This window comes from Engraulis encrasicolus, chromosome 9 (genome assembly GCF_034702125.1).
Source record: "Engraulis encrasicolus isolate BLACKSEA-1 chromosome 9, IST_EnEncr_1.0, whole genome shotgun sequence".
Lineage (NCBI taxonomy): Eukaryota > Metazoa > Chordata > Actinopteri > Clupeiformes > Engraulidae > Engraulis > Engraulis encrasicolus.
The window spans coordinates 44292216-44356193 of NC_085865.1; the positions used below are offsets into that span (position 1 = coordinate 44292216).

The window sequence follows — 63978 nt, forward strand, 5'->3', positions numbered from 1 at the left end:
AAGTCTCGTGGGCTTTGGGGGAGGAAAGCCACTCATAATTAATAACACGTTTCCCAGTTACAGTTCATTATTCAACAAGGGAGGCACGAGAGGCAGACTTCATTTACAACGAGACTGTGACACTCTAAGCACCAAAAAAATAATAATGGATCAACTCTCTCTCTCTCTCTCTCTCTCTCTCTCTCTCTCTCTCTCTCTCTCTCTCTCTCTCTCTCTCGCTCTCTCTCTCTCTCTCTCTCTCTCATTCACTGTCTTTCTCTCTGCCTCTCTCTCTCGCAAGGCAGGCGGTAGAGGGGAGCCGATCCAAAAAACTCAAACCCACAACATTACAACTAGCAGCAGCACACACCACCAAGCCGGGACCGTTCGCCCAGTTGCTGCACTTCGCCGCTCAAGAAGAGTGTGGTGTGGTGGTGCAACTGAAATATGAGGCAGACACAGTACTGTACAATATGTGTGTGGGGGGATTTTCAGTGACATAGTGGCCTGACGCCGCTGCTGCAAAACAGCATGTCGGCCCACAAGCTGAACTTTTCAACTGTGCAGCAGCGATGGAAACAATGGAGGGAAAAACAGCGTGTCTGCTTTTGCGGAGAATTCTGAGTGGTGAGAAGAAGTCAGACTTTGTGGGACAATGACAGGCGCATTGGTAATGAATGAAGCAGTTGTTTTTCTTGTTTGCTTTCTTCCTGCGGAGCTGAGGACACATTCGCAGAGAAACACAAAGAAACACACACATACACACACATATGCACGAAAACACACGCACATACACACACACACACACACACACACACACACACACACACACACACACACACACACACACACGCACACATCAACACACACACACACACACACACACGACACCGTGAAGCGTGTTGGTGCTGACACCATAGCCGTGGTGAGGTGAGGCGAGTCGAATCAGCAAGAGTTGAGCTTTAGTGAATTAATTCACCTGAGTAGACGCATGGCACCAGCCACTGAATATTAACAGGGCTCTTATTGTAATTGCATGATTACAGAGTATCCCTTGGACTCCCAAATAAAACCATTATTTCTGTTATTTTTTACACTCCCATTTAATCAGAGAAAAAACCCGAACGGGTGAATGACGCGAGTTTTGCATTTATGTGTCCTGTATTTGTGGGGCCTTTTGTGTTTGCGAGACACCTCATGTCTTCTTTCTGTCTCTCCTCTCCAGGTTCTTCTCTGCCCTTGCCTCCCTACACCACCTCACTCAACACCAACACACACCTCCACCTCATACACACCCCACCCTACACCACACTTTTTTTATTTTGCCGCTGGCAGGAAGCAGGTAGCGTGATATCACCCTGATAAAAGACAGACAATAGGACCCAATCTGAGGCCATCGCCACCCCTGACACACACACACACACACACACACACACACACACACACACACACACACACACACACACACACACACACACACACACGCACGTCTCACTTTCTCTCTCAACAACGGCAGCAGCCTAGCTCAACGAGCACAGGTGATTTACAATATGGAGAAGGATTGCTCTAGATCTTCATGATGGGGGCACCCCTCTTGCCTGGGCAACAATATTAAAGGAGGTTAAGGAAATGAAATTAGGAATAGGGTTTAGCTTCACAGGCGAGCGAGGGAGCGAGATTGGGGCAGAGCAGGAGGAAGAAGAAACAGATAGAAAGGAGAACGCATTAGACTGATGAAAGTGGGCGCGAGCGAGCGCACGCTGATCAGGAGTTCGGAGATGAATACTTTTTTTGCGAGCCTGGAAAAAAAATGAAAGAGGAACGCAGGGGGGGATAGAGATGACAGCGCCGAGGGGGTAATGAGAAGGCACCACACATGACCCCCCACTCACCATTCGCACCACACGCACACACATGCACATAACACACACACACACACACACGCACACCGCAGTGATTGTATGGAGGCGCCTAATCTGATCACAGCGAGGGAGGAAGGACCCTCATGTCATTTCTGAGGAGAGGTGGGTGGTGGGGACTGGCTGGGTGGATGGGTTGTGTTGGGGGTGGGAGAAGGGGAGGAAGAGGAGAAGGGGGTGGTGGTAGTGGGCCGGGGGGAGGGGGGGTTCGTCCTGCTGTTGTGGTGATGAAGCAGCCTTCAGTCTTGGGCTGCAGCCCTATGATGAGTGTCTCGCACGTGAGGGGTTACGGGAAGTTCACGTGAACGAATGAAGTCCATTCCCATGGAGCACAGAAGATAAGGATGAGAGAAAAAGAGAGAGAGAGAGGGATGAGGCAAAGACAGAGACATAGAACGAGAGAGAGTGAGAGAGAGAGAGAGAGAGAGAAAGAGAGAGAGAGAAAGAGAGAGAGAGCAGGGGGAGAGCAGGCGGTGTTTCCAATTTACAGCTAGGGTGCGAGGAGAAGCACGTCAGGCGGAGAAATACAAAAAGCTCCCTGCAGAGGTGGCCTGGAAACACCCGGTGAAGAATGTGTGCTCGTCCGCGCAAAAAACTGCCCCCCCCACCCCTCAAACACTCACAAACACACTAAACCTGCCAGGATGAATGGTGGGAATGCATTCACTCTCACCTGAATTAGTCAAAATTTGAGGCCTACAAATATGATACATTCTGCTAGCTCAGCTTATTGCTTACAAAATCATCATTATGGAGCCATGACAGCGCATCTCCAACTTAGCTGTATACGCATATGAAACTTTTTTTGCAGTGAGCCACTGTGTGCTGTTTAAAGGCAGGGAAAATTACCTATTTTACCTGTGTACTTGGAGACTCAAATAAAGGCACCTTGTCTTCAAGCTAGCCTCCATCCTGACACAGAAAAAACTCTCTCTCTCTCTCTCTCTCTCTCTCTCTCTCACACACACACACACACACACACACACACACACACACACACACACACACACACACACACACACACACACACACACACACACACACACACACACACACACACACACACACCAAGCTTGAATTACAAGAAGCAGCCATGCGGCCCGGTTTCAAATAACCAATATCACCTCATTACCACAGAGGTGAGCAGAAATATTATTGGTGGCAAATTAAGCTGTTACATCTGTGGCCATGTTGAAATATACAGTGTAAATAAACACACAGGCCCACGCGTACCGCGGCCCCACACCCCAAAGTTTGACTTTATCAGGGCGCCTGCTGGGTTTGCAATCTTCCCCCAGGCGGTGGGTTATTTACCTCATGGGTGTATTGGGGGAGTGTATTGGGGTTGTCTGGGGCCTATCTGTGCCAAACACGTGTCTGAAAGGATGGTTCAGCATATATATACAAACACATTAAAGTGCCCAGCCAGGGCTGAACCTCCCGAATACACACACACACAACAACAACAAAACACACCCGCAACACCATGTGCACAGGGAATTCTCCAGGTGCAATTTAAAGGCATCAACACATTTCAAATCTGGGCAGAGGTTGTTGGAGATTCATTTCAATACACAAACCAAGGTAAAGGGTTTTAATAATAACAACCATTATAATAACAGTTATGTTTACTTGTATGGCACATACACAACGGATGGTGTTCAGAGTGCTCCAAGAGTTTGGGCAAAGTGCTTCAACAGTTTGGTGAAGATTCGTTCACAAACACAAACCTCATTTCATGTGCCATCTGTGCAGTATCAGTACGGACTTCAAACAACGCTTCTAAATAGACATCCTAAACAAGGATTTATCTTTCCTACTCATCAAAAAGATAGCAGAATCTAAAATCCAAATATTTCTTTATTTTAAATCATGTTCATGTAACAGCCAGGGTTGAGGCTGGATTGGGGGGGTGGGGGGTGGGGGGTGGGGGTAGGGATTTTGGGGAGTGAGTATAAGCTAAATAAAACTTGCCATTTTTAATCCCCACAATGACCTTCCCCTTTTGAAGAAAAGGCCCCAAATGCACTAAATGCACGCTGTCTCCCCGTAGTCTTGTTTATCCGCAGAGTAATGAGGAATGTATTATTCCACATAGAGCAGCGCTAATGGAGATGTCCTCTCCAAATGTTGTTTATCAAGAGCCATAATGAGGGCGGCATTACACCACAAGAGCAAGGCCTAATGGACTTAAATCCATTTACAACAACTTTACCGCAAAAAAGAACGAGGGAGAGAGAGAGAGAGAGAGAGACTGGCGGAGAGAGAGTGACAGGAAGACCGACAGACAAAGACACGGAGAAAGAGAGACAGGTAGGGATGGAGAATGGGTGAGAGGAAAAGATTGAGTGAAGGTAGTGGGTGTGTGTGTGTGGGAGAGAGAGAGAGAGAGAGAGAGAGAGAGAGAGAGAGAGAGAGAGAGAGAGAGAGAGAGAGATAGACAGAGACAGAGACAGAGACAGAGACAGAAAGAGAGACAGAAAGAGAGACAGAAAGAGAGAGCGAGAGAGCATGCACACGAGAGAGAGAAAAAGAGAGAGAGAGTGATAAGGGGGCTATACTGCATATAAGGTTGCAATTTCAAGGTGCACAAAAAACTGTCAGCAATCAGTTTCTGCCTTTCCTTCCCACCCACTTCCATGGCGTGGACTCTGTGGAGTGTTCTCCGCCAGCCTTGCTCCGCTCCGCACAGTGACTCACACATCCGTCTCAGGAAGTGGTGGGCCTGATCACTCTCTTTTTGATTAGCGCTTCCATAACTACATCACCCAGGATGATAGAATGTGTCTACGAGCACATTAGTCAATGTTAAATAACTAAAACTTTCACTCTTTGTGACGCGGGCGGCTGACACCGTGGAAGAAAAAGTCTGTGTTCCGCAATTACTTTCGGTAATCATTAGAAAGACTGAAATGTAAATAAATTACCTTTCACTTACGATAACACTGTCAAAGAGGAGAAACACTGCAAGACTAATTATTTTTTTTCTTGAGCATTTGAGATGGGCTCTTTTTGAGAGTGTGAGAACGCTACTGTATCCATATAATTAATTTCCTATTACTATTTACGTGTGCCTTTCATAATTATTCAAATGACTTTCGGAGTGAAATGTTTTTCTGGGTGAAGAGACAGTGATTTCCACGCTTGACTTGCCATTGTAATCAAGGTCTTTCTAACGTGATATTGCAGGGGCCACGCCTGACTGCATAATTCACCTTGTTTGTGAAATAATCACCTTCTTTTCACAGCCACACAGTCGAGGTTTGAACGTTTTACCAAAAGTAAAACTCTACGTAGTAGAACTGAGGTTTTGGCATCATATAAGGAAAACTTGAATAGGCTGAGACTTGTGTCCTTAATCAGAAATGGATGCAAGGTTTCTCATCCCACCCTCCTTTTCTCTCTCTCTCTCTCTCTCTCTCTCTCTCTCTCTCTCTCTCTCTCTCTCTCTAGTCGGTGGCAGAGAATATTCTGTTGATCCGTGGGAGACAGTAGCGCTGGGGAATTATGAGTAAACGTATGTGTGAAAAATGACAGGGCGCAATCTTTACCCTTAATCTCTTGGTGAATGGCAGCCTGGTCCCCCGCCTGACAGACACCATCAATTTTAAACTGTACTTACATTACCTTCGCGTATATATACGTGCTGAGGTTTTCTACTCTACTCGCTCGAGTCGCTCGCGCCTGCCAACTCCCAAAGCCGAGTGGGGTGGACCCCATTTTGCAATGTCAACTTTTCCTGACAAGTCCTACAGTGTTCTTGGCCGCAATATTTTTTTAATTATTTTTTCCCCTGCTGCTCCTCCTCTAACCTGACAAATAAGACGGGTGACCAAAAAGAATGACTGTAGGGGGAAAAACCCCTTGAAATGTTCCAGAACGTTTGACTTTTACCGACTTTGTGAACAAAGAGCCATTACTGAACTGTGCCACAACAAGAAACACTTTGAGTTCATGTTTTTGCATTTTCCAAATAATAAAATGCAAAGGGGACCATTTCTTGCCAGATGACTAGCATGTCCAACATTGCAACAATGACAGGTACACTGTGTTTCTCTGTGCCTCGTCTCTACACTACCAAAGCCTTATAGTGCCATCTAATGGGGTATCTCGGTATTGCGCTCTACAGGCCCCAGCTTTGACTCCCAGTCGTCCCATCTTACCTTTTTTTAATGCCATGAGCACATCATATTTTAAAAGTACTTAATGTATTGCATCATAAGAACTAGTACTATTGATTTATGATCCTGAAGGACACCATTTTCTGCGTCTGTGTGCCTGGTTTTGTTGGAGGTCTGTGCGTGAGAGCGTGTATGGGAGTGCTCTAGCGTCTAGCTCATACTGTCTTGAGGGTGGACTGGGACATAAACGACTAGACCTGCTCAAGAGAGAGAGAGAGAGAGAGAGAGAGAGAGAGAGAGAGAGAGAGAGAGAGAGAGAGTAGAGTAGAGTAGAGGAGGCTTGTGAGGAGGAATAAAGAACAGCAGGCCTACAGGGTGCAATAAGAAAAGTGTCTACGTGTCAGCTCTTAGACAGATAGTAAGCGGCAACATCGAGACAGGTAGATTCTTTCTCTCCTTCCCACTCTGTCTACAATACACACACACACATACAAATACGCATGCATTCACACTCACACTCACACTCACACTCGCACTCGCACACACACACACACACACACACACACACACACACTAACACACACCTTCCACACACTGTCATTATAATGTCAAGTGCTTGTGTGCAGGCGTCTGTAGCGCAAAGCAAACACAAAGGAAAAAGGAAATGCTTATTTTATGCCCTCCTTTTCCACACACATGCACATACAGTCTCACACCGCTCAGTACGTATCTGCTGCCAGGGCTTAATACACACCCGTCACAGCAAGGAAAGGCTCTCAAAATGAGGCGCGTGTGACCAGAATACGAAAAACTGTTGGTTCAAGTTAGGGGGAGAGAAAAGCTCACGCAAGGCATCCCAGGGCTTTTCATTAAGGAGCTGGGAACACTCCACCGTCCGCCTTCTCTCTCTCTCTCTCTCTCTCCATCGCTCTCTCTCCCTCGCTCTCTCTCTCTCCCTCCCTCCCTCTCTCTCTCTCCCTCCCCCCCCCTCTCTCTCCTGCATAAAACCTTGCGGTTTAACCTGATCTGCTGTGTGGCTCCATTACTGTGCTGATTGGGGATCTGGGCCCCTGTTTACCTCTCAATCCTCTCCTCTCCTCTCCTCTCTCCTCTCCTCTCCTCTCCTCTCCTCTCCTCTCCTCTCCTCTCTCCTCTCCTCTCCCAGCCGAGACGGATTCCTGGAAGCTCTCTCTCTCTCTCTCTCTGATTTCACTCTGGCTGTTTTCTCTCTCTCTCTCTCTCTCTCTCTCTCTCTCTCTGTGTGTGTTCTCTCTCTCTCTCTCTCTCTCTCTCTTTTCTCTCTCTGTTGTTTTCTTTCTCTCTCTCTCTCTCCCTCTGTCTCTCTCTCTCTCTCTCTCTCTCTCTCTCTCTCCTGGTGGTGGTGATGGAGCAGCGGGGAGGCTTCTCCGCATCCCATGGTTCATTGGCCCCCCTTCGCCTTCTTGACACTCACGAGCACAGACACACACACGGCCTACTCCTACTACTCCTCCTCCTTCACACCACGATGCGGGCCTGCATGCAGAACATTCTCCGCTCCCCACCAATCCGAGCAATTGCCATTTACCGCTATTCATTTTCTTCCTTTTGACACATTTTTGCTCTGATGGAGGATACATATCTGATTCCAAGATGTTTTTGTTTTTTAACTTATATCCATCACTTATGTTTAAAGTGCTACTGTGAGCCCAACTCAGTGCTATATGATCACACTTGGAAAAAAGGATGTGGTGCAATATTGGAGAGACCTGGAGGAGAGGTGGAGGAGGAGCAGGACAGGGCTAGAACATTGCTTAAAGCCTCTCTTTTATTTATGCATTTATTTTCATCTTGCTATGTCTTCTTTATGTAAACTCTTTAAATAAAGACCTGATAGGCCTAATAAGAAGAAAGTAATGCAGTGGGGGGAAATGCATTTCTTGTCTACATTATATTAAAAGTGCCGCCCTTAACACCAGCCTCACCTCCACAGACTTAATTTAAAACAACCCCTGGCACTTTACCATAAAAAAGGCCATTTTGCCTGGAAGCAATGCATACAGGAATGTTCTCTATTCAATTATATTAGCTGTCTGCATATTCACTTAAATCAGAGTGCTAAAGAAGATGTCAACACAATTACCAAAATGCATACATCCCTTATGCAGCAGTGCAACACCATATACTTCACCCCTCAGAAAACACCTCAAGAAAATGTTTTCCCTCTGATTCACTTAATTAAATTCATGAAATCAAATCAAAATGCAATTGCAATATGCCCTATACTTATTTCACTTACATAGCCGACAAGCATATGTGAACTTTTCGTAATGTAATCCCAGGGGTGTTCTGAAATAACTGTTTCATTGCTTTCATACAATCTGTGGTATTATTTCATGAATTAATCTTTCTCAGGCCCATGTTTGTCAATGTCACACACTGACAATGGATCAATACGAGATTCACTAGTTTGACGCCCTCTCGTGACTTCACATGGTAATCAAACATTTCAAACAAGCGATTTAAGGTTAGGGTTAGGTTTAGGGTTAAGGTTAGGGTTAGGGTTAAGGTTAGGGTTAGGTTTAGGGTTAAGGTTAGGGTTAGGATTAGGTTTAGGGTCGTATGACGTAAGCGGTAAGTCACGAAAGGGCGTCGAACTAGTGAGTCCCGGATCAATACAAAGAATTCATCATATTGCTCTTTCACGGAGTAGAATCTCTTATTGGCCAAAAACAGTTAATAAATCCGTCACTCCTACCAGAAAGGCGGCGTAGGTTGACGTCTAGAACTAGCAAATGGCAAGGATGACAAGCTAAAGATGATAACATGTTTGCACTGTTGTCTACCTGTCTCGTGGCTTACCTGTGCCTGTCATCCCACGGGCCTCCTCGGTTGGGCTGACCAGCCTCCGCCAACAACGCTTAAAAGTTAAAATGTGACTAATTAGTCAGGTTCATCAAGTTGACTTATCAACATTAAACTACATGTGCATGTGAAGTGGTTTCGTAATTCTTCGTCGGCTATTCGTCGGCGTACTGACATTACAAAAGTTGAACAAACGCCTTTCTTTAGTAGTCTGGTCATACTGTTAGTTCTCACGTTTTCCATCTGACCATTCGTCAGCGTAGGGTAGTGTCGTACCAACTACCTCTTCGACGGTCAAAGGAGAGATATGGCATGTCAGCTATTACAGGATAACAACAAACGTAGTAGATCAAATTAATTAGTTGTAGCCGCCAAAAAGTCATGTATCTGGCGCGTGCGTAATGGCACGCGCGTGTTCGATATGGCACATGCCTATTGCTTTAAAATGCAGAGGGGGGAAAACACAACTCCCCACTTATAACATACACAGATAGTATCTGTGTAACAGGTAAAACGCATTCTTTCAGTAAAATATTAGTGAGCAACTACCATAAGTAATTAGGATATATATAGGACTATAACCAAGGACAACTGTATGCCAAAGAATTTGGTAGTTGCACTGGTAATGACCAGAGCTATATAGCTGCTAAGTGCATTTTTGTTAAGAATGATTGTATTATACATAGTACCACAAACACACATTATAGTCTGGGATACAGCTTTTTTAAATGCTCATCAACAAAGGCATTTTTAAAAAAGTACCCAACACTCATCCATGCCATTGACAAACCATTTTGCCAGAGACACCCCTTTATTCAGAAATACACAAATGTATATACAACAAATTAAGATTGAAAAAAATCAGTCTAAACATTTATAATAACTTAATTACTCAATACAAAGATAAAGATTACAAATGACAGACACAATATTTCATGAAGCAGAATGCATTTTGTACAAAAAGACATAAGGAGGCACTGCCAATGACAGTTGGATAAAATTACAAATCTATCGTCAGTCATTACACTTATGGCTACAGTCTACAGACTTTGAAACATGGCTGTCGCAATGACTGCGAACCTTCCTCGAGAAGCTTTCAAAGCTCAGCGGAAACGCACTGATCTAGTTAGAGCCAAGTGACTGACCTTCAGCAGGGTCACACAAATTTAATGTTACATACAGTAGTCTATAAGAACCCAGAGGCATTTAGATAAATTAACAAACCAGCATCAGCATGAGACTACAGGGCCCAATGAAAACTAAAATCACTTTCTAAACAAAATATACACATTTGAAAACATAATATCTGCTTGTCTAAAAATAGCTTGAAAGAAAGATAGAAAAAAAGAAAGAAAGAGGGAAAGAAGGAAAGAAAGGTGATTCTTCAGAGAGAGGCATCTGGTGATTGTCTGTTCATGTGTTCGGAAGCAGGCAGCAGGATGACTGAGGGGCTTGATGCTGCCTTGTAAACCTCCTGACTGGGCATCTGCTGGGGAGGAGAGGGGATAGGCGTCTCTGGCGAAGCTGGGGAAGGACACAAGAAAGATGTACTTGAGTTGAAGTATTCAAGGCACTCTTCCAAAAACTAGTTTTATTAAACGGCTAAATTATTACAGAAATGTTAAAACCGCCAATATGTTTCTGCCAAGGTATGACCTTCATCAGGGCAGAGTCAATTGCGGAGATATAAGGTGCCATAAAAGAAACCTATTGCTTACAGTAATTAACTACTATCTTATTACTTATTTATTTGCTTAATTTTTTGCCTATTAATTTATTTACTTGTCAACTTCATTGATTGTCCCACCTTTGTATCCTTACTTGTTTACTTACAGCAGCAAACAGTAGACTAAGCACAACAGTTTCACTCTAAAATTGTAGGCTATCTGAATATCATACCGCATCTCAAGAAGAAAGCAGAACTCAGTAAATAAAAATGTAAGTAAGGAAACAAGCTACATTAAGGGCATTGTATTTGATAACAACAACAATAATAATACCCCCTATCTAAGAATATGCAGTAGCTGTGAATAAAATGCATGTCACTCATTAAAAGTTCACTTTAATAGCGTAGAATGTCCCACTATGTTAAGAGGCACAGTATTTAGTTATCAAGTAATACTTTAAATGCATCTCCTGTTTCCTCTGCCTTGTGCTGAAATAGTCATAGAGGTGAGAATGCTCAATGTAACACCAGAAACGATAAAACTCTGAAAGGTGTGACACAGTTGAAATACTCATATGAATGTACCATATTTACAACTTCCTGAAATTAAAATTCTCTCAGCCAGGCTGCCCGCCGCCATTATTTGACATAAATGCATGGAATCCAGCAGCTATAACTTTCGAAAACTACCATTCATCACCTTTTCAATCACAGGCTGTAATAAATTCACAAGAAATTACGCACACAAAAATGCAGGTCCATTCTTCTAGATTGAGGTGGCTGGGAAATAATATACGGCACCACCAAGCTATGGTGTGCGGTGCCAATCAAAAGTTTCGAAATGCACTTAGCAGACTGCTATTCATCACTCGGAACCACTGTTCTCATTAAACCTGCATGCTTGGCGAAGGTAAGGAAAGATCAATTATAGAATATGTTTTAATGTATAAGCATTTTAATGTGCCACCTACATAAATTAAAATGCACAGAAACTAACAATATCAACACAAAAGAACAAAGGGATTCAATCATGTAGTTTTATATCTTAAGCACATTTCTTATCATAAAAAATAATTATAGATTATACAGTTCAAGACGAACCACGGTACTTCAATAGAGGACGTCAAACAAGAAGACGAAAAAGAAGAAGAAGAAGAAGAAGAAGAAGAAGAAGAAGAAGAAGAAGAAGAAGAAGAAGAAGAAGAAGAAGAAGAAGAAGAAGAAGAAGAAGAATAGTGGTGCCTTACTGATGGGCTGTATGTGGACGGGGGTGGGTATGGAGCCTATGGAGCTGATGACCAGCGTGTGTCCCGTGTGGGGGTCCTGAGTCAGCTGTGGATGGCCTGTGGGATGCAGGTGGGGCTGCTCTGCTGTTAAGCCTGAGGACAGTGAAGGGGACAGTAAAATATAATTTATACAATAGTTAGATTCGGTTGAATTATTTAGCAGACTAGTTGTAAACAAGAGAAGTGTTGCACTATGATAAAGCATCCAGTGCTCTAAATTAACTTTTGTTTGTCATCAGCAAAAACCAGCCCGACTACATCTTCACCAGCATTTGGCCAGTTGGCTGGTGTTCATTCAGAGCCCTGAAAGCATCTGCACCATATAAAGACAAAGTGTCCATGGGGATGCAGTTTCAAATCTGGCCAGGGTAATTTTCCCACCTCTACTCTAATCTCTCTGCCCCACTCATTTTCTGTACAAATATTTGCTATCTTGTCAATAAAGGTCCAAAATATATACGAATTAAAAAAAACAAGAAAACAAAGACTGACATTCATGGTGACCTCAAGATCATCAACATACTGTCTTTATGTCATCAACATCATCAACATACTGCACCTAATTTCCATCTCTCGACAGCAGCCTACTGTCTTTGAACACTCACAGCAGGCTGAGGTGGTTAGTGTTCTGCAACCTTTCATAATATTGACGTGTACGTTAACAGTGCATTTCCAGTAGGGGGTGCAACCATGCTCCTATATGCTGCATACCTGATTCAACTCATCAGCACCATCAGGGAGAAATGTTGATTACCTGAAGACATCAGACCCAACTAATCAAGAGAATTCTAATGTTTCTATAATCAGGTGTATAATCAGATGCTGCAGCTTTAAAGAACAAGGCTGTTCCCTTCAAACTAACAATTTGACTTCTTTTTTTCCGTTATGTGTTTATTCCCCACCCTATCCACGTGTCACTGCTGTACATCTGCTCAATATTGTATTTCTCTGCTTTGCTGCAACCAAAGCTTTCATCAACAAACACAGGAATGGCTTGATTGGTCAATTGGAGTCCTTCAAGGAATACAGTTGAGGGTTAGTTTTGTGCAGCTGGGCCCTCTGGCGGGCCCATTCACTCTTTGCTGAAAAAACTCAGATACATCCTAACAACATTGCTATGACAGAGCCATAAGTAACTGATTAAGACTTGGTCATTATTACAATTTTGGTGACGATGAGGCTTTAACATAGGCACTGCACAAAGGGGTTACATGTACCGGTAAGCACTAAGTTCCATGCTAGTATTCAGGCCACACATGAGCAGGACAAGTACTGCTAAAATTTAACCAAAGTTCCCAAGAAGAAGTCAATGTTTGCCCACAGGGAGGATCCAGACAGTCGGACACCCAGGCATCCACACAACATGAATGGATCTCTGCTCTACAAAGGCAACGTGCAGTGAGAATGGTAACATTGAAACAGAAAAATGCCTTTTAAGCTTTGAAAACCTGGCATCTGAAGCAGACAGGGCGGGGGTAATCGTGTTGCTGTAGAGTTGAAATTACGCTGGCCATATGCAAAACTTTGCTCTGACGTTTGCCTCCACTGTTAGAGTACTTTGAATATTACACCTCATTTTTTACTGTGTATGTAACCCTGACACACCTCCCAGAAGCATCTCCTGCAGCAGGTTGTCTATCTTGGCCAGGCCGAAGACCTTGATGAATTTCGGCATTATATAAGGGATAACTGACTCCCAGTTAACCCACTCTTCCCAGTTATTATCATTATGCAGTAGAAGCAAGAGTAGTTCTATTACTGTGCATTCATGTGCTCTGGGAATTATGGTAAATACCAAAGGCCAACATGGGAAGGACACATGAACGCCACCCTTCTGGTATTTTCCACTGGAAAACTGAAAAATGTTATATACGAGTTTCCAAGACTGGATAATATATACCCTAATAATACCTTGATGAACTTCAGCATTATGTAAGGGATACCTGACTCCCAGTATACATGGGTCTCCCGTTTGTAAACAATCCCAGGCTGCATGCATGGCCAGGGATCCCTCTTCAACCTCTGATTGTTGGAAACTGCTGTCACTCAAAAAATGCGCTTACACGGTTAGCTGCTTAGCATCTTGCCCCTCCTCACATTGCGAACGTTTGTAAACGGGAAACCGATCTATTAGTACTATGATGTAAGCTCAACCCACCTCCCAGCAGCATCTCCTGCAGTAGGTTGTCTATCTTGGCCAGGCCGAAGAGCTTGATGAACTGCAGCTGCTCGATCATCTGCCAGGTGATGCTCTGCAGGGTGGGCAGCAGGAGCAGCAGCTCCCCGAAGCGACCGCGCGAGTCGTACTGCCGATCGTTGATGTAGTCCTCCAGGCTCATCTGCACCTGGAAGCGCATGGTCTTGATCTTGGACGGGTCGCGCAGGCTCTTGGCGTCTACAGGACGGAGGGTCACAGGGGTCAAACAAGATAGACGTCAATCAATCAAATCAATCGAAATTTATTGATGTAGTAGCATGTTGTCATATTCAGGCTCGATCGTCAGTCAATGTGCAATAGCAAAAAACGAAGACGACAGAAACTCAGTACTGTGACATTTCATAGTTTACAGACAAAAATCACAAAGGAAAACAGGCAAGAAACATACAGAAATGAGTGAAAATGACATGCATGTGTTATACAGTACGTATACATTATGTACTGAGTAACATTTCATTTCAACACTAACACTGTAAACTGCTTGCCACTAACCCATATTTTCAACTCCATCCTTGCTTTAATATAGAGTTAAAGTATAAATGTTTCCAAACACCTTGTAGATCATTTTTACCCTGCTATGAAAATGCAGTGTTACTGGTGTTCTGACTGTAACTTGATGGTATCAAGAAAGGAGGCAGCATGGTGTTTCATAACTGGACAAGCTGACGAGGGAAATATGTAGTTACCTGGGTCAAAGAAAACAATGGCCTTTAGTGCGGCATATTCATTGTCATCGATCTGGATATCCTGGAAGGCCAGGACTAATTCGTCCAGGACACGGTTGGCAACCCGATTGATCTCCGGCTCCGGACAGTTCCGCTGGATTACACAGCCATTACCTGTGGGCACACGTTATCCATGAGAAAAAACATGCAATAGGGGGAAATATAGCCCTCATACATGCATTTAACAATTCACATTTACATGGACTGTATTGAGCTTGTGAGAGGAATACATTTCTGTCTGAAACAGTAACCATTTATACAGTATCATATTTGTTCAAGTGTGTGGGATTGGTAGTATTTACCAAGGAGCAGGACGTCTTTGTAAGGTATCGACCTTTTGGCAACGCCAAGCAAAAGGTGTTCTCCAGCATGCGCCCTTAGAAGACTCACCTAGTGGAAAAAAAACACAAATTTAAAATCCATTACGCACCAGTACATACACACCGACACAGACACAGATGATTGATCAGTAAAGGTTTTAATATAAAGAGCAAAAACTAAGTCATCTTAATTATCCATACATCACATAATTTTATCTATCTATGATGTCTACTGGAAGCAATGCACAGGTTATCAACAAAGTAACCACAAGCTTTACGAAAATGTATTATACCTCAACTGCATTTGTGAAATCTGACTGGGACCAAGCTTATGATCAATATAGGATTTGTTGTTTGGGTTCCATTTATTTTTGGGTGATGGAGGCTTGTAAGACAGGTAAATATACAGCTGTTTGCTGAGCATGTTTGCAATATTGCTGTTAAGTCCCATCTGATCCCATGCTAACGCTAGCCCCCATTCTCCATTAGTGTGGCCTGTTTGGCTTTTATAACAGCCATTACCTGGTCATCAAGTGGCAATTCGCTGAAGGCCGGGATGTATTTAGCCCATTCTACCAGAACGAGCAGCTGCTGCTTCATAGACTCACAGACGTCTGCGATGGTGGCCGACTTCTTCTCTGAGACATCGGGGGGCACTGTGGGGTTGATGCCGCTGATCTGGAACACAGAAACACAATAAAGTCACCTTAGAGAGAGAAAGAAAGCTAGAGTCAATACAAAAGGGTCATCCATTCATATACTACTGGCCCGTTTGTCGTGCCTGAACTCTCCTGCATTTATGTGAGCAGTTCACTAAATAAAAATCTATGGCCATTGAACAAGATTTTGTGAGTTACAGAAATTGTGAGGGTGCCCAGGCCAGCACATACGTACAAGTGCATCAGTAGTGATCTCTACTCCTTCTCATATACAACAGAATATGTGCAGGTATGTCATATGTGATGGGAACAAGTGTTTATGAAATGTAAGTGTTAATTTTCATAAAAGTAAATATTGAGTTCGGGCCACAAATTCATCCCAGATTTTGATTTTGATTTGCGTTTGGCACCCCTGGGCAAGGGGATGTCAAAAAGCTACACAATCCAAAAAAAGTCTGAGAGACAGCATGCCGGCTTCCTTATTGGCACAAAAGGATTCCCAAATTATTTAATAATGTACAAACTATCAGCCAGCAGTGTGATTGTTTGGAAATGTTAAGCTTTCCCTGTTGCACTATGAGTGTCCTAAGCAACACCAGCCACAATATCATTGCCAAAAAAGTGACCTGTTTACATTTACTGTTTACATGTACAGTATTTCAACTTATGAAAAGGGCAATGTGAGCAAGAATCTGTCAAAGGTAAAGTGCAGACATGAACTCATTTTGAGGCAGAACTAAATCCTTAGTGACAGGTGAGCCGGGATCACATTTGGGCATGCCATCTAACAGTTACTTGCCCAAAAGTGATCCCACAACACGTGTCTTAACTCCTGGTTACTAAGCCAGTGCTTTCCACCTCTTTTCAGCAGTCTCGTTGATTCTCCCCAAAGACCTTGAACTTGTGCAAATTACAAGAAATACTACTGAAATTCAGTAATCATAAACATTAACATATTCATCATGGGGCTTCGTGCGAAATGCCATGTACACTGAATCTGGTAGTACCAAGACCTCAAAACAACAATCACCATTGGTCCTTAATGTTGTAAATGAATAACATACAGCATTTTATGGCGGTCTCAATTTTAATGTACAGTCCCAGGAAAAAGTTTGTACACCCTTTGAAATTTCTTACATTTCTGTCAAAATTGATCATAAAACATGGTCTGATCTTCCCGGAAATCTCAAGAAGGAACAATCAGAGTCTGCTTGAATTAATTCCACCCAAACATTTACATGTTATCATATTTTATTGGTCATAAGGCCATAACATTCACATGAGAGCAGGGCATAAGTAAGTACACCCTTGCGTTAAGTAGGTTTTAACCCTCAGTTAGTTGCAATATCATCAACCAGACTGTAGTTGCAGATCAGATTAACAAAACAATCTGTTTGTATCTTGTCTCTTCTTTAGAGAACTGCCTCTCGTTAGCAAGGTTTGTGGGATGTCTGGAGTGCATAGCTTTCTTGACTTCATGCCATATAATCTCAATTGTTTTTGTCAGGGCTTTGACTGGGCTATTTCAGAATGTGTATTTCATTATTATGAAGCCATTCTAAAGTCGATTTGCTTCTAAAGTATGGGTTGTTGTCACATTTCAGGACCCATACTCTTGTGTGCTTCAACTGTGTGACAGACTTCCTCACGTTTTTTCTGTAAAATATCACAATAAATTTGAGTTCATTGTTCCACTGATAATAGCAAACTGTCAAGGACCTGAGACAGCAAGGAAGCCGCATATAATGATGCTCCCGCCACCATACTCAGAAGAGGAGATGTAACCAAGAATAGCTAAAAATGGGATTCATTCTGCCAATCTTAAATTAATGGGGTTCCTGACCAAAAAAATATTGCTGCACCTTTGAGGTTTGCGAAAAAGCATTTATATGCTTCATAGAATTACTGCAAAATATTCTGTTTACCAACGTTGAAACCAAAGTTGAATTGTTCAGGGGAACACACAATTTCATGTTTGGAGGAGAACTGGAGAACCACACCTTCACCAAAACATCATCTCCACCTTTGAGTATGGTGGGGCGAGCATCATTATATACGGCTACATTGCTGCCTCAGGCCCTTTTCAGTTTGCTATTATCAGTGGAACAACGACCTCAGAAGTTTATTGAGATATTTTACAAACAAAGTGAGATCTGTCTGTCACACAGTTGAAGCACACAAGAGGATGGGTGCTGAAATGTGACAACAACCCATACTTTAGAAGCAAATCGACTTTAGAATGGCTTCATAATAATGAAATGCACATTCTGGAATAGCCCAGTCAAAGCCCTGACAAAAAAACAATTGAGATTATATGGCATGAAGTCAAGAAAGCTATGCACTCCAGACATCCCACAAACCTTGCTGACGAGAGGCATTTTCTAAAGAAGAGGGAGACCAGATACATCCAGATTGTTTTGTTAATCTGATCTGCAACTACAGGAAACATCTGGTTGAGGTTATTGCGCCTAACTTGGGATTAAAACCAATTGAATGCTAGGGTGTACTTACTTATGCCTTGCTGTCCTGTGAATGTTTACATCTTATGGCCAATGAAAATACGTTAACTTGTAAATGTTGGGGTTGAATTAGTTAAAGCAGACTCTGGTTGTTACTTCTTGTGATTTCCAGGAAGATCAGACCATGTTTTATGACCAATTTTAACAGAAAGGTAAGAAATTTCAAAGGGTGTAAAAACTTTTTCTTGGGACTGTATTTCCTGATTGGCATTATCATAATGATTAGATATTACATGTACACACAGTTTGCACCCTAATCCCATAACTTCTTAATGTCCCCAGTGTCCCACATGCCCCAAAACAACACTTTGAGCAATCAGTGTTACTCATTAATGATGTAAGTTGGAAATTAACTTGATGGCGATCTCGTATTTGATGCATCCACTGATTGACATATTATCATAATCATTGCAATGCATACATACATTTTGTATCAAAATCATAGCCTTTTAGTTTCCCCCTGATGTGTCTGTCTGTGTGTTGCTGGCAAAAAAAGGGTGGTTTGGACCACAGATTTCTGACAAAAGCTATTTTTTCAGCAATCAGTATTGGTCATTAATGTTAACATAAATTGAAAAACTATTTAATGGTTGTCTCACTTTTGATGCATTCGCAGATTGACATAATCATAATCATCGCATACATACATTTTGTACCATAATCATAGCCTTTTAATTTCGCCCTGGTTTGTGTGTGGCTGTGTGCCGCTGACAAAATATTAATGTTGCTTGTAGATTTTTGACACAAAACAACACTTTGAGCAATCAGAATTGGTCATTAACGATAAAGTAAATTGAAAAACTTTTTATGGTGATCTCACTTTTGATGCATTCACTGATTGGCATTATCATAACCTCTGAATCTATAAATTGAATGTGTGTCTGTGTCTGTGTGTGTGTGTGTGTGTGTGTGTGTGTGTGTGTGTGTGTGTGTGTGTGTGTGTGTGTGTGTGTGTGTGTGTGTGTGTGTGTGTGTGTGTGTGTGTGTGTGTGTGTGTGTGTGTGTGTGTGTGTTTAATGTGCATGCATATACTTTCTGTGCATGTCTTCTGTCATCTGTTGTTGTTGTGCCGCGTGTGTAATTCTGCTTCAGAGAGTAAATTATTGGAAGGATGGTCAGTGTGTGCGCGTGTGTGTGTTTACTGGGAGGCAAGTCTAAATGTGTGTGTCCGTGTGTGTGTGTGTGATTCTGCTTGTTTCAGTAAATTATTAGAAGGCTGGTCAGTGTGTGTGTGTGTGTGTGTGTGTGTGTGTGTGTGTGTGTGTGTGTGTGTGTGTGTGTGTGTGTGTGTGTGTGTGTGTGTTACCTGCTGTGAAAGGGATTCTGCTTGAGCTAGTAAAGTGATGGGCGGCAGATCACTGCTCTCTGGTAGACTTCTTCTCGAGCTGATGCGGTCCCTTTCATTCTGTACCGCTATAACACACACACACACACACACACACACACACACACACACACACACACACACACACACACACACACACACACACACACACACACACACACACACACACACTGATTAGGAAGATAATCATGGCCAGAGATGATTGCTGATTAGCTGTACAGTTTAACTGTCAGTATGGAACGGGCTTGTTTTCCTCCCCAAGGGCATAGATGAGAAGTCTAGTCTACATAATAGACCAAGCAGAGAGATGTGACATGTGGCAGTGTCAGTGCTGTCATTCCATTGCCTGGTGATGAGGAGATAGCAGCAATCAGCTGATTAAACATGTAATGATGACATCCAGCAAGAAGCACATCTTCCATTAAAAAAACAGGATTTGTGTTTGGCTTGTTTTTGTTTTTATTTACATCACATCTCTCTTTCTTTCTCTCTCTTTCTCTTTCTTTCTCTCTCTCTCTCTCTCTCTCTCTCTCTCTCTCTCTCTCTCTCTCTCTCTCTCTCTTTCCACCTTCTCTTTTTTGTCGTTCGACCTCTCTGTGTCTTTCTGTCTATAAATCTCTGCCTAAGTCACACACAATCACATACGTCTCACACCCACACACCCACACACACACACACACACACACACACACACACACACACACACACACACACACACACACACACACACACACACACCTAATCTATCTATCTATCTATCTATCTATCTATCTATCTATCTATCTATCTATCTATCTATCTATCTATCTATCTATCTATCTATCTACCTATCTATCTATCTATCTATCTATCTATCTATCTATCTATCTATCTATCTATCTATCTATCTATCTAATCTCCCATGCATTTTCTTTTCTTTCAGTCATAAATGAGTCATTTCTTACTTCTGAAACTGGACAAACCTGCTTGTGGCTGTTAAGAGGTCTAAGTGAGAGACTGAGAGGTAAAAGTTTAACCAATCCCTGCCCAGAACAACATGTTCGTTCGCTGAGCACCAGGCAGGGTTGAAGGAGAAAGCACATGATCGCCCATCATAAACCAGCACTGCCAAGGTTAGCCTTCCAATAAACAGCACATTCCTTGTGTAATCAACGTCTCGTTTATGGCTGGCCACCATTGCAGTTGCTCTCTCTCTCTCTCTCTCTCTCTCTCTCTCTCTCTCTCTCTCTCTCTCTCTCTCTCTCTCTCTCTCTCTCTCTCTCTCTCTCTCTCTCTCTCCCTCCTCTCTCTCTCTCCTCTCTCTCCCTCTCTCTCTCTCTCTCTCTCTCTCTCTCTCTCTCTCTCTCTCTCTCTCTCTCTCTCTCTCTCTCTCTCTCTCTCTCTCTCTCTCTCTCTCTCTCTCCTTATCTCACTCTTTCCATTTTTCTCTCACCCTCTCTCTCTACTCTCTATCTACGCCCCTCCTCTCTTTCTGTCTTTCTGAACAAATCAAGGTGTACCTGTAAAGTCTTGTCTGTGTACATGTCACACACTCTCCAACCTTGTAACCTTTTTGTGTTGTTCATGTTGTTCATTCGCACAGAGTATATATGGCACAGCGTGTGTGTGTGTGTGTGTGTGTGTGTGTGTGTGTGTGTGTGTGTGTGTGTGTGTGTGTGTGTGTGTGTGTGTGTGTGTGTGTGTGTGTGTGTGTGAGAGAGAGAGAGAGAGAGAGAGAGAGAGGGAGAGAGAGAGAGAGAGAGAGAGAAACAGAAATGGGTTGATGTGTGGTGTGTTACAATGTGGATGTGTGTGTGTGTGTGTGTGTGTGTGTGTGTGTGTGTGTGTGTGTGTGTGTGTGTGTGTGTGTGTGTGTGTGTGTGTGTGTGTGTGTGTGTGTGTGTGTGTGTGTGTGTGTGTGTGTGTGTGTGTGTGTGTTTGGTCTATTCTTGAGAGATTTTTCTTTTAAAACTGACAACGTGACTTTAAATTACCTTCTTTCTTCATTCCTGCTCGGAAGCATTTGTGTAGGCGGCAAAAGCGACACTGATTCCTCTTATCTTTATCGACAACACATTGGCGATTGAACCTGCGAAACGGCAGAGAGAGAAAGAGAAGCGAAGAGAAGCACGGTGAGGGAGCAGGAAATCCCCACCAGTGTATGTCAGTGTGTGTTTGTGGAAGCCATTAAAAGTTGACAGCCGTGTGGCGTGTAAAAACCTGAGGACCTATGTAGTCCAGAGGTGACACGCCCTCCTCCGTGCTTATCAGCCCTGGTTGGGTTATGTGTGCGACTGACTGTGTAAATCCTTTTGACCTGTCATTGTTTTGTTATACTACACTGTTTATATTAGTAAATGTTTAAACATTGGTTTGTGTTGACAGAGACTTCTGGATGCTAGCTAATATTGGGAATATGGGTTGTGTGGAGACAGCCTTGGATTTGACCGTTCCAAGTGTCGCTGTTTTAGGCAGATAGCAGCATCATACATTACTATAGTTTGTGTGTGTGTGTGTGTGTGTGTGTGTGTGTGTGTGTGTGTGTGTGTGTGTGTGTGTGTGTGTGTGTGTGTGTGTGTGTGTGTGTGTGTGTGTGTGTGTGTGTGTGTGTGTGTGGCATTGAACTCTCATCAGCCTAATATAAAAATATGAAACCTGCAGGTAGACACAAAAACACAAAATAACAAGTGTGGAATGTTCAATTCTATCATGAATATGACAACATGTTGTATGTTAGCACCATATTTTGAGGTATACATGTTCCATTCTTTATGTATTGATGTATGGTGTGTGTGTGTGTCCGTGTGTGTGTGTGTGCGCGTGTGTGTGTGTGTGTACGTGCTTGTGTGTGTGTGTGCTTGTGTGCGTGCGTGCGTGCGTGCGTGCGCGTGCACGTGCAAAACTGTGTGCATGTCTCAGATGTGTGTGTGGTTCTGACCTGCAGGAGTAGACGTGGCTCTTGCGTATGCTGCGCCTGAAGAACCCTTTGCAGCCGTCGCAGCTGGACGCCCCGTAGTGTTTGCCAGTGGCCTTGTCCCCGCAGATGGCACAGTTGGAGTTCAGCCCATTATCCCCCGGGTTCATATTGGGATCGGCCGGCATGATGTCTGTAAAGCAGAGATGAAAACACACACACACACACATACAGACACATACAGACACAGACACACACACACACACGCACACACACACAGGATGGTGTACAAAGATGGACACACACACACACACACACACACACACACACACACACACACACACACACACACATACACACACACACACACACACACACACACACACACACACACAAAGACACACACACACACACACACACACACACACACACACACACACACACACACACACACACACACACACACACACACACACACACACACACACACACACACACACAAAGACAACACATAAGGCCTGATCAGATATCTCCAAGTGTCCACTGCAAGCAGCCCCTACTATCACCATACAACCCTAGCAGCAGCATGCTAGCATTATTTCTTTGCATTATCATTATTAGCGTGACACACACACACACACCGTATCTCTGTGAAACACTCATGGAAGAGCACCACACCGCCGCGGTGCAACTTAGGTGGATGTCGGTCTGTCTGTCAAACTGAGCTGCCTGTCTTCTTCACAGTCACTGCGGCTAATTGGGTATAGCCGACGATTTCAATGAAGGGAGTTCTGCATACGTGAACAAAGGGTCTCGAACCAAAAAAAAAAAGAAGAGAAAAGAGCAGGGGCCCTCTTGTGTAATCAGAGACCGGCACCCCTCTGTTACGATACAGGGGGGCGGGAGGAATCAATCATTCCTTTGTGCATCCCAAATCATAACATTTCAACAAAAGAATAGCGACGGGGGACCTCTCGCCTTCTTCTTTATGTCGCGAGCTGATTGAAATCTCCTACTTGTTATGTAGGACAGACTTAATTAGGATTATCCGGTGTGTGTTTTTTTCATCTTCAAGACAGATATTCAATGGAGACGTGGCGTGTGCTGTTGCTATTTTTAATGCGCGTGGAGTGCGACCTCTTTTATGATTCAGCATAACCCATAACTTCATTTGCACGGCCCCTATTGTTGATGAATGAGCTTTCACCAATAAGACTACATTTTGTGCCGTTTCTTTTTTTCAAAATTAGCATTGCTACCAGCTGTTACATTATGCTTAATTATATTCTTTGTGTTACATATTTTAGAGTCCATTGCCGATTGTCAAAGGCAGGAAGGAGCTGAACCTCCAGAGATAGACACACAATCATTTGAAACTTCTTTTGAGATGGAATCTGAATGCAATCAATATGGGATCAAGAAAACACAAGTACTTTGTGTGTGTGTGTGTGTGTGTGTGTGTGTGTGTGTGTGTGTGTGTGTGTGTGTGTGTGTGTGTGTGTGTGTGTGTGTGTGTGTGTGTGTGTGTGTGTGTGTGTGTGTGTGTGTGTGTGTGTGTGTGTGTGTGTGAGAGAGAGAGAGAGAGATTATCATCAATGTCTTATTTAAATGTTTTTAGTTAAACTGCACATTGGAGACTGGTCAAACGCAAATTCTGTGCTAACCTTGTTACATAGATTTTTGACAATAAAGTACACTTGACTTGACTTGACTACAGTGTATATGCACGACTCTACGAGCCACAAACAACAGGGAACACAAAGTAAAATACATAGCGGTATCTTCCCAAGTCAAATCTTAACTTAAGGAGGCCACAACGTTTGGCTTGTCTTTATCGCAAAGGCTGTTTATCTCTGAACAAGACCGGCAATGTCAGTCTTATCTCCAAGTTCAATATAAACCGACAGCATAACAACTGCCATAGCCATACACAAGGCTGGGTTTGAATTCAAGGGCTAATAATACAAATAGTTGCTGTTCAACCTAGTTTTTTTCCTTTACTTTTTTTTTCTCTGAGAAGCCCTGATTGGAAGTGACAGCACTCAGTATGCCTTCTGATCACTTCTTCATTCATGCTATTTTATGACTTCTCTCTATCACAAGGGATGCCAGTGTGCTATAAAGACTGTAAAGATAACAAGGCCAATTTATTCCCAAAGAGAAACCACGGGCTCTGCATTTTTCACATCAAATTTTGAGTAGTCATGATGATAAAGAAAGTATAGGGCCTACTGGGGGAAAGGATAATATACAGAGGAAAGACTTTCCTTTTGAGGAGAATTCTTCAGAATCTTTGAGAAAAGTATCTCTAGTCAGCATTCCAAATGATGGCAGGGTCAGTGACAGCAGTGACACCACACAGGAAACCACATGTTACATTTTGAACTGAGTTAAATGGCAACTTTTTGAATTTGAGGTAAATCATTACCTGCCTTGGCTTAATGGAGAGGAAATTATTCAACCATTCCTGAAAAGATCCACTTACAAAGTACAAAAGCCCTCATGCCACCAGCCAGGAGCGAGACAGAGTGGAATACAACTTCTTAGAGTCAACACTGATCTTTTCCCAAACTTTACCTTGCCTCGTTCAGTTCTCATTATACAAGCAAACAAACACAACAACTTTCCTGATTATGGGTAAAGCCTGAAAAAAGTAGAAGTAGAAACACCACCGAGAATAAGCTGACAACATGCTTCACGGAGATCGCACCATACCTGTCATGCAAATGCAAACACATGCCCTATAAATATCCACCAGCAGCACACCCACGACATTACAGCACAGTCCTCACCTCAGTCCTGATTCACAGTCAATTGCCACTCTGCGTGAGGAGTCCCGGTTCCCCTGGCCTACTGTCCAGCAACATTTTTGACTAATTAACCATCAGCACCTCTGGTTGAGGACACGGCCCATCACACAGGCAAATGGCTGATGGCTGCTGCCTCCCTCCCTCCTTCCCTTGCACCACAACATTTTCAACTCTGACAGACTAGCACCAACATTGCAGGTGTTCATTCCGACTCTATGAGTGTTGAGTTAGCTCTACAGAATTGCTGCGTGCCTATGTGAAATGAATGATCACCACCTCCTACGTACACCACCCTCCCCACCCCGGCGGCCCACCACCACTCACCCCCTCCATAGAGCACCTCTGCGTTCTCAAAGCCCAGCGTGCTGTATGTGGGATCCAGACCCTCTGAGTAATTGGCCACCTCCATGTCCAGCAGGGATTTGGAGAGAGACGTTGGCGGATACTTCATACCTGCCCGCAGACTATATGGTCTCTGCAAAAAGCCCTCTTGCTCGCTTGGCTGACTAGACAGACTGACAGGGCCCTGACAAGGGCTTCTTTAGCATGCTTGAGGTGACCTGAGGTTGCACATCTAGCTATCTCTACCCCACCGCCACCGGCGTGGACCGGCGCTGATTTGTCAAGCCCGGGGCAGGGAGGAGCTTTACCTGGTCGAGGGATGTCAGGGAGGACTGCTTACCTTTAGGGCTCTTGACCAGGGATGGACTGGCCATATGGCATAGCAGGCATTTCCCGGTGGGCCCTGCACCCTTGTGGGCCTCTATTTTCAGAAATGTTTAAAACTATATATGTATATATAATTTTTTTACATTTCTGAATATAGGGGCTCACAAGGGTGCCGGGGCCACTGGTAAGTCAGTTCTGTGCCGCTTATTATGAGAGGCCCCTTTAAGCCAAAAGTGCCCGGGCCCTATTTCTCAACCAGTCCAGCCCTGATCTTGACTCTCACACATATTCTTTATCTCTTGCTTATCCACATTTATCAGCACAACAATATCCCAAGATAGATAATGCATTTTTTTCCTAATTGTTGAGCCATTAGTAAAAGATTTACTTGTACGTAGGTCTTGATTGACAACTATTAACAGGTAGTGTCGACAGTAAACATGACGCCATACCAAAACTAGCAAAAAGGAGTGTTAAATGTGGTCAATTATTACCTTACATATTGCATTATCTGTGTTTGTGTTGTTGATGATGACTTTGCTTTTTTAGGTAGAAGGTGCTTGTTTTACAAGTGGCCATGGGTAAATATAGCAACCACTTCTGTCTCATCATACTGTTGGTGCCAAGGGCAATTTCAGGACAGGGGATTTCAGACTCCTATTTTGGACTTCTGGCTTTACTCATGGGGACGGTGTGTTTGTGAGATAAGCTTGGGGTATTTGACTATAGATGGAAACTGGGAAAAGTCCTCATAAAAACATAATTTTCCTGTGTGTTCTGTGCTTGTATACCTGGGCTTATGAATGAGAAACGTGTCAGCAGATCTAAACATTTCAAGCCAATCAACAAGGTGCTGTGAACACAGGAATATAGGTGGCTTAGAGACCAGAAACGTGTGCGTTGTTACTGATAAGGTAAAACATCTACAGTCTTTTATCTTCCCTCTTTAAGATGAAATGCCATGTATTTTAATGATTTCAAAAGGACTGTTTTAATGATATCAATGGTTTCACTCCAACTAGACAAACAACTAACTTAAGTTTTATAGACCCATGTGTTAATGGCCCATAAAAATCTAATCGGTTGGCCAAAATACTACCTTGTCCTGATAATCATCTGCACGAACTACATATCTATCTCACTCCAAGAACTACAAGCAAGCTTCTTGAACAACCACTTGTGAAACCATTTCAGAACAGAACATTTTGATTCTGAAAGAACGCTGACATCATTGCAAAGGCCTATGCAATATGTAGTCCCATAATGCACGCTGTTCCACCAGTGGAACGCTGTAATAGTCATTGAAAAGTTAACTACCATAGTTCTACACTACTATGACATAACACAGTACCAGTAGTAATGCACTACGACTTGGTCATAGCCATTTTGGTAACAGCAAATGTATAATGCTGTGTCTTAACAGGTTACTAATTAAATAATTAATGATTGAATTAATTAATTAATGGTTATTACGTAATACAACTGGGCAGCTGTGGTCTAATGGTTATTCAGATGGTCTGGTGAATTGTGATCAAAAGGTTGAAGGTTCGAATTGTATACTAGTAAAAATATGGGTGTTCTGCTCAGTGCCTGAATCCATTGCTGGAGTACCTAACACCACATTGGCTCCTGGGACTGTGACCAAAATCCTAGACTTAAGTACCGTTGGATAAAAGTATCAGACGAGTGTGATATGTGAAGAGAAAGTCGTGAAAGCCCAACTGGGAAACTCCAACTCCCATCGTCATAGTGACACAGCACTTGACAGCACACAGTGCTCATTGCACACAATGAAATTGCATTTATGCCTCAATTGTGCAAGGGTCAGCCCCCAATGGCACCCCAAGGGAGCAGTGCGGTGGGACGGTACCATGCTCAGGGTAACCTCAGTCATGGAGGAGGATAGGGAAGAGCACTGGTTAATTACTCCCCTCAACAACCTGGCGGGTTGGGAGTCGAACCGGCAATATATATATATATATATTGGGTGACATACAGTAGCTCAAGGTGACACTTCATCATAGACGTTTTGTGTGCAATCATGAAACTTAAACATGTGCTTGAAATCGATGGTGGAAGTAAATACTGTCTTCACAAAAAGTTGACAACAGGCAACACAAATGTTGATAATGCACACCTAAACAGTGTTTGAATTGGGAGCCTGTTGTTCCCCTCCACTGGATATAGGGTCTAGTAAACCTGAGCAGGGGCCCTGGACTGGAGGCGGAAGTGTCTGGCTGGCTTAGCCTACGGTGCATCCATACAACACATAAATACATGGCCATAAAAAGTCATGTGCCCTAGTATTGCTTTGTAGGTTACAGGAAACATCGCTGGAAAAATAGCTGGCAGAGGACAAATTAGAGAGCCAAATGGAATATGGTGCAGAGGTTGGGGTTGCTGTAATCTTGCTTACCTTTGTTCTATTTTCGTTTGCTGCTTAAAAATTATAATAATTAGGCTATTATTGTTACGTCAGTAGGCTAGTAATAATAACAAGGTTAAAAAAGGGGATACTCTGCATCTGTTATGAAGACTATGACCAAAAGATGCATGGGGGGTCCAAATATCTTTATTATTTGATACAGTGGATGGGGCATTGATGGTGTCAGGGGCCTCTCAAATAGGATTCCATGGTATAATAAATGGAGCACAACCATCATGTAACATAGTAGTATTGTAGCATAGTAGTAGTACTAGTAGCCTAATAGCCTATAGTAGAAGGGGTGAGGGGGTATTTTCTTAAAAACATCACCTGGACTAGGGGAGGAGGAGGCTATATTTCTCAAAAACAAAAAGTGCAATACGTTTCAGAGGGGGAAAAGTTCTTTTTTTTCACCCAGTGACATGGCATATACAAATCTGCGACTCTTTGAACTATTATATTGGCTATTGCAGGACACTGCAAATTCTGTCTTTACATACATCCATTTAAACATTACAATACCATTTGCACACCATTACGCAGGGAAATTCATGACACTGTTGCGCAGAGTCTTTCATTAGGCCTACAGCACGCTATGCGCTAAATGCTTTGCTCTGGTGTTTCTTAGAAGATTGGCTATGGATATCCATCGGCTGTTGCGAAAACGGAAGTAAATTTTATGGTAGCCTACCACACACCCTTCACTTGCCTACCTTGTGAAGAAGACAGAAAGTAACATGAACCCTATTTCGATACAGTAGCCAATTATCACGTGGTGCGCCAGGAAGGAATCTGGCTTTGATGTTAAAGTCACCAACTTTAATAAAGTAGACATAGCCTATATTTCGCACGGTTACACTCTCCCAACAAGCCAGAAACCGTGTGATTATTTTTAGCCATGACTTGCACTTAGTTTGAATAGGAAGCGGATATTTCTTACCTTTGTTACGGCCTACGTGCATGAATCCACCCGGGTTATGTCAGGATAGGATATAAGTTCTATTTTCAAGCCTTCGAGACAGTGTACGGCAGATTGACTGGTGCAAATATGTAGCCAACAATTCATTCAGCCACACATTTGCGGGCGCGAGGGGGCCTGTCATTAGATCGATTTACTAAACAAACTGAAAGTTGGGTGGGGATGTTAAACAGTAACCAGCCTCAATAAAAAAGCAAAAGAAACGCATCGCTCGCCATTTGTTTGTTGCTTCATATGCCATGCGCCGGAGTCACTGCCAGAAATGAAGTTGTCTAGGCCTATCCGACTTCATTTCTTTAAAAATCCAGGTGTTTAGTTCTTTACATTTGGAAATATATGTGACATGATAAATTAATTATTCATTATCATTCAGGCGTATGTAATCACACAATAGAGTGTTTTATGCGAGTGCATATCATATTTTATGCCAGAGTCCGCAGTAAAAAACTATTTCAGTTTTTACAAGTATGTACTTCTTTTTCCAACAGAATTGATTTTGACTCCATTTTCATTTTGCACGCTAGATGGCGCGCGTGTTACGTTTAATGAGAAGGCCCTCCTGCAGTAGGCATAATAACCAACATTGGCAAGTTTTCTAGTGTAACAATGCTACCTTCTTTTAAAAAGTTTGGTAAGTAGAACATATGGCAATGCTATTTTAGAGGATTCTAACCAATAAAAAAGCTTAGGCCTACCCTATTGGCATGTTAAAGGAAATAGCCTACTGCTACTTAAATAAACTAGAGTGGTATACATAAGTGAGTGTGTGTGTGTGTGTGTGTGTGTGTGTGTGTGTGTGTGTGTGTGTGTGTGTGTGTGTGTGTGTGTGTGTGTGTGTGTGTGTGTGTGTAAGGGGAGAAGAAACAGACATAGTCTAAACCTATGCAGAAGCAATGGGAGTCACAGCACGATACCACTGGAAAAGGACTAGTCCAATAACCCAACGCTACGGATGCTGTCCAAAAAACGGATACTGTTTGAGGCTTTGGGAGGGAGGTTTACGTTCCACGGCACACTCTGCTAGTTGGCCTCTACACTCACCCCCCTAAACCTCACTCCCATGCAGGTCACAGCACCAGTGCAACCCAACCTATTACTATGCCGTCTGTGTGTGTGTGTGTGTGTGTGTGTGTGTGTGTGTGTGTGTGTGTGTGTGTGTGTGTGTGTGTGTGTGTGTGTGTGTGTGTGTGTGTTTAAGGGGAGAAAAAACAGACATAGCCTAAACCTATGCAGAGGTGTGTGTGTGTGTGTGTGTGTGTGTGTGTGTGTGTGTGTGTGTGTGTGTGTGTGTGTGTGTGTGTGTGTGTGTGTGTGTGTGTGTGTGTGTGTGTGTGTGTGTGTGTGTGTTTAAGGGGAGAAGAAACAGGCATAATTGTGTTTTTAAGTCATCACAGTAATGTTGTGTCCCTTTGGACGCCCAGGAGAAATTGTGCTATTTCACTCCTGTCCAGATGGTGGCGGTAATGCGCGAAATACTTGGCTTATAAATGCAGAAGAAGAACAACAACAACAACTTCAGGAAAGAAAAGAGGGAAAATGCAAGACCAATAACAACTTCAAACAACAATAATAGTAAAAGAGGAAAGATGCCAGTTTAAAAGTGACATTTACTTACGACCAATTACCATTGCTTCTAACATCTGCAGTCGCCAGTTGTTACGGCCCAAGATAGTATTTTACACCGGTCAAAGTTGACTAGAGATGATGGGGGAGTCTGTGATGCAATATACTAATGACAGTTTCTATGTGCGTGTGTCTTTTTCCCCCCAGACGTGACAATTTCACTCCAACTCCTAATACCAGGATCTGCGGGTGGCATTTCCCGAATGGAAAGGCAGCCGGACCCACAAGATTTGCATGGAACGAGGGAAAGGCTTTTCAGTCCATTGAACAGCCATCCAAACGACTGAAGACACTCCCTGTCACTGAGGAAGAGGAAGACGAGGCAGAGGCAGGTTCATGCCACCTTGAAGTTCAACGATCAACCGAATTGTTGCAAATGGAGAATGCCCAACTGAAAGAAGAAAATTTAAGATTGCATGCACAACTACAGAATCATAAGCAAACATTTTCTTTCGACCAAATATCCTCTGTGCCCCGCAAAGTCATTTATTACACAGGCATGCCTGATGCTGCCACAGTTTTCTTTCTATATGCCCTTCTTTCCAAATTTCCCCTCAAGTATCACTATGATTGGACTGTCCAAAGTATGCCACTAATTGATCAATTGCTGTTAACTCTGATGAAGCTCCGGCTGAATTGTGGGATCGAAGACCTCTCCACCAGATTTAACTGCAGTCGAACCACAGTCACCAATATTTTTATGACCATCTCCAGTGCCCTTTATGACATCTTGTACGTTGGAATGATGGAAAACAACATCCCTTCCCGTTTCAAAAACCAAACCTCCCTGCCAGAGTGCTTCCTCCCATTCCCCAACTGCCGTATTGTGCTTGACTGCACTGAAGTGGCTGTCTGCAACACCGAAAGCCTTGAGGACCAAAGTAAGCTGTACAGCCATTACAAAGGATGCACCACACTTAAGGCTCTGGTCGGTGTGGCGCCCAATGGAGTTATCACGTTTGTTAGTGAACTGTATGGTGGGAGCATATCCGACAAAGCCATAACAGCTGACAGTGGAGTGCTGGAACAACTTGTTCCAGGGGACATGGTGATGGCTGACAAGGGCTTCACCATCCGCGACATTTTGCCCGAAGGTGTTTCCCTCAACATCCCCACATTCCTTGTCGATGGACAGTTCACATTGCAGGAAGTTCAGTATAATAGACTGATTGCCAGTGCCAGAGTCCATGTGGAACGTTCTATTCAGCGCCTGAAAACATTTCGGATTTTAAAAGAGATCCCACATCAGTACAAGAAACATGGAAACAAGATCTGGAAAGTGTGTGTGTGCTTGATGAACTTACAGACACCCATCCTGAGGGAAGTAGATGTCTGATCTTACCAGTCATCATAAATAATCAGTTATCATAATATTGTATATAAATAAATGTTATAGTATGTCTTAATTTGTGTTTGTCTTTTGCATTATATTCACACAGTAATATTGTTTAATGTAGAATGAATATCTAAGATAAGTACTTGGGCATTCCAGCGGCGCAGGTGTTGGACAAAACAAGATAACTTTAAGGAAATAATTCAGTTAATGTACCATGAAGTATTTTGGAGCATAGAACAGTGTTAAGTACTTGGGCATTCAAGTCCAATCTCACACACATCCACATTCTTTTTTGTTGGTTGGGTGCAGGTTCAAAATGTGAAGTACTTGTAAGGTAATGAAAGAACTGCACACTGATAAGCTCCCATTTACACCATTTTTATTCCGAAACATCACTGGAATAAAAAAATAGTAAGAGTAAATGGGAGAAGAGTAAATAAAAGAGTAAATGGGAGCTCACGGTGTGCGGTTCTTTCATTACCTTGCAAGTACTTGGACATTCCCTTTGTAAGGCTAGATGCAAGATGAGACAACTTCCTAAAGACACATGCTGTGTCCAGTGTAAATTCAATGCTGACTTTCATAACCCCTGATTTCAGAATGTGTAAAAAAAATATGACACATATCAGTAAATAAGTTCAATAAGTTAACATTTATTTGTTATTGAAGAGAGCACGGGGCAGAAAATGGTCCTTGTAAAAATTTTCCAGGACCTTAAGATTGCTGACCCAGGCTGGGTCTTTTTTAATCTCTACAATGGCCATGTCCTGAGTTGTCCATACAACTAGATGACAGGTGGTAGCCTCTGTCAGGTGCAGGTTGCCCTGAATCTGATGCCAGTAGTTGTGGGTGTTCTTCAACCTAAATAGCCCGGTGACTTGGTCCACGTACAGGTAAAAGTCCTTTGCCTCTGCTGCCTGAGCGATTGTTTTCTCTCTGGCAGAATATGGGCATTTCACCTCCACAAGGTAATTGCTGGACAGTAGAAGTCCATCTGGGGAGGCCCCAAGCAGCCCACTGTCAGACAGGAACAGTCCCTTCTCCAGGATGGTCTCCCCACTTTGTTCCATGAACTTCTTTTTGGCCTCTTTCTCGTGCACGATTCCCCAATCACATGCCTGGGGACAGAGAATGAAACACAAGTGTAAGAATCAAAAGCAAATAAATAGCAAAGTAGCCTAGTAAATGGTAGCCTAGTAAATGGCTAAAACATTACACGGTGTGTTCGCTACTCACACGAGCTCCTTGTTTGGGGTTGTATTCTCCCAGCAGTGTCTTGAACAATGAAGGTGGGAAAGACTGTCTTCTGACTGCAGACAAAACCAAACCAAAGTTGCTCGCTGTGATCCTCTTCTTGCGATATGCTGCCCTGTTACAGAGAAAGCCATTTTAGTTGACACATAGATGATTAAGGAAATACGACACAAAACTCATGTCAATCCAAATGGCAACTTTCTGACCCAAGCAGAATAATTGTAAGTGTCGATTACATTTACATTATTTGTTTGTGTTTAAAGTCAAAAAGTTACCATTTCAAAATGAATTGAGTCTCATGTCTGTGAGCAGCTTTTTCTACAATATCAAATAACTGAATAAACATCCTCCAACATTGGCGCTGTGTTGCCCATGTGTACTTACCATAATGCATTGCTCGTCTGCCCAACTGTGGCCCTCTCGATGGCTTCTTTTTGTTGCTGGCTGACAGCAAGAGACGTCATGATGAAGTCCTCTTTGTCTTGAGCATCGCTGTACTCCTGACTGGCCAGTATCCCATCAAATAGTTTCTCTGGTAGGGATGGGTCAAATTCCTGCCCCAACAATTATCAAGGGAAAAAACAGACTTATGCATAGAACAATATGGCACACAAATTGGTTACACAGCACAGGCAAAAAGTATATCTAAAATAAATGCAAGGAGTGTTTGTGCCCTCTGGTTTGGCCGTCATTCTGAAGTGAGGAGGAAATAGTCAGTGTGGATTTGTCATTGTAGAAATGAATTTGTTCAGCTATTCACTACGATTGCAGCTTTGACATGAGAAGTTGTAAATGCTAACTGTGTACAGTAGGCCTCAGTAATCTGGTAGCCTATCGTACAGTATTATTTTGGATTTCCAAGTGTTAGATTATTATTGTCATTGTCAGGTATTTTGGTTATCACGACACTCCTAGTCGAGAGAATGTATAGACCTTGGGATGATTATAACAATACATCAAAAATATAAAAAACAGAAAGCATACCTGATGTATTTCTGGGGCTAAAATAAAGCCCAGACCTGTGAAACGCCCAAATTGCGCCAAAGACTGCCTTGTCCAGCCTTTGTCTTCTTCGGTCACTGGGCGCTTAATTCCAGCTGAAATAAATGCATAAAATATAATTCAATTTAATATGTAAAGAAAATGTAGGTCCATGTAGGTTCAACATCAAAGCAGAAAGCATGGATAACTGGTGATAAATATTTTGTGGTTGTGAGTCATTATTCCAAGTAGGCTGGGCTACTAACCTTTTGATGTCGAAGGTGCCATCACAGACAGCCTCTTGGCCACAACGTCCTCTGTTTTGGGTGCTGTAGGCCTTCTCCACACACACACTCCACATCCGTCCGGGTCATGTTCTTCTCCGCCCAAATGAGGAGGGCTGCAATGTGGTGGCACTTGGCTAGACCAACAGCACATGTACACCTGCTGTCCGTCACCTCCTGATCCTCTACATGCACCTAGATGAACACAACTTTTCTTAGTCCAAAGCCAGGCTCTAAATTAACACCAGCCAAATGCTGGTGAAAAGTCACTTTGGCTGGAAAAACGTACCAGCCATTTTTACCCATCAGTGAGTGTGTGTAGGCTATGGCAAGAATAACATACTTTCAACATTTTGGCAGGTGATAAAAAAAAAATAGAGCCATGGTCGTAGGCATACAAGAACATAACATAACATAAATCGCCGCTGAGGGAACAGCTTGAGCACTTTGATATTTAAGTTTAGACGACCACTAGATAGCGCCACTGTACCAACTAGCACTCTGTGGATAGACAACCATTTCTCACCGATAACAAACCATGTTGCTTAACTGACATAGATTGAACATATTTCACATAGTAAACGTCAACAGTTATATCGGTTTTCAAGTCGACACCCACATATTTAGCTAATGTTTCGCCTCACCTCCACCTCATATTCTTTTTTCTTCATAGACGCCTGCACTTTTCCTTTCAAGCTGCCACCTGACATAACATTGACACTAATCACTCTATTTGAGTTGTAGGAGTTCAGTCCCTTTTTAACTGACTTCGGATGGCTGGCGAAATACGAAGTCACGGTGAAAAATGTGACTGGCTCCTTAGCAGTAGACATTTTCGTATAGCAATCACTAGATATTACCTGTCGTTAACGTTCACTGTGTTTAGAATTTCTGTTTATGTTCCCGCCGGCGGCTAACGTTAGCACAAACAGCACTGGGTCCTTTTTGCTGGTCGCACTTTCATGGAGTTTATTGAATGAGATATACAGGTCTGATCGACTTACTTTAAAATGCAGATGAATCCGCGTGGTTTCGTCTTTTCAACGATGTGTTCCGTGTCTTCGTAACCTTAGCAGGCGTTTTACAATCCAACCGTGAACATTGGCTGTTATCATTACAGTATACATTGGGAGCTGGGGATTTGGATCCGTGACGTCACACTTGCCAACCCTATTGCGCTGCACACGGCTGCTATAACCTGCGTAATAATACGACTAAAGAACGAGGCATAACATTTCATAGGTAAGATTTTATGAAATGGTATGTTGTTTGTGTTAACCAAGCAGGGTTACAATAGACTAACAATGTAACAATGTGTTCACCAAGCAGGGTTACAATTTAACAATGTAATGTAACAATGTGTTCACCAAGCAGGGTTATAATGTAACAATGTAACACACAGCACTCTGTGTTGACCACCACAAGACAGATTTTGAAGCCTGTGCCAGCGCGAGTAGGCATTCGCCTCATTGTCATTTTGATGAACACAACCAACAATGAAAATGCACGTTGGAAATGTGGTAAAATCAACATGGTTGTCTATGTTTGTGGAGAACTGTTCGACAATCTGGCTGCAGGCTAATTTCATCCAAATGAGAAGTGTAAAGCAGACAGAGAAATATTCACTCATTGTTTAACAGTATCTCTGTATATAGATCTATGCCCACATTTTAAACTATTCTAATAATTAATTTGCTTATTCTTGCATATTTTGCACTTCCAGCTAAAATATGCAGGATTAAAAAAGATTGTAATGAAATCGTCTTTTTTTCAGAAAGTCAAGTAAAGCTTCTTTGCACAAAAAAAGACCTGAAGGGTGCGGATTGTCTCGTTTTTATACAGAAATTTCTACTGAATCCTGCACCTTCTAAACAAATGAGCGGTGGCCTATCACAACTTTAGAAAAAAAAGAAAGAAATTCGGATCAAATCACATCGAATCAGTCGGAATATGGTAACCTCTGAACTGCATGTCAATGTCCATTACTTGGTTAGGATTCTGCCTGCCATGATGAGGTCTATGGCAGTGGCATTACATGGAAGTTATGGAAGTCCAGATATGCTTGATACTTTGTTTTTTGGATCTGGTGACCCTTATTTCCCTCTTCATAATACCCCATAGATTACAATACAATGTTTTGGTGCTTTGGCGTTATGGACATTCTAACTCACCAGACCTAAATCCCATTGAGAATGTGTGTTGCCAAGAGGAATTTCAGGGACAATACACTCAAAAATAAAGAAGACTTGAAAGCAACCGAAAGCTGACAGGTAGTCTGGGTTTCCATAACTCCTGTGAAATGCCACAGACAATCATCCACAGTCAAGGCATTAAACCAGGCATTAAACCAGGTTTGGTAATAGAAGTGAATGGACATAAATAGGCTACAATAAAATATTTGGTAACACTTTCTATGAAGCCCATATCTATAGCGCATTATGAGCATATTTATAACAACTTATAATGCGCATGATAATCATAGACTACACTCATAACGCTTCATGATGGAGTATATCAAGAGTCATGAATAGCTATAAATTTAGTTTATAATGCATTATAAATCTTAGGGCTCGTAAATGGTTAGAAACTACACGCAGTGAAGGGGCTTATAATACAGTACATTATAACTGTCATTATGCACTATGATTAATTATGATGCGCATTTATAAGTTGTTATAAATGCGCTCATAATGCGCTATAGATATGGGCTTCATAGAAAGTGTTACCAAATACACTGTATTTCCATGACATTCTAATGTTTTGGAAAGGAGCTGTAGCTGTAGCTGTTTTCTTCCTCAATAGAACGGATAAAATGTGGATCTGGTTGTGGGGGCACAGACACCTCTGATGCATCTTGAGCACCTCGCGGGTAACGAGACTTCAAAAATTTGTAAATGTTGGATTAACTTGTTCTGTGCGTAGATTTCCTAAAGATGAGGAGAGGCGTCAGGCTTGGACTCTGGCAGTGAGGGGAGAAGGCTATGTGGCTAGCTCCAGATCCATGGTCTGCAGTTGCCATTTTCGTCCTGAGGACTTTGACAGAACAGGGCAGACCGTACGAATTCGAGACGCCGCTGTCCCGTCCATTTTCAAGTTCTCCGAACATATTCCCAAGGTTAACCATGACAACTCCATAATGTACCAACCAACATGTTACAATAACACATTGTCAAACAGCAACTCAAGCCATATCCTTTTCTCTAGCCAGAATGTTCTGCATCAAGTGAGACCTCAAAGACCGGTGAACAGTGTCCAACGTCACAGTCACACTCGCCAGCAAAATGGCCATCTACAGTGAGTATCATTGCCAGTCACAAATTACTGCATAGACTTGGTGAAAAACCAATGAAGACAACCCCACGACCTAGGCGCTGTTTGCTGTTTTGCTGTTCTAAGCAATTGACTGAAATGCAACAAGTCTTTCTTACTTGCAGAGACAACACAACAATAATTCATTGATACTTTTCTCTAGCCGCCATGTTCTACATCGAATCCAGATGTGACCCCAAAGGCCGCTGACAAATGTCCACCACCACAGTCGTACTCCTCAGCAAAACGGGCAGCCACAGTAAGTTAAAATGACAGTGTAACGGTGAAACAGTGTAGTTGAGTTGGTGTTCTGATGTGTGTCTGGATGGTTGAATCATTTATGATATTGGATAACGCAAACAATTGCCTCTGTGAATAGGATTTCAACTGTTAAGTTCAGTGTGTCACTGAAGTGATTTCACCCCTCATATTTCTGCAGATTTGTAAGTAACATATCTTTTCATGGGACAGTATTAAAGAAATTTCACTTTGACACAAGAAGCCAGCATACAACTTGTATAATTGTCCGCTTCAATTTATTGTTCATTTAAAATAGTTCAAAATGCAGCCATAGGTGTCTCAAAATGTTCCCACAAAAGTACCCCTATGTTAAAACTCCATAGAGAAGATCATGGTCTGCTTCACTAGTCACGGTACATGTTGACATGCATGATTGTTTTGGTGAAATTCTGCCTCCCATTGTTGACTGCATTCATGCAGCCCCAAACCATGTCAGTTTGTGACAGTGCTTGACTGTAAGCATGGGACACTTTTCTTTGTACTACTCACTTGGTTACTTACCACCACACATGCTAGGCACAATCTAAAGTAAATTTGTTTATCTTAGCCTCATCAGAGACAAACAGACTAAGGTAATGAATTACTGGAACTATATTGTGCGATCTGACACAAGATACACAGAAGAAACTACAGAACACTATCTTGTTCTTTATTTTCTCTAGCTGCCGAGTTCCACATCAGGTAGGCCTATGACCTCAAAGACCAGTGAGAAGTGTCCACCACAACAGTCGCAATCGACAATAACAAAGACGGCTACAGTGAAGCCAGCAACAAAGCCAGCTCCGGTGAGTATTATGGCAATCTAATGTAGTGGACTTGGTGACATGATTTGTACCATTATTTGAAGTGTATCTCAGCTGTCACCGGGTGTCCATACTGAACCATGTTCTTCAACGATCTCTGACGAGATGGTGCATCCTTTGGAGTGACATATTAGGAGCACATCAACATTGACCCACTAATACCTGGGGAGTATTCCAAGAACCTGGCTAAGTAGTGAACCAGGTTAAATTAACCTTTTAGGTACTGGTAAATCATGTAATAGAAGAGCCTGGAGTCTTCATTTTCTTAGCTAAATGACACGTGTGGACTATCTATTAGGAGGTTTACCACTTCCTGTAGGTTGACTTAGCCAGGTTCATCATGTTTATCTTGTTCTTGGAATAGTACTCTGGTTGCGTTGGTTCTATTGATGTAAGTGAGTAGAGAAGAAAGGGAGAGGGGCAGAGGTAGGGAGAGTGCAGATATCAATAAGGCAACATTGAAGTGCTTCTGTTATAAGGTGTTTTTAGGACATTCGTTGTTTTTATTTGCAAAGAAAATTGCCATGATTGAATCGGAGTTACTACGCATGGGTTGTGTAATCACTCACGGAAAACTGATTCAAATAGGTGAAACATGGCAAAGCTTGGCCACTGCTAACTTAACCCATTTTAGCGGCAGCCCTTTTTGGGAAAAGGTGCCCTCTGCCTATTAAAACCTAAATATCTCAGCCTCCAAAGCACATAAAAACATGAAATGCGTTGCATTTAAAACCTGGGACCCCCATTTCGCATTAGAATGTGTTCATTCATCTCTTACCTACTCACATTTTTAAGAATTATTAAGAGCCTGAATGCAGCATATGTCGCTAAAAATGAGCAAAGTAATGCCGCATGCCAGACTGACCGAAAACACGCAGAGATCAGAGAGGTATATATATACTCATTCAGTATAGTAGGGAAATTCGGTCGACAGTTCAGGTACAGTTGTGGAAAACTTGTGAATGTAATGCCACAATTTATTAGGCCTGAAGACTGTATCTTCCTCTACTAAGTAATTGACATTTGAAATGCAAGTGTTTCTTACTTGGAGAGAAGAGGATACAGAACAATAATGAACTTGTATTTTCATCTAGCTACCAAGTTCCACATCAAGTGTGACCTCGAAGACCGTTAATCAGTGTCCATCAACACAGTCATACTCATCCGCAAAACAGCCTGAACAGCATCCAGCCTCAGTGAGTATATTCACGGGGAAAGGACTTTGGCATATTGTATTGTATATTGTCAGTGAGTATAACAATGGAATCAGGGCTGCTCTTAATGAACTTTTTCAGCAAAATCATTAATCTTATAGCCAACCACACACTCACTAATGGGTGAAAGTGGCTAGTATGTTGTTCTTTTCTACAAGCTAAACTGAAATGTCACCAGCATTTGGCCAGTTGGCTGGTGTTAATTTGGAGCCCTGCATGGAATATTACAACATACGGATATACGTATAGTACATTGTTGTAGTTACGGTACTATTGTAATTCTTTTTCAGGAGCATCTTTATTGCTTGGATCCTGTTAAAATGAAGATTAAGTTGGATAATTATCAGAGCCAGGTAGAGAGGTTAACATTGAAGCTGCAGGCGTCCAGGAAACGTGAGAAGAGACTAAAGAGGAACATGGTGCACATGACGGAGCAGTTGAAGAGAAAGCACATGTTGACAGAGGAACTTAAGGAACAGCTGGATTATTACGCAGGTTTGTTGCTGCAGACTCTCCTTTCCTTGTCTACAATTAACCATTTGGTGGTAACTTTCCTGGCCTTTATAACAAAGAAAAAAACATGCACATCCGTCTCAAAAAAGTTTTGGATGCAGGACGAGCAAAGTCAAATGAAAAATGAAATTAAAGTCCGCACACCAAGGTCCCGTTTCTGTGATGAAGGGCAGGATGCCCGAAACGTCACAGTAAGATAACAGACACAGGAGCTTGGTGTGCAAACTTTCCTTGCCTTGACAGACCGTAAGCTCAACATTAATCAGAATACTTGCTGTACCTGAGACATGTTTTGATAAAAATGACTATCATGCTGCAATTTCCATTGATTTAAGTGATATGGGTGTGTGGGGTGGTGAATGAACAAGATTGAAAACAAAACGCATAAAAAACATGACCGTTTTTTTAACCTTCTTAGTTGTCAATGGAATTGAAATAAAAAAATAAATCAAATGTTTTCAAATGTGTTGTTTTTAATCCTTCAGATCTTCCAGTTGAGCTGCTGAAAGCGGGTAACGGCTTCACTTCAAGGCAAAGGGAATTTGCTTTGACTCTATACCAGCATGGACCTAAGGCCTACAATTACCTCAGAGATGAGATCCACATACCACTCCCCCATCCCCACACTGTTCAAAGGTAACTTTGTTTTCTTCACCTTCACTATGCATGTCTGCTGATGCCCAGTCTTGCACTTTATATGTCTGTATGGGTATTGTAGGGATACTCTAGTTGTAATGTATGCTTACTGACTATGTCAAATTGTCTATGTCCACACCTAAAGTCTATGTCTGCATGGGAAAGTAAGAAACGTAATTTCAAATTCTTTTTATGACCAGTGCATGTAAAGAAAGTGACAATAAAGCCGACTTTACTTCACTTGACTACTGTTTGAAATTGATAAATTAGTCTAGTAACAGGATGTGTTGATTTTGCTGGCGTCCACCTGCAGTTTTTTTTTAAGATTCCTGGTTGTTTTTCTTTCCCTGCAATAGGTGGACTACGGAAGCAAAAGCTGGAATCAATGATGATCATCAGACACCTTGAATGTCTTGGTCATCCATGTCCTTTACATGAGGATGGCAATTGGAGTTCTTTTTTCCCAAAGTATATTTTGGGGCATTTTGTGCTTCGATTTGACCGAACGGTAAAGTAGTGGCAGGAAAATGATGGGAAGGGTTGGGGAAAGTCCCATTGACCATGCAGCAGAGTGTCACTCGTCAATGCACTGCACACGCTCAGACAGCTGACTATGGCTGAGTCACCAGGACCTTACGCCTCAGCAAACAGATGTGACTGTGTGTGAAAGCCTAGGCCTGAATCAGTTCTGGGTCCCCCGGCCCATGGGCAATGGGCCTGAATATGGTTATGGTATGGGTGCCTTATGAGCTCAGGCTGCCTTCAGTCAAAGATTATTATTGTCTAACATTGCAAGAAGTTGGAATAATAAAGCTACTGTATTTCAGCTTGAATTTGACCCATGCCACTTATTGAAACTGGCAAGAAACATGCTTGAGGCCTAGCTACCTGTATAGCACCATCATTACTCCTGCAGGAATAGTGAGGTGGGGACAGGTTTTTTCCCTTTTTTCTTTTTTTCTTTTAAAAGTATTTTTTAGGGGCTTTACAAGCCTTTATTGGTGTTTTTATATGACAGGACAGTGAAGCAGAGACGGAAGCGAGTCGGAGAAGGGTCGCCAAAAGACCCGGGCCGGGAATCGAACCTGGGTCGGCCTAGTAGACGAGTGCCTACCATTAAGCCACGGTAGGGCCGGCGAAACATTTCTGAGCTGAATGACGTCCAGGAACACGAGGATCTGCACGCCGGCAACAAGATCAGGAAGAGGCCATGGAAGCTCTGGAGGGCGAAGATGAAAACGTGTCCTAGCCCTTGCTTAATCCTCTTGTGCAGAGCCTATGTCATAACCTCACTGTCACCACAATTGTAATGTCCAGGGCCGTCGTTAGCCCTATTTTAGGGGGGCTTTAGCCCCCCCTACATTAGTATTAGCCACCCCCCTTAAACGATTTTGCAAAAAAAAACTTTTTTTTTCACATTTTTCCAAAGACAATGCAGTAAAGCACTGAATACGAACCACCAAGGAAGCAAATTAATCTGAATACAAGTTCCTGTTTGCTTATTTATTGTTTAATGCCACTTATATCCTACTGCACAGCAATAAAAGCAGGGTGCACAGCAATATGTTATGCGGGGGGGAAACAGGTAGAGGATTGTGCTTTGTGACTAACACCTCGAGAAAAGTGTAATTACTTACACGGATGAAATCTTCCGACCCAAAGTACCAATTTTCACTCACAATACCCGTGTTGTAATAAATCCATTTGACATTGTCTTGAAATTATAGTTGAGCTTTAATATTTGTCTTAAAGGGACACTGTGTGAGATTTTTAGTTGTGTATTTCCAGAATTCATGCTACCCATTCACTAATGTTACCTTTTTCATGAATCTTTACCACCACCATGAAATTCTAAGTATTCATTATGACTGGAAAAATTGCACTTTTCATACGTGAAAAGGGGGATCTTCTCCATGGTCCGCCATTTTGAATTTCCAGAAATAGCCATTTTTAGCTGCAAAAGTGATTGTACTTTGGCCATACTAGAAAATGTTAGTTTATTACTTAGTAAACTATCATGAAAAGGTCAAATTTGGAAATAGGCGACCCAGTTTCAATGAGCAGCATAGTTGCAGTACCTTTCTTGACCATTTCCTGCACAGTGTCCCTTTAACAGTTTGAAAACACACATGAACTGATTAAAATAGCTACTAATGGAGTAAAAATGACCTAATATCTGCCGGGGATGCATAGTTTTCCAAGTAAGGAACCTGTTTGAATGAATCGCTTCCTGACCACTGCTTCTCCTGGAGACGCGCAGTTAGTAACTCCTTAAAGTTCCTAGTCCTTCTGTAAATTATGCTCTCAGCATTTTTATCTAATCATTTTAACTTCCGTACATAATATTCATCAGTTGAAACATTTTGAAATGTTTTGTTTAGCTTACATATAAGGAATGTTCATTAAAATGTGAATTAAAAAAAAAAATCACTGTAACTAGTGTTTAAAAATCGGTATGGTGCTCTTAAAATAATTGTTCAAGAAGACGCTTTTGCACACCTCTGTAGGTGGGCAGGTGCGTACTGCGTAGGATATTATCCCAGTGGGGTTGTCATTCAAGTGTAAAGAAATCCTGCGCACTGTCCATTCCACCAACAAACTTTAATACAACATGAAGAAGGTTGGATGACCGAATTAAATATATTAAAGTTTGTTGGTGGAATGGACAGTGTGTGCGGGATTTCTTTGCTCTTAAAATAATGAATTCATAGACAAAACCTTAGCAGGTCAGCTGAAAAAAAATCTCTTGTCTCAAGCCTCTTTGGTCACCACCAAGGAGAGATAGATAGATAGGAGGGCTTACTCATGTCATAACAGCGTAGTACGAAATGATGGCAAGGGGAGTACGGAAATTGTATTCTTCTACGGTCAGTATTGGAAGCATCAGGGAAGCATGCAATGCCACTTCCGCGAGGGTCGGAGTGTGGAACAGGTCATAGGACAGCGTGAATGTTTGTCAGCTGTCCTTAATTACCCCCAGCAATTACTGCTGACCAACAGCTGCAGTTAATTTGGCCACAAATTATCCATCATGGTGTCGCCCCCACTGACCATGCGCAAGCGAGTACGGAAATTGTATCCATCGCACCCACTGACCAATGACCATGCGCAAGGGAGTTAATTTTCCATCCACTCGTGTCCTCAGGCACCGCCCCCGTACTACACCATGGCCAATGCATTCCCCCCCCTTGAGATTGTTCTTCTGTGTCAAGTTTCTTTGGTACGGCTTATGTCATACGACCCTAACCTTAACCCTAAACCTAACCCTAACCTTAACCCTAAACCTAACCCTAACCCTAAATTGCTTGTTTGAAATGTTTGATTACCATGTGACATACCACGTAAGTACCGAAACGGCGTCAAACTAGTGAGTCCCGCCAAATGCATCCCCCCCCCTACAGTCAGAATTGGAAGCATCAGGAGGTGTTCACTCACGGAACTAGCTACTAGCCACAACTGGCTAACCCTAATCCTACCTAAGTGCAAAATGAATGGGTGTCAATGGAGTTTTCTACCATTATCATTTTTGAGATTTTTTATCATTTTTTGTCCTGAAATATTAATATTCAGTTCGAAGCTAGAAATAATAAGACCTCTACTAGATTATTATATACTGGGTCACAAAGCTCAATTTTTATGAGGCCAAACCCATAAACATTAGCGGGATGCTAAAACTACACACCTGAACGATTTGTCAATACAGCCTATTGTTAAACACCAGTCATAGTGCTTACCAGGAATGTTTTGTTGATGATATTTGTGACTGGAAATCGCAGTAGCAATGTATTTAGCATATGGGTTCCCCTTTCCATTCCATACATTTTCCCACATGAAGGACTTACCGACGCTCGCCAACTAGTGGACACTCCATAGGAACTGCAGTATGCATGCAAAGCTAACTGGCTACAATGGGAACCAATCAGTGTGAACATTCTCCCTGTATTCTAATTTCTCTGGAAGCATTCAATGCCACTTCCGCGAGGGTCGGAGTGTGGAACAGGTCACAGGACAGCGTGAATGTTTGTCAGCTGTCCTTAATTACCCCCAGCAATTACTGCTGACCAACAGCTGCAGTTAATTTGGCCACAAATTATCCATCATGGTGTCGCCCCCACTGACCATGCGCAAGGGAGTACGGAAAATGTATCCATGCGCAAGGGAGATCATTTTCCATCCACTCGTGTCCTCCTCAGGCAACGCCCCTGTACTACACCGTGGCCAATGCATTTCCCCCCGAGAGATTGTTCTTCTGTTGAGTTTCTTTGGTCACCACCAAGCAAGGTATCTTCCAAGTTCCAATATGCAGCAGACGGCTGCAATCCTCGTACAGTATCTCACCAAAGAAATAACCTTACACCCTACGAGTGAAGTTGTAAAAGCGCATCTCTCCACGGGGCGCAACATTTGTTAGCGTGCGCTCTGAATGTATGTTCATCTCTACGATCCATATTTTTGACCGCCATGACTCTTTGAGGTTTTGTGCAAAAATCTGTCTTGAGGGCGGGGAGCCCAGTTCATGGGGGGCTTGGCCATAAGTGCCGCGCGCTTCGCCCGGGGCCCGCCCATAACTTCCTGCAAGCTTAGGCAAATGCATTTTTGTGCGCTACTACACAGCATTAAACGGCACCACACACCGTGAACCTTTGATTTGGAAAATGATCGAGACAATCAAAATAGAGACAGATGACTCATCGGATGGTGAACATGGCCAGAACCGTAAGGTGGGTGTGCATGATTACTGCGTGAATGAACTACTACTGAGTAACTACTTTTCACCCCACACAACGCTTCACGTTGGAATGTAGAACTCCTGACCATAGCTCTCGAACAACTTCTTAGGTTAGCTATGAACTACCATTGTTGGCTACTACTAGGAAAGTTACTGTGTTTGTGGCGTTTCTCTAGTCTAAGCTATGACCCCATCGTATGCTAACTTTGGCTGCTTCTCAGTAGGCAACTCTGTTGTTTGCAATGTTTGGATACGGTTGTTCCCCTTCACTTTTGCGTAAATGTCCTGTAAAAGGCGCACTGGTATCGCGCGACCCTGTTTCGACATGTATAGTTCTACGGCTATAATATACTGAGAAGGCTACTATACGAGCCCCAGCGGAAGAATCTTGACATCACCTCAAAAATACATCCATCGAAAACACTCACTGGGTAATTTACTCTCTGGTCTCTGTAACAAGAATAGTTGGACACTTTGACTTGATACAAGCGCCAAATTTTCCACACCATAAAACATAATCCACCTAACTACACCACACTACCCACCTGAACTATCAGTATGGCCACCATGATCAAGAATTACATAGGTCTACATTTTTGTTAATGAAATTCATCATGTGACCAGTGGTTTGAAAGAATGATCATGTTTTAACACCTTTGCATCAAATTAGATGTTTGGGGCATGGGAAGTCCAATTCTTTAGTGCACATGCACTTCAAATGTCGACTATTCTATAAGCAGAAACTTTTATCCAAAGTGACTCACAGCCAGCCTACCCCCACTTTGCTCCATGATAACTGTAAATAAGCCATGTAGGCCTACTCCTCTAATCTTTGTGTGTAAAGGTCATTATTTCAAGTGTAACCCCAGAAATGCAATAGTGTTCCCAAAAGTCTTCTTCCCAACTGAGATAAGTAAGCAATTCATTGTTAATTATTGCTCCACGCTGTTAAAAACTTGCCAGTGTCGGGTATTCTTTTTTTTTTAGGAAAAGAAGTCACGCAAACGCAAGCCGCACTTTACACCACCTGAAATTTCTGCAATGGTGGATGAAGTCTTTTCTCACAGAAGAATACTATTTTCGCCACTCAAGGATTCGGTCACCAATGCTGACAAAAAGAAAGCATGGGCCACCGTGACAAGGAGGGTTAATTCTGTGAGCTGGGGCCACAATCGAACGATGCCGGAGATTCGAGTCAAGTGGAGAGATTATTCCACTGCTACCAAGAAGAGGGCCGCTGCACTTAGGAAGGAAAGCAGTGATGTGGAGCAGGGGTGTGATGCCTCAAATATGCCTCATCTCACTCCTGAGGAGGAAACGGTTTTGAGAACTTTGGAATTTAAGGCAGGAGAAGACATTTCTGGAGACAGAGATGTCAGTGATCATGGAGGAGCAGCACCATCTCATCCCCTTGTGCAAAATGCCAAGGCCCCAACACCTGCTGTAAGTATATCCTACAAGTATTTCTGATTTTGTGTAAATGTCTTTTCATAGTTAGGTTTACTGGATATCTAAGTCAAAACATGTCATCGTTGTTATGTAAAGTGATCACCGTAGCAAGTAATATAGCAAGAATCTGCCATCACTTGTTGCTTTTTCTTCCACTATGGACACCCAGGCACCTGGCCCAGCAGACTCCCCGGCCATCGCCCCTAAACCTGAGGGGGGACCCTCCCTGGTGACAGTGGAGCGCCCTGGCCCTCAACTCCCTTCTCCAGCTGCCTGCAGACCTGCCGGCTCTCAGTCTCCACCCTCCACCACAAACACCACACCTCCCTCTGCACCCTCCACCACAACAACAGCTCCTCCTTCCACCAAAAAAAATGCACCTACCTCGCAACCCTCCAGCACAACCATCACCACACCACTTGCCCTTCTTTGTTCCACTACAGCCAACACCACCCCACTTGCCTTTCTTCGCTCCACTACAGCCACCACCACACCTGCCCCTCCACCCTCCACCAATTGCAATGGCACCTGCTCATGCTCATCCTGCCCATCAGCATCATCTAGCCGTGCGTCCCACCGTGCAGCTCCCAGGGCTACATCCTCTCAGTTCTGGAGCTCCAAAGCCAGCCACACCACCAACCCTTACAGATACAACAGGTTCAGCAGGCCCGGGAGGGGACCGATGATGGTGCATCAGAGTGGCATCAGGGAAGAGTTGGCTGTCCTGGGGAATCATATGCTAGACATGTCGGATCACGTCAGGGAGATGATGTTCCAAGCGGAGAGGCATCATCAGGAGGCGTTGGCGGCCATTAAGGAGCAGGGCCAGCGACACCACCAGCAGCTCATGCAGATGCTGCACGTCATTCAACAGCAAATCAACAATCCCACACTCACTCTCCAGCTCCCACAAGGTATGGGGATGTTTGACAGTAGATAACAAATTCCGCTTCAACCAGGATTTTTCTGCTCCCACTTTTTTTTAAATTTTTTACATGAACACGAAACATTATATTAAAAAAAGTGGGAGCAGTAAAATCCTGGCTTCATTTTTATCTTTTCTCATTTGGTTGTCCTTCTCCCAGGCCAGATGTTTTTTTGCATGTGCTGGCTTTAAACTACTCCTTCAATGTTTGTCAGTATGTATTTTTTTTGCAAGACTGTAAAAACTTTATCCTTACATGTAAGATGTAACATTAAGCTTGTGTTTGTTTTCCACAGATGATGCCTCTCTGATCCTGGACCAGACACAGACCCCTCAGCCGACGGACCCTTGAATAAGACACAATACTTAACACTGAGCGAAAAAACATATCGCCCCATGGCAAATATTGATGCCGCTACATGAAACATGTCACCGTCAAGAACAACAAAACTATGCTGTAAGACACATGCACACTAAGTATTCTAACAACAGATAACAGACTTGAGTTCAATTGGTGAGCAACATTCTGAGAGATAGATGCTCATTATACAGTTGAGGACGATATTATTAGCCCCCCCTCCTGAAATTACACATCTCTCTTGATTTCTTAGTGAGAATGACCGTTATGAACTGTTTCTGTTATCCTGGAAACAAATACACTGATGGAGATAATGTCCAATGAGTTGAATTTTCACAGTGAATGTAAACAAAAAAGGGTAAAAATGACAAGGACAAGATTATTAGCCCCCTTATCAGTAATAGTCAATAGAGTGCCATTTATGAACCAAAACTGACATCAGGCACTTTGCTTAGTTAACTATGTTGGCACATGCCCTACCAGGAATTTTGGGCCATTTTTTCATTGCAAATAGTTAACCTGGTCCAAATTGCATGGATGTTGAGGATGGACATTCATTTTCAGCACTCCTCAAAGACTATCTAAAGGATTGAGATCTGAACCACAACATGATCATGGTTTTAGTAACCTTGAAGAACATTTGAACAATTTTGGATGAAAGTTTTGGGTTATTCTTTTATTCAAAAGATCCAGTGAAGATCTTAGCTTCCTCATTGAGCATATTTTTGCATGGTCACCTTCCACATTCTATCATAATCTTCTGTTTTTATGGTGCCATACACCCAAACAAGGTTTCCTGTGGTTGAGGCTGCCACAGAATGATGCTTCCACCACCATGTTTAATTGTGGCAACCATGTTATAAAGTTTTAAGGACTATCCCTTTATTCACCTGACAGAAGCAGAATTCATGCACCAAAGCAGGTGCAATTGAATCTCATCAGATGAAAGCAGAGACTTTCAAAACTCATTTTTGACTTTCAAATGTTCATAGGCAAAGCTCAATAACGCTCTGATATGCACAGCTTTTAGTAAAAGGGTTCAGATGTTCTTCAAGGACACTAAAACCATGATGCTGGAATGACCCGCTCAAAGTCCAGTCCTCAATCCTACTGAGAGTCTGTGGCAAATTTCTATGCTCAGCATCCATGCAATTTGGACCAGCTAGAACATTTTGCAGTGAAAAAATGGGCCAACATCCCTAGTGGGGCATGTGCCAACCTAGGTAACAACTGATCAAAGTGCCTGTTGTCAGTTTTGGTTAATAAATGGAGTCATATTGACTATTAATGATCAGGGGGCTAATAATTTTGCCCCCTTCATTTTTGCCCATTTTTGTTTAAACTCATTGTAACGATAGAAAAATGCAAATTCAACTCATTGGACATTATCTCCATCAGTGTATTTGTTTCCAGAATAACAGAAACGGCTCATAATTGTCATTCTCACTGAGAAATCAAGAGAAATGTCTAATTTCAGGAGGGAGGCTAATAATATCGTCCTCAACTGTATCTCAGTACAAAGTCCAGTGACTTGCTCAGAGATCTTGATCCACATCTGGACCCATGCTGCGAAAGTACTGACACTTCCCATATTGGGGACAATAAAAGAACACCTCAAAATGTCCAAATGTGACAAACGCAGCAACGACTGAAGTCATGAGGAAATGTGCCATTGGCACACTGAATACAGGAATGTTAACCACATCAGTGCTGCTAAATGTTCAATATTGGACAGTTTCAGAGTTAATATCAGACACAAAGCCAGGGTGGCAGATTGACCTCCTCCATGTCGGCCAAGTGTGTGACCACCCCATCCAGCTCATTTGAATAATGGATAGACATGCAATGGAATAACCACAGACAACCTGCTAACCGGTCTTTTCAGTTGTTGAACCAATATCAAGGTGGATTGGATGGTGATTTGAAGATTATCCAATTCCAATAGGAACTGTCATTCACTTCATTGTGATTCACTTTTTTGTTACATAACCATAATTCTAATAAAAACCTAAAACTGTGATAGGCTATGGCTTTATATTTTCTCAAGTGTATAAACAGGGGCATCAAGTTCATTTGAATCGTTTTGCTTTTGCTGAAACTGACAGTGTGTGTGTGTAACAACACAATCCCATTCCACTTGCATACCTATACGTATCTATGGAAGGTGAGAGGTGTTACTCTGCATGCAGCACATAAAATGAAGACAATAATGTACATACAGTAGTAGATAATAAAGCACTGGGGTAGACTAGGAGAACAGTGTATAATGGGTACACTGAAGGGCACTGTTAAAGGTGCACTGTTATATTTTAGAGGTATCTTTCCAGAATTCATGCTGCCCATTCACAGTAAATAATACCTTGTTACTTAGTAAATATTCATAAATAGATCACATTTGGCAACAGGTAGCACAGTTTTAATGAGCTGCATAGTTGCAATGCCTACTCTTGCCACCATCCTACACAGTGCACCTTTAAGAACTGGTGTAGTCAGCTGGAACTCAAAAACATAAAACTACATAAAATACATACTACATACAAAAATACACTCTTTAGGTAAAAGCGGTGAATTTTCAAGCATAAGGCATCTAGTAGGCAAACATCCTAACATCTCAAATGTGATTATTGTTGATCAATTGTGGGGACAGTGACCCGTCTTCTCTTGATTACATGGATCTAGAGAAGAAAGTCAAAAGCTTCCAACAGAAAATATTTTGGGCTTAAATGTCCTCAACCCAAAGTGGGTGTTTTCCCATAAAGCCAACTGCAGAAATGAATGCCCAATACAGTGGTGTGGGATGGGGACATACATACACACCTGCTTTTATCAATAACAGTAGTGCTACCACTTTGCTTTTGAGAATACAACCCAGATCTGCATACATGGAGAATTCTGTCGTATGTCCTGCAAATATGAATAGTATGTCTGAATGAAATGTATGAATTGTAAAGTTTTCTTCTATTAGTTGTCAACAGGATGTCGTATGTACAGGTATGACTACATTCCCTTCAGTGATGAATTACACATTTTATTGTAGTCAATCACCGTCTTTAACATGTCCCTCTTCTTGCTGTGTTTCAGGGGTGTGTGGGCACATTGAGCCTGTCCTTTTTACTGTCCTGTAAGCCAGAGCCAGATGCATGCATCCCTGTATCCACGCTTCGCCATGAAGGACTCCAGACAACCAAGCAGACCCGGATGAGGAAGGTGTCAGTGGTGTTGGTGGATTGCCATGATTTCATTGCAGGTCTGTTAAAAATGAAAATGGCTGTATTGAAGGAGAAAGGGAACATTTACACACTGTACAGACAAAGTGGCTACATTTTAGAGCGGAGACAAATGTGAATCCTTGCTGTGAATGGCTACTTTTCACTTAGAATAATGCTTGACAAAAATTAATAATGTTACATTTGATATCACAGGTATAATTGGTCTTCTCTTTTCTCCCAGCAGGGAAACCCAAGGTCCAATCAGCTATAAAATCTGAGCCTACATTTTTACCAGTATGTGCTTACAGAAGTATTACAATAACATTAACCACCAGTATTGTGTAAGGAAATGTTCATTTAGCTTATTTGTAGATGTTAATGTATCTGATTTTCAATTACTGCAATGTAATGGAGTCTTTTTGAAATAGCAGGCAAATGCACCCACTCCGCTGTCTTACCAAACTCAACAAGCCTTCAAAGAGTGTGGCACTGGCAGCTCCATTGGCAGACGTGCAGCGGTACATATTCCAATGAGAGGGTTATCCGTGGTACTGGTAGACTGCTGTAAGAGTGGGAGGCCAAATGGGAGCCCTGAGCAACAAGGATGCAACAGAAAAGGCCTCAGCAGGGGTATGAGACATGGGACATTCCTTGCCGCGTGTTGCCTATGTAGTGTGTGTGTCTGTGGTCATATCAGAATCTGTGTGTGTTTGTGATCATATCACGTCTCTCCCTCCACAATTGAAAGGTCTTTTCAGTTGTTCTGCTCCAATATGTTCTGTTAAGCTGTCCCGAAAGAATCGTCTAGTTGTCAAATGTCTCAGCCACTTGTGACCTATACTGTAAATATGAATGAGAGCAGCTTGTGACTGGAAGCTTACCTTTTGTTTACGTACTTACTGCCCATTTTGCCTCCTGGCAAGTAGGGCAGCAACAAAGGTTCTCCACTTACCTTTTGTTTGGATACATACTATTGGATATGGTTTTGGACAGGTAGTCATGTGTGTGTAACTCTGTATAGTTGATTTTATAGCACATTTGTTTTTGTATATTGTGACGTGTGCATTTTCTGTTTTACACCTCCATGCACAGTGTATATAGAAAAATGACAAAGGCTTTCTAGTCTATTTTATATTCTTGTGTGTTCATCTCTGCACAGCTAATTAGCACACGTTTCTGTGTCGCAGGCTCACTGAAGTCTCCGAAAGTGACGAGCAAAATGAACACCACATTAAGACGGAAGACCATACTGGACTGCAGTGAATGTGGCAAGAGCTTCAAGACTCTGAAACAGCTAAAGGAACACCAGTGTGGGGATACAGGCCAGAGCACCCTCTCCTGTCCCAAATGTGACAAACGTTTCACCAGCCCTGGCAACCTTGTCCGCCACCAACAACAGAATCACACCAAGAGAAAACCCTATCGCTGTTCATTGTGCAACTGCAGATTCCGCAGAAGAGAACACCTTGTGCTTCACCAGCGCACCCACACAGGAGAAAGGCCCCACTTCTGCCCCAGGTGCCAGAAGGCTTTCAGCGACCCGACCCACCTTAGAAACCACCAGCGACAGCACGACACCAAAGGGGGAAAGCCGTACCAATGTTCAGAGTGCGACCGGAGTTTCCGAGACCCGTCCAATCTCAGCAAACACAAGCGCATTCACTCAGGTGTGAGGCCCTACCAGTGCAATGAGTGCGGCCAGCGTTTTAACAGAACTGAGCACCTGAAGGAACACAAGAGGACTCATACAGGTGAGAGGCCATATGCATGCCAGCTGTGTGGCAGAGGCTTTGGGAGAAAGGCCCACCTACGACTACACCTGCGCACGCATAGAGGGAGCAACAAAAAGCCAAAGGTGGTGAAGTGACCATCAAGATGGATATTGAGATATGTTTACATGAGACATTTAATTCAGAATTAACTCACTATAATTCTGAATAAAGCTAAATTCCGCTATGAAAACGCCATGTCAACACTTCACAATTTGGAATTAAATGAAAGATCAAAGTAAACTCGACAGAGCTATTTAATTCTGAATTAATAATTTGGCATTGAAAACGTCATATTGTACAAATGTAGCCATTGTGGTTTTAAGAAATCAGAACGGCATTTGTATCTTGACTTACTTCTCCGATACATGAAGTGAATAGATACACATCAAAGATGCATTGAAGGTGCTGTATATTATAATGTTTGAGGCCGGGGACATGTTTGCTGTGAGCCTTAAATTACACATGCCTACCTACACATACCTGCTTCAGAACAGTCAGAGCACAACGCATGATCATGTAGGAGTAGATGGACAACGGGGCGCTCAATATTTTCCGTCACTGTTTGACTCTACCACGACCTTAACATGGAAGTTCCGAAGGTTGCCCCTCACTTTTCTGTCAATATTGCAGCGTATGTATGTACACTCCTGCGCACATTGTGTCTGATTTGCACGTATCCTGCAGCAGCCATGTTCCCGGCCTTACACAAGAAAAAAATATTTCTAAATTGTTGTCCTAAATCCCATGTGTGTGAATGGCATGAATAAAGATGAAACGTATGGCATAATTACATGTCAGTTGTTCAATTCTAGTGTAATTGATCAAATAAAATACTTGTGCAGAAGTCTTTTTTTAACCAAGTTTATTAAAAATGCCAAAAAAAGGCTTTAGAGTCTTACAAACACTGAAGTTACGTATGAAAACAGCTGACTGTCATTTACTCCCTCGCTCACATATGGCCACATAGGGTGGGCTAACACCCAGTGGTCTTACACAACCCATTCACTCTCTTGTTTGACATGAAAGGCAGGATCAAAACAATGCCTTAGATTCCAAATTTGAAACAGTGATGAATTTTGGATAGTTTAGCCTGAACCTCACCATATCCACTCAATCATCCAATGAGATTATCTGTAAAAATAGAAAATGTAACTTAACAAAATTCACTATTTCAAGTTTGCATTTCTTTAAGTCAGCCACAAAACCACAGTCTTTTCACATAATATATCATCATCTTCACTCCCAGATCAGGGGCATATTCCAGACAGCATTGAAAGCAGTCTCTTAACCTGGGTGCATAAACCCTGAGCAAGTGGTAACTCTAATAATACAGGAGTCCTATGACTTTGTTTTGATTGAAGGGGAAAACTGACAGTCTCTTCTAATAGGAGGTTTACAATTCACCCTGGATTAATTTAGCCAGGTGTGAGTAACTAAATCACTTTTTTGGAATATGCCCCTGGGGTTAAATTCAAATTCACATCGGGGTGGACACACAGACCAGACAATAGAGCCTGATCAAGATATCTAGATCTAGATAGTCCTTCTGTGGCTGTTCTTCCTCTGGCAAAGGCCTGTGTATGTGTGTGTGTTGCGCATCTCACTGGATCTCGCCCAGGTACAGGCGTTTGTCGCTGGCTCCTGACAGGATTATGGGCTCATCTGGGTGGAAGGCGACCTCGTTGACGGATCCCGCGTGACCCGGGAGTTTGTAGAGGATGCGGCGAGTTGTGGTGTCCCAGACGTACACGAACCTGTCGGCGGATCCAGCCGAGATCTTGCTGCCGTCAGGCGACCAAGCGCACCGCAGGAGGTTCTTCTCGAAGTTGTGGACGTTCCCCTGGAAGATCTTCACACACCTGCAAAGCAAATAATGGTGGAATTGATATTACATTACATTTAGCAGACACTTTTGATCAGAGAGACTTACAAGGAGGATGTTTGCATATAACTAGTGCGCATTGTAGAAATGTATGTTGCAAGGGTAGGCACAATCAAACTCAAGAAAATTGTAAGCTTTGGTCTAAGTCTTAATCGTACGAAATTGGCTGTGTTTCAAATATGGGCTGTCAGATGAATACCAAAACAACACTTAACATGTAGTGAATTACTAGCACCACTCCCCTGCACCCTTGTCCATGGCTGAAGTGACCTTGCACAAATCCTGCAATACTTGAAGGGGAGATGTCCCTCTACCCAACTAACTACATATTGCACAATGCCACTCTGATGTAGCACAATAGTGAATGGCAATGGCCAGAATGCGCCATGATATAGCATGATGAACCTGTGTCACATTCAGACCGGATGTAGATAACGGTATAATGTATAGAATCGGCTGTAGGATGTAGGTAATATAGCACATTCTGAATGGGGCTCTGAGGGTTTGTTTATTTGTTGTTTTCAGCGCTACCACATCTACCACACTTTCAGCTTTGGCCTCTACTTTGTCCACTCACCTCTCTTTGGGAGCAAAGGGCCGCACATCCCACACCCGCACAGTGTTGTCCATGGAGTTTGACAGTAGGTAGGAGCCCTCTGCGCTCAGGCTGAGCCCTGTCACCGAGTCCCCGTGGCCTTGCATGCTGTAGATGAGCTTGTTCTGCCTCAGGTCCCACACTTTGATGTCGTTGTCGATGCCCCCGGACATGATCTGATCGCTGGTGTCGTTGAAGGTCACGCTGAGTACCTGATAGGTGTTTTGGAAAGTGTGCACCGCCGCCTTCTTGCGGATGTCCCACAGCTTGACGGTGCTGTCGTCGCTACCTGTGCAGACTAGCTGGGGCCCGCGGCGCGCTGGGTAGCAGGAGTTGACGAATGCGTTGTGGCCTTTCAGGCGTTTTATCCGCTCACCCGTCTCTGCGTCCCAGACGCATACCGTCTTGTCGGTGCTAGCTGAGAAAAGCAGGCTGCCGTCTGTGTTGTACTGAAGTTCCATCACTGCTCCGCTGTGACCCTTGAGCGTGGCGTAGTTTTCACATTCTCCGTACACGTTCCACATCAAGATGAGACGGTCGTAGCCAGCCGAGGCCAGCGTGGCTCCATTGGGGTGAAATTTGCAGCAGTAGACTTCTCCTTCGTGCCCTGCTAACAACATAATCGGAGCTTCGAGGCTTGAGCATCTCGGGGGTCCAGTGGGCATGAGTTGTTTGGATTGCACGGCGGCGATAAGCTCATTCCGGGGTCTCTTCATGGCGGCTGGAACCACTGCCATATCGGCAGGGCGTTTCATAGACTGCATCATTTTGATTATATATCTAAATGTTGAGCTCTTCGGTCTCCTGAGGATGTGTTTACAACTCGAATTCTTAATTCAAAACACTCTCCGTTCACGCCGAAACGCCATTCATTGCACTGGACCAGGAAAAGTGTTTCCGGGTTAACGTAACAACTTCCGGTGCTGTTCCTATTTCCTTATAATTATTTTTTGTGTGCTAAATATCACAACGTGTTTAGTGAACTATTTTAAAAATTCGTTGTAAACATTTTTTCTGTTCATTTTGTTTACAGAGATAGAGTTTATTCACAAACGTCTACGAGAGAAAATTCAGCTCCACTCCATCCCAGTAGGTGGCGAAATGCAGAAAAACACGTCTCTCTCTCTCTCTCTCTCTCTCTCTCTCTCTCTCTCTCTCTCTCTCTCTCTCTCTCTCTCTCTCTCTCTCTCTCTCTCTCTCCCCCTCTCTCCATAGTCCATAGCCCTTCTGCTTATAAACCTCTATAACCCCCCCCCCTCACACACACACACACACACACACACACACACACACACACACACACACACACACACACACACACACACACACACACACACACACACAGAGGGAGAGAGTATGTATTTCTGCACAAACAACAGAGCAAGGGTTAGCCTACAAATGCAATCCTATGTTATTTTTAATTCACAATTAAAAAGGTGGTTTGTTGTTTTACAAGGCACCTGAGGAGGTTCTGTGCATATGCACTGCATGCACTGCATCATTGGTGAGTATTTGTTTGCTGGGCCAGCAGGGTCATTTCACATGAAACCACCACAGACATCTTTTTGTGACTTACACTGACTGATATAATCAAGGCTGAATGTATAGTGTCCTACCCTCATATGTAAACCTTTGGTTAATACTGGTGTCAGATTCACACAAATGCAGTTCTGGGGTGATGATTGAAATCTGTGTCGGTCGGGTCCCATGTGAAATGACCCAGCAGCAGGACTTTGTTGGTTATCGTGACACAGGGCATTCCTGGGAGCGCCGTCAGGAAGGGCATGTTGTTGTTTTATTGTTCAGAGATTCAAGAGATTCAAGAATGTATTGTCATTGTCAAAAAAAGGCAACGAAATTGTGTTTGGGGTAGCCTACAATACTTAGTAGCAGCAGGTTTTCAAGTAAAGTGCAACGAGTGGTAAAAGTGACACCAATGCTTGACCCCCCAGCATTGTTGTTGATGTTATTGTTGTTTCTTGGGGGGGGGGGGTATATTTACCTAAATATATGCTATTTGTTTACACCATCTGCTGGATCTTATACCTTTGTGATGTTCATCTTCTGACTTCAGGCCCACCTGCACAGAGAGATGAATTAATGAACCCATCAAGTGCATCCTCCCTATCATACCCCCCACACTCTTATTCTACCTCCCTATTTTGCCCATCATAAGCAATACAAATGGTGTGTGTGTGTGTGTGTGTGTGTGTGTGTGTGAGAGAGAGAGAGAGAGAGAGAGAGAGAGAGAGAGAGAGAGAGAGAGAGAGAGAGAGAGAGAGAGAGAGAGAGAGAGAGAGAGAGAGAGAGAGAGAGAGAGAGAGAGAGAGAGAGAGAGAGAGAGAGAGAGAGAGAGAGATGAATGCTTTTGAAATTGTATGGCAGTGTTGAAATGAATAGAGAAGCAGGCTCCATACATCATGCCTAGGGGGCACTTGCTTTGACAGCAAATGTGCAAGAAACGGAAATGGAGAAATTGACAGGTGTCTAACAAAAAACAGCACGGCAGCCCAAATATAACAAACAAGTAGCTACCCGGCCAGGGGAAGGCTGGACTCATTCCAGGGAAAAGAAATCACAGAGAAGAATGTCCCCCTGCGGAGAAGTGTTCCTATATAGCACCATATGCTAACTCTCAGCCTGTAACTGATGAGCATTCGGCTGTCCTCATTCATTCATATATTCATTACAATGCTGGACACACTCCCCTGCTATATGGTAACTGCGGTGCGCTATGGACCTCGGCCAGCTCTGACACGATGAGGTATTGCCACAATTACCCAGTCATATGCCGCCAAAAAGATGAATTACTTTGTGAGATTTGGTGGCTGCCGGACCACCACCACATCCATATCCCACTATGAAAAAAAATCCTGCTTTATACTGCAGGATTTTACAACAGTACTAGGCTATAATACCCAATGTTACAGTATAGTGCCGCATGCAGTATTGTTGAAAAGACAGACCAGTGAGACTGAAGCACGACCACATCCACATCCCCTTTTAAAAAAAATCCTACTGTAGTATCAGGAAAACTACATTTTTTTACGAGAGTATCACAGCAGAATACTACAGAGTTAGTGTCAGCTTGATGTCAGAACAGGGATATAGCGGCATGTTACAGCAACCTGTTTTGTTGGCTACTTACAAGATGTTGCCCTGAAATAGCTACTCTTTTGTTACATTTTCTGGAAGAATAATCATGGTAGGCCTTCAGAATGTGAATGGCTGTCTCTTTATTGTAGTATGCAGATATAACCACTAGAGGGCCTCACAAAACCAAACAAGTACAGCTCCTTTACACTGTGATTAAAAATGAAGTGAATTTCCTTTCTGCCATTTCTGAATGAAAGGCTTGGGGTTAATGAGCCTAATAAGTCTGACACATGCAACTGTCTTTGTGTGATGAACAGGCCAGGCCCCCATAAAACCTAGCAACAACTTCACGTCTTTCACGCATTTTGCAACAATCATCATATACTGCAGATGGCGCTCTTGCTCCATATAGCACAGAGTCAGCAGCCATAAGAAAGTGTACTGTAGTTTGAAAACTTGTACTTCCTTCAGCTGTGATCTTGCCCTTTCGCCTTCAGAAAAATACTGAGAAGCAAAGAATAGCTTTTGTGTTTTGCATATTTTTGGTCATTAGCATTTCTAAATCACAAAAGCAGATCTTCCCACTTCTTTGTGTGTGTGTGTGTGTGTGTGTGTGTGTGTGTGTGTGTGTGTGTGTGTGTGTGTGTGTGTGTGTGTGTGTGTGTGTGTGTGTGTGTGTGTGTGTGTGTGTGTGTGTGTGTGTGTGTGTTCATGTGTGTGCGTGTGTGTGTGTCCACAGAAAGAGACTGTGTAGGTCATTCACGGATGACTTAACCCTCCACCAAAAGCCATCAATGCAGAATCTAGAGACCCTCTATCTGTCTTGGATGCTCAGTATTGAGATAAGTTTAAACACAGCTACAATCAACGTCAGCCTCTTGCCAACTTCTTTCAAGTAATACTCGATGGATTCTTGGAAAACAGGCCGAAACTTCCTTAGGCAGAGTTCAAATAATACTTGTTTAATTGTTGGCAAAAAAATAAACAGAAAACTTCCTTCAAAGGCACAAATAAAAGTCTAGGGCGGCCTATATGACTTTCAGATAGAACAAGGCTTCTGTCATTTTTTCTGTCAAGTGGGCTGCCTTCAGACTAATGGATAAAACTTTCATAGGTACTGTGGGGATCATATTCTCCCCTACAAATTTCATATCATCATATTCCATGCCAGCTATAAAATGCAGATTTGCACATAAACAAATGCTGAATTATGAAAAAGAGTCAGAGGAGTGAACCAAAGTTCCCCATGTGAGCTCCCTCTGCTCCCCAAAATGGTGTGATGGTTTTTTTTTTTTTTTTTGGGGGGGGGGGTGTTGTTGATGCTCTGCTATGGAGGGGGGAAGAGTGGAAGAGTGCTATCCCGCCATCTGGAATACTAATGGTCCGACTGCGTCTGCTGTTTTTGTCCACAGTGGCCAAAGACAAATGGCTGCTTGCATGGATAGTGACATTTGCATAACAAGTGTCGATTTGCAGCCTTGCGGGACTCCCGTCGGCATTTAAAGAGGGCTAAAGGAGAAGAATACATTGACTTGATCTGGGGGGTTTGAAAGTGAAGTGTCGGGACTTTTCAAGCAGAGTTTGCTCATGCTTTTGCTTTCTTTGTTTGGTTTGTTTGTTTCCGTCTTTAAGAACTCGTGTCTGGAAGTCTCCGTTGATGACAGATTTTCTCGCTGTACACTTGTAGTCCAACTCTGACTCACCAACTATCATCAATACCGCCTGTTTTTTTGTTTGTTTTTTTAACACAAGTATGACAACCTGTAGTATATACAGTATTCTTGTCCTTCCCGCCATTTTTAGCTACGGATTGCCATGACAACTGGTGAGTTCCATTGGTGAAGGTGTCCTCCTCCTGTTGCTCCCGCAGGCATGCAGTCCACTCTCCTCAGAAATGATAACTCCTGCCCTGAAATGGCTGCAGCATGGCGGAATTCACTTCATGTCCTCTTCTCTGACTTTTCTCAACTGAAACACACACACACGAACACACACACACACACACGCACGCACGCACGCACGCACGCACGCACACACATATAGGCCTATACACAAAGACTCACACACAACACCTGCCAAACTCTCTCTCTCTCTCTCTTGTTCTTTCTATCTCTCTCTCCCTTTCTTGTCTGTCATTCAGTCTCGCCTTCTATGCCCTCTCTCTCTGTCTCTCTCTCTCTCTCTCTCTCTCATTCTCTCTCTCGTTCTCTCTCATTCTCCCTCTCTCTCTCATTCTCTTTCTTTCTCTCCCTCTCTCTCTCTCTCTCTCTCTCTCTCTCTCTCTCTCGTCCTCTTTTCATTCCCCCATACCTACTCTTTCATCTTTGTCTTCGTCTTTGTGTCTGCTTGCCCTCCCTTCTCCTCCTCTGTTGCACTCTCTGCCATGGAAATGTTGTTTTGTTCTGTTCGAAGACTTTGAGACCCGAGCTCCTGCTGGGCCAAAGCATACGGTTGTGTTCTGCGAGCCGCGTCTGATGAAGACAGAAGGACTTCATCATCACCACCGTGGGGTGGTAATCACAGTTTTTGATCGCACTTTAGTCAGTGCTACACCAGCGCGCCAGTGTGACTTCCCGCTGACAACGTACCCAGGCCCGCCGACAAGGGGGAAACAAAGGGGTATGTTGTCCTGGGCCCAGGAAGATTGGGGGGGGGGGGGGCAGAATTGGGTGTCCATTACATTGTATGTATTGCGTAGCAAGCCTTTTCAGATGACTTTGTCGTGGGCCCAGAGAAAGCTGTCAGCGGCCCTGAATGTACCCAACACACAGCACAGAACAACACTGCACACAGCATGAACATAACAGCACAGTCAGTGCAACACACCACAGCACAGTGTAGCCTTACACATTGTGGCGTCACAGAACACCACAGTGCAACAGCACACATCACACTGTGATGATCACAGCACATATCAACAGAGAATATAAATATGCTGTATAGTATATACATGCCCATCAGTGTACAAAAGTTGCACCCTCACTTCTCTGATTGGATTCTAAGGACATACAGTATACAGTATGCAGCCATGACACACCACAGCCTTCAGGTTACACAACGGGTCACCTCCACTTACAGAAGCAAAAGTGAAGGTGAGATCAATAGTCTTTACTCTTATCCTACACCAGTTTCCTAATCTCTCCCTTATGATGTTTCATTTTGTGGGACAAATCAATTGACAGAAATTGACAGAATATGTAGCTAGTGTGCCCTGAAGGCAAACTTTGCGATAGCCATGCTAGAGTACTCTATACTGTAGCAGTAGTAGGCCCCTTGTCAATGCAAATGCACCTGAAAGAGATTAGGTCAAGGGTGGGTTTAGATTCTTCAAAGCCACATATGCTTCTTTCTAAATATTGTTCATGTCTTAATCCCTCTGCTTCTTGAACTGTTTTTGAATGTTATTTAATGAGTTTGTAGTGAAAGTAAGCAACAGGCAAGCATTGGGCAAATTAAGTTTGATAGCAATATGATTTGACTGTGTGTATTCTGTTTGTTTCAGAGTATTCATAATATTATACAGATTATTGCTACGCATTCTAATGTTTGGACTGAGTGAGGGTTTATTTATTATGAACGTCTCAGTTTGCCAGTCATTTTCTGACAAATATTATACAGCTAAAGGTCTTTTCAGGCATCTAACAAAAGCTCCGTCTGCTGGTGATGATTACGTGCGGTCTGCAGCTTTGAGCCTAGTTTGCCTAAATTGACTTCAATAAGCAAATAAGGATTCTGGCCCAGACACCCGCTGCACGCAGAGACTCCGCTTATTTGGGGGTTTGGCAGAAAAATACACCTCTATTTCCCCCAGAGCATATTGGCCTGACGAGTGGACTTGTTTAAATGAGGCTCTTCCTGGAAAATGATGCCTTTCCTGGAAACACAAGGTCTTCCTGGAACTCCTGGTCCTGATTTAGCCTTGATTTTAAAGACATGGTTTGATTGATTGGCTTATAGAGGGACAGTGGTCAAGTGCACACTGCAAAAACTGGTTGTTGTTGTTTTTGGGCCTGATTGTTAATTTTTTAAACTGTAATTTTAACATTTTTTTAGATTACATTGACTGCTTAATAATCCATTCATATTTCCCTCTTAGCATCAGATACCATGTCCAAACCAAAACACAGCTAAAGACAGACATTGCCAATCTCTCACATGGAGGTAGAGATAGATAGTCATATGGTGTTGTGGAAAGAAAGAAAACGTATCCTGCCACATGTTCTTTTACGTGTGCAGCACCTCACACAGGTGATTTCACTAATTAGCCGATCAATCTTCATGATTATCTGGGTACTAATTAGAATCCGTTACTTGAGCAAATGAGTGGGTGAAT

At 42.9% G+C, this 63978-nt stretch overlaps 5 protein-coding genes across 9 annotated transcripts; 2 read left to right on the top strand and 3 right to left on the bottom strand.

The window, feature by feature from the left end:
• Positions 1 to 9675: 9675 nt before the first annotated feature.
• hnf4g (hepatocyte nuclear factor 4, gamma) lies at positions 9676 to 29476 on the bottom strand. 2 transcript variants are annotated; one of them, XM_063206206.1, is made up of 10 exons: positions 29339 to 29476; positions 22519 to 22687; positions 21575 to 21669; positions 19563 to 19669; positions 15601 to 15756; positions 15061 to 15148; positions 14720 to 14872; positions 13974 to 14210; positions 11777 to 11908; positions 9676 to 10387 (listed from the first exon to the last, which is right to left on the bottom strand). In XM_063206206.1, the coding sequence occupies exons 1-10, from the start codon at positions 29358 to 29360 to the stop codon at positions 10248 to 10250; spliced, it is 1299 nt and encodes a 432-aa protein (XP_063062276.1). In that variant the 5' UTR covers positions 29361 to 29476; the 3' UTR covers positions 9676 to 10247. The 2 variants fall into 2 exon arrangements, with proteins under 2 accessions (XP_063062276.1, XP_063062275.1); XM_063206205.1 differs by lacking the exon at positions 29339 to 29476 and adding an exon at positions 25629 to 25896.
• Positions 29477 to 32969: 3493 nt separating this feature from the next.
• Positions 32970 to 34916, bottom strand: LOC134455867 (uncharacterized). Its single transcript, XM_063207211.1, has 5 exons — positions 34838 to 34916; positions 34575 to 34687; positions 33975 to 34144; positions 33573 to 33705; positions 32970 to 33454 (listed from the first exon to the last, which is right to left on the bottom strand). Exons 1-5 carry the CDS (start codon positions 34857 to 34859, stop codon positions 32990 to 32992), a joined length of 903 nt encoding a protein of 300 aa, XP_063063281.1. The 5' UTR covers positions 34860 to 34916; the 3' UTR covers positions 32970 to 32989.
• Positions 34917 to 36030: 1114 nt separating this feature from the next.
• Positions 36031 to 43362, top strand: LOC134455866 (uncharacterized). The gene is made up of 9 exons (XM_063207210.1): positions 36031 to 36097; positions 37778 to 37970; positions 38060 to 38149; positions 38328 to 38423; positions 39127 to 39249; positions 40362 to 40463; positions 40772 to 40976; positions 41480 to 41630; positions 41987 to 43362. Exons 2-9 carry the CDS (start codon positions 37857 to 37859, stop codon positions 42036 to 42038), a joined length of 933 nt encoding a protein of 310 aa, XP_063063280.1. The 5' UTR covers positions 36031 to 36097; positions 37778 to 37856; the 3' UTR covers positions 42039 to 43362.
• Positions 43363 to 46014: 2652 nt separating this feature from the next.
• LOC134455868 (gastrula zinc finger protein XlCGF17.1-like) lies at positions 46015 to 54312 on the top strand. Of its 4 annotated transcripts, XM_063207214.1 has the most exons (6): positions 47984 to 48722; positions 49030 to 49190; positions 52173 to 52338; positions 52542 to 52594; positions 52729 to 52930; positions 53488 to 54312. In XM_063207214.1, exons 2-6 carry the CDS (start codon positions 49143 to 49145, stop codon positions 54165 to 54167), a joined length of 1149 nt encoding a protein of 382 aa, XP_063063284.1. In that variant the 5' UTR covers positions 47984 to 48722; positions 49030 to 49142; the 3' UTR covers positions 54168 to 54312. The 4 variants fall into 4 exon arrangements, with proteins under 4 accessions (XP_063063282.1, XP_063063283.1, XP_063063285.1 ...); XM_063207212.1 differs by lacking the exons at positions 47984 to 48722; positions 49030 to 49190 and adding an exon at positions 46015 to 46351; XM_063207213.1 differs by lacking the exons at positions 47984 to 48722; positions 49030 to 49190 and adding an exon at positions 46015 to 46351 and having other exon boundaries at positions 52545 to 52594.
• Positions 54313 to 54917: 605 nt separating this feature from the next.
• snrnp40 (small nuclear ribonucleoprotein 40 (U5)) lies at positions 54918 to 57440 on the bottom strand. The gene is made up of 2 exons (XM_063207216.1): positions 56532 to 57440; positions 54918 to 55931 (listed from the first exon to the last, which is right to left on the bottom strand). The coding sequence occupies exons 1-2, from the start codon at positions 57314 to 57316 to the stop codon at positions 55673 to 55675; spliced, it is 1044 nt and encodes a 347-aa protein (XP_063063286.1). The 5' UTR covers positions 57317 to 57440; the 3' UTR covers positions 54918 to 55672.
• Between the last annotated feature and the right edge of the window lie 6538 nt (positions 57441 to 63978).

Excerpts from the sequence above, each read along its gene's own strand:
- hnf4g (XM_063206205.1), bottom strand. The coding sequence starts at position 25,755 with ATGAAGTATCCGCCAACGTCTCTCTCCAAATCCCTGCTGGACATGGAG. Across the intron at positions 14,211-14,719 it reads CATTGTTTTCTTTGACCCAG|ACGCCAAGAGCCTGCGCGAC; the intron begins GTAACTACATAT and ends TCCGTCCTGTAG. Across the intron at positions 11,909-13,973 it reads GCAGGAGATGCTGCTGGGAG|GCTTAACAGCAGAGCAGCCC; the intron begins GTGGGTTGAGCT and ends CACTGTCCTCAG.
- LOC134455867 (XM_063207211.1), bottom strand. The coding sequence starts at position 34,859 with ATGGCACCTTCGACATCAAAAG. Across the intron at positions 34,688-34,837 it reads GGCACCTTCGACATCAAAAG|CTGGAATTAAGCGCCCAGTG; the intron begins GTTAGTAGCCCA and ends CATTTATTTCAG. Across the intron at positions 33,706-33,974 it reads CAGACGAGCAATGCATTATG|GGCAGCATATCGCAAGAAGA; the intron begins GTAAGTACACAT and ends TCTCTGTAACAG.
- LOC134455866 (XM_063207210.1), top strand. The coding sequence starts at position 37,857 with ATGGTCTGCAGTTGCCATTTTCGTCCTGAGGACTTTGACAGAACAGGG. Across the intron at positions 40,977-41,479 it reads ACAGCTGGATTATTACGCAG|ATCTTCCAGTTGAGCTGCTG; the intron begins GTTTGTTGCTGC and ends TTAATCCTTCAG. Across the intron at positions 41,631-41,986 it reads CATCCCCACACTGTTCAAAG|GTGGACTACGGAAGCAAAAG; the intron begins GTAACTTTGTTT and ends TCCCTGCAATAG.
- LOC134455868 (XM_063207212.1), top strand. The coding sequence starts at position 46,286 with ATGATCGAGACAATCAAAATAGAGACAGATGACTCATCGGATGGTGAA. Across the intron at positions 46,352-52,172 it reads AACATGGCCAGAACCGTAAG|GGGTGTGTGGGCACATTGAG; the intron begins GTGGGTGTGCAT and ends GCTGTGTTTCAG. Across the intron at positions 52,595-52,728 it reads CTGAGCCTACATTTTTACCA|CAGGCAAATGCACCCACTCC; the intron begins GTATGTGCTTAC and ends TTTTTGAAATAG.
- snrnp40 (XM_063207216.1), bottom strand. The coding sequence starts at position 57,316 with ATGATGCAGTCTATGAAACGCCCTGCCGATATGGCAGTGGTTCCAGCC. Across the intron at positions 55,932-56,531 it reads CCCTTTGCTCCCAAAGAGAG|GTGTGTGAAGATCTTCCAGG; the intron begins GTGAGTGGACAA and ends TTTGCTTTGCAG.